Raw genomic sequence first — 60,948 nt, forward strand, 5'->3', positions numbered from 1 at the left:
CTCCCCGAGTGTAGAAACGGCCAAAAGCGAAGAGCTGACCCTGGCTATGCCAGGGTCAAACCGATGCAGGGGAGTGGCTGCATACCCACGTTGTCCTGCATTGTACTGGTGTAGTTCAGAAGTGACGATACCAGTGTAAACATCCCGAGGGTGCTGCCATACTGGAACGGTCTAACTAGATCAGTATAGAAATCACCCCCTTCCTGACCCTGTTACTCTGACACACAATCTCCATGGACACCAGGCCATTGAGCAACCAGACAGGGTGGCAGTGATTTCACCCAGTGAGGTTCAAATCACATCATCTGGTCAATCCACGTGACTGGGTGTATAGACCAGGCCTCACCCAGTGGGCTCTCAACTCGCCGGCAGCTGGCCAACGGGAGAGCAGGGTGCACCGTGGTAGTTTAAATTTCTAGACCTGGAGGAGAGGGACAAGGAGCAGTCCCCTTTTCTCCTCTTCATAACCCTCTTAGGGCGAACTTGCCCCCTCCCCCAAGCTGGTTAAATGGCAGAGGCTGGAATATTCACTTCCATTTCCCCGTTTCCCCCTTTCCCTCCGTGCTGATCCCCAGCCAAGAGTCCGGAGCTGAAAGTAGCGTATGATTGATGGCAGTGTTTTTGTGGTAAGCGCACCCTGTAGTCCAATCCTTGTACCTTTCCCAATTCCTCCCTTGTCCCTATTCAGAGATCATGTTGTCTCATGTTGGTCCCAGAGGCACCATTAATTAAAAATACATCCAATTAAATGGCAGGTGAAAACGTGCAATTCCTGGCCCATTCCACCCCGGTCCTCCTTCCGCCTTGGCACAGCTGCGCTTTGATTTGAGCGAGAGGAATAGGGGAGGGTTCTCTGAACCTCAGCCAGCAGCACCCGTGCCAGTCTGTTCGGGCGGGTGTGTGTGTGTGTGTACACTGATCTCCATGGCTGGTGGATCATCAGCTGTGCCCTGCTGCTCTTCAAGTCGCACGGCTCCTCTTGGCCACTTGGAGTCTCAGGGCCGAAGCTGGGAAGGCTGGGGTGGGCCCCAGGGAGCAGAGTGGGCAGGAGCTACAAGCCAGTGCAAAGGCCTCTGCGGGGTAGAACACCCCTGCCCAAATACTCACTGTGTCCTCCCCCCGAACGGATGGGACAGACAGACAGCGGATAACAGGCCTGGGGAAGAGAGCGTTGTAATGATGTGACAGCTGGGATACGAATGGCTGAATCTGGCAAGACGCTCATTATTGATTGTGCCCGCGGATGTGGGGTGGACTCCGTGCCAACTACCCCCTGCCCTTACCGCTGGGAGAAATGAATCCTAATGGGCCAGTGGAGCCAGGGTGCCCAGCGGGCATTCCCTCTCAGGGCAGGGGAGACAGGAAACGCCAGAAGGCCAGGCAGGGTGGAGGGGAAACCAAACACCGGAGGGAGAGAGGAGGGACACATGGGCTGATGGCAGAGGCCTGACTGGAAGCTGGAAGACAGAACAGAGGGGGCACAGACACCTACCCAGAGAGGCAGCATGGCCAGTGGAGAGAGGACTAGGTGGAGACGCAGGAGACCTGCGCTCTAGTCCAAGCTCTGGCACTGATTTGCTGTGGGACTCCAGTCATTCCCTGCTTCCGTGCCTCAGTTTCCCTTCCTCTTTGTCTGCCTTACTATTTAGACCGTCGGCTTGTTGGGGGCAGGGACACTCTCTTACTCTGTCTGTACAGCGCCTAGCGCCCACGGGCCTAGCCCCAGCTGCAGTTGCCGGGCACTCAGTTACAGAGAACAGCAGCTGACAAAAGTAGCCAGGTGGCTAAATGACCAGGTGTTTCCTGGCTCGCAGGCTGCTCATCACTGTGACATCCAAGTGCCCTGCAACCCCTCTGCAGACACACGTTAGCCAAGGAAATGACAGGCAAGTAAACAGCCAGGGCCAGAAGCCACAGACTGGGAGACAGTTGCCAGTGGCTGGGACCCACTGGTAGCTTGAGCCCTGAGTTAGCCACCAAGCAGGTAGGGGCAGAGGCAAAGAAGGGACCTGGCCGGTGAACAAATCTCACCAGCAGCCAGGACCTGTGTACAGCACCTGGCACCACCATGCTCAAGGTGCAGTAACTGTGGAAGGAGGCAGGAGGGGGCTGGTAGATTGGGGCAGGGGGGGGAGGAGGGAAGAGGGCCCCTGCTCCATTTTAGCTCTAGGACAGGAGCAGGCAGAGTAAATATAAGAGACAGGCCTGGGTGGGAAGGGACGGGGCACAAAGGAGTGATCTGAAAGGGGGCTGAGGTCCTGGGGCAGGAGGCGGCTGAAGGGGGCCGGAGCATTTGGGGCTCAGGAACCTGCCGAGCTTCGCTGGCGTCACTTTAACGCTAATTGGAGATTTGACTCTTCATTGATTCAGTGCTGTGCTGCATTCGAGCCGCCTTCACCGCGGAGGGCTTGGGGAGTCGGAGCAGGGTCGCTGAGGCCAGGCAGCCTGCTGGCCCCAGCAAGGGAAGCCAGTGCGCCTGGTGCCCCTACCGCACTTGGGGGGGCAAACACCCAAGCCCTGAGCTCAGAGATGCCAGGCCAGGGCCAAGCCTGGGAGTTCAAAGGGCGGCTGGGCTGGGGAGGTCTCATTCCAGGTCCCTGGAGCCTGCACCACACTTCACCCCATTGTAGCAAACTGCACAAGGACTGAAAGGACCATGGAGCCAGGCTGCCCCCTAACTCCTAGAGGCTGGGTTCCTACAGCTCCGGGCTGGGCTCCAGCACCAGGGAGATGGGGGAATCTGACATTGTAAGTTCAATAAGTGAAGCTCCCTTGGCAGATTCCTAGAATCTTATCTCCTGCATAGCACAGGCCAGCGACACACCCCCTCCCCTCCGCCGGCTCCCCGCCTCCAGCCCAGATCCTACAGCTGAGCCAGAGCAGAGCTTCTAGAAAGACATCCAGCCCTGAGTGGAAGACTTCAAGTGATGGACAATCCACCACAACCCTAGTGGTTAATTTCCCTCCCTCGAAATTCTGCACCTTATTTCTAGCCTGAACCTCTCTCTGCTCCCACTGCCAGCCATTGGCTCTTGCTCTGCCAGATTGGAGCCTCCTGCTAGCGGGAGTCTTCTCCCTGTCTAGCTAGTTACAGATCAAATCGCCTCCTAATCTCCCACTAAGCTAAACCGATCAAGCTTTGTAAGTGCAAATCATGCAAAAGGCAGTGAGGGACTAGAACAATCCGGTGGAGGTGGCAACTTGGCCCAGCTCATACGTGGGTTTTCTACAGCACCTGCTGGCAGAATCTTGCAAAATGGCGAGATTTAGGCTGAAACTGACGCTGAGGGGATTTGACGCCCAGTTGTCCCCTCAGTCTCCTTCGCTCTAACCCAAGTCCCTCCCATTCTGGCTCAGGGATGTGACACTTTTCAGCTTGTGGAAGGGTGATGGTCAAATGCAGGGATCGGTACTGAGCAGAGGTTTGCAGGCAGCTGTACCCAAGGCCACCTTTATCTTTCAGGAAGGATGGGCCCATGGCTAGGTGCTAACCTGGGACTTAGGAAACCCAGGTTCAATTCTCTGCTCTGCCACAAACATACTGTATGATCTTAGGCAAATCACTTAGTTGCTCTGTGCCTCAGTTTCCCCACCTGTACAGTAAGGATAATACCAATGTCCTGCCTCCCAGCGGTGCTGCAAGGACAGATACCTTAAGAGAGTGTGTGATGCCCAGCCACTACGGTGATGTGGCCACATAAGTAGCACAGACAGAAGAGAAGTTTCTTTTTCTCTGAGTGGAAACGGAGGATCAAGCGCCACATCTGAGCAGTTCAAATCATTCTTTGCGATTAACCCTGGATTGGCTCTGCCGGACGGGAGCTCAATTGCCAAGCTCAGCTTGGTCCTGCTGAAGCTCCTCACGAAGGTTCCTCCAGCTCCAACTCCCCTCTGGTGGCATCCACAAATTTAGCTCCCTCGCCGTCTTTGATGACCAAACCAGGAACTCTGGAGAGCTCTGCAGGGCCTTTCACACCACAGCCCAGGGCAGCAGGCTCCCAACCCTGCGAGGTGTTGAATCAAGCCCCAGCCATGGGAACCTGCATCGGGTTTCTGGTTTAATGTCCAGGTTGAACAGACAGAACCAGAGCTGGTCAGAAAATAAGGGCAGAAAATTGAATGATTTTTTTTTCCTCAAAAACTTGGCTCTTAGAAATTCCAAATTTTGAGGCATTTCTAGGAGCCCCTGAGCAACCACTGAAACAGAAGCATGTTTCATTGACATTTTCCACACATAGGGGAGGGAAATTTGGGCTCTGTGACCTCTAACCCAGTAGTTCTCAACCTTTCCAGACTACTGTACCCCTTCAAGAAGGTGGATTTGTCTTGTACACCTCAACTTTCACCTCACTTGCTCACGGGATCAGACATAAAAATACAAAAGTGTCTCAGCCCACTAGTACTGAAAATTGCTGACTTTCTCCTTTACATCATGTAATTACAAAATAAATTGCAACTCCCCAGATTGAGAAACACGGATATAGTATATAGAGCAGTATAAACAAGTCACTGTGTGTATGAAGTTTTAGTTGGCACTGGCTTCGCTAGTGCTTTTCATGTAGTCTGTGGTAAAACTAGGCAAATACCTAGATGAGTCAATATACCCCCGGAGAACCTCTGCATACCCCTGGTTGAGAACCACTGCTCTTTCCCGAATACCCTTAACTGGTCATTAAATGAGCGAGCCTGCTGGCTTTTTATGTCATTCTTAAGCACTTTTAGGACCCCTCCCCCTCTGCAGTACCCTAGTATCTGAGCATTTCCACAGTCTTGTATTTATCCTCACAACACCCCTGGGAGGCAGGGTAGCGCTGTCATCCCCACTGCACAGATGGAGAAACTGAGGCACAGGGAGGCTAAGTGACTTTCCCACGGTCACAGGAGGACTGTGGCAGAGCCAGGAATTAAACCCAGATCTTGAGCTCCAGGCAAGTGTCCTAACCACGTGCCAGCTGTCTCTGAGGATGGCTGTTTTCTCAGCAAGCTATTTGAGTAAAGTAGGATGAGGTTGCTCTGGACCCACATGTGTGTTCTATGGATCAGTGACTGGCCAGGAGCAACACGGGAAGAAGGTTTCAACAGTTAACTACGGGTCGAGTTCAGCGGGAATCCTGCAGGATTTGCACACACAAGGTCTCAGAGTGCGTGTTGGTGGTAGGTACAATTCAAGGTGCCCGAAGCGTTCAGCGCTGATGTGTTTCCGTTTGTTGCTTGAAATCACCTCACCAAGGCTTCATGCAAACAAGTTCCCACCATTGCTGTCTCCACCTTGTTTCTGGCACGACGGGTTGCCCACTCTGTACCCCGAGTGGAGGGGTAACAAAGGAGGGGGAGGAGTTGTGATCAATGCAGCACTGCAGAGAGCCACTGTGGGGGAGCAGGCCTGTTCACAGGCCCTGGGAGAAGCAGGGATCCTAGGTCCCTCTTGTGAACAAAGCTCAGGGGGAGGCAGACGAGTTCAGCCCTATCGAGGAAGATGTCCGTGCGACACATTGTCCTGTGCATGCTCCACATCTCCCTCTAGTGGCTGGTCCTCTCACACAACTGCTACAGCTCCCACCTAGGAGATTTCGGTAACGAACATGCTGAAGGTTGCGAGTTCAAATCGTGCCACTCAGCTGCACGAGCACAAAGCCAGTTAACTCCTGAAGAGAGGAGTGTGGCACAGCTCTGAGCACGGATAACATGTATTTTCTCCGTGCGGAATGGTCCCATGAGCAGAGAGAGCCCAGAAGACCACCAGACTACTTCCTGTCATTGCATATCTTCAGGTCTCTTCTGGGCCCCAGCACTGTAGTATCCCAGAGGGGCTAAGTGACATGCTCATGGTACATAGGGAGTCTGTGGCAGAGCGTGAAATTAAACTCAGCTCTCCGGAGTCCTGATCCAGGGCTTTAAGCACAAGTTCCTACTGTCTCATCCCTATGCTAAGGCCAAGCACCTTCCTGATCACCACTGGCAGCCCAGCTCATGCAGGTTGCAAGGGCTTTTCCCTGGAACTGCCATGTGCTAGATCCTGCACAGAAGCCTCTTTGGGCACCCACCTCCCCTCCCCTTCCCATTCACCAACCACATTCCCCAGGTGGCCACCACCCTAGCCGTCTCCCTAGTCCCACGTGGCTCACGAGAGACATGGGGCCAAAATTAATCGTGTGCAAGCCAAGCCCATCTCGCCCGGAGGCCAAGCGTGAAATGCCAGGACAAGCGGGCAGTGGGGAATGGAAACCCAGGTCCCACACGGATGGAAGCTTTGATTGCAGGTTGCTCTCCCCAAGGCACATGGGAGAGGGCTGGGAAAGGGGGTCTCTTGTTAGGATGCACAGCTGCCTAAGAGATTCCAACCCAACCGGCATGTGTGTGGGAAGGGGGATGAGGGGGTTTACTGGTTTGCAGTGCCCTCGTGTGGCCAGAAAAGAGGCTGGATCTCCACAGAGAAACACAGTGGGACAGACACATGCACCAGAGTCCTGAGCATTGTTGCAGGAACATTATCTTCCATTGTAGAGTTGTGGTCCAAGTAGAATATAACTTACAAACTGCTGGAAGCTAGCAGGGCTGGAAGGGGTGACGGGTGACCCATAGAGAGCTAGAGGGGTTGCAAACGTCTCAGACTAGCGTCTGGGCAAAGGTATTTGAAATCACAAGCCCTGTGTTTTTAAAGCAGCATTCAAAAAGCATGAGTCAGGCCCCAAACTATCAACAGACCGACAAACATTGGGAGGTTTTTTTTGTTTGTTTTTTTTAAACAAATCACACATTTGGGATTCTTTCTTGGCCTTCTGGTGTCTGAGCCAAGAATTCACGTTTTTGAGATTTCTTTGACCCATGAAGACTAGAAACTTGCTTTGTATTTGAAAGCCGAGATTCGCACCTAAAACAGGGACTCTGGGGCTTTGAGAAAAACTGCAAATATTACAAGAAAAGCATGAGCACTGGCAACAGTGTTTAAGACCAATTTTCTTCCCCCTCAACCCATTTGATTCTCACACACACACGTCTAGCTGATGGGCTCTGTATCAGGGATAGGTCATCTAGCGTACACAGAACACACCCCACAGGATACGGAAGGCGCGTATTGTACATTAAATAGGTTGATATAGATCCTGTGCTCTTGGATTATTCCCTTTCCTGCTCCATTTTTTAACCTGCCCTCCTGAGCCAAACAACTCAACCTAATCACATCAGCATCTGAGCTGCACTTTGAAACCAGCAGCATTCCGGTGGCTTTGAAATCCTTTGGGTGTTCACACAGCCCCTGCTGCTGCAGGATCCCACCAGCTGGCACACATGAAAGCATTTATTTTTGCAAATCCCCCTCCTCTCCCACTCCCATTGTGAGGCAGGGAACTGTCATTCTCCTTATTTTGCAGGTGAAGGAAACTGAGGCACAAAGGGACGGCGTGACTTGCCCAGTGTCCCACAAGGGGTTTGAATTTTGAGGTCTAGAACCCCAGTCCAGTGACTTATTCACAAGATCAACTCTAGTCCAGTGTCACCCAAAATATTCTTAAAAAAAACAAACAGGGAAAAATAAAGACTCTGCCTGCCACATGATATCAGTTTTAATAAACAAGTCGCAGCCTAGAACATGCCGCCAAGCGTTGCAGCTCACTGGATAGAGCACTGGACTGGGAGTCAGGACACCTGGGTTTTATTTGTAGCTCTGCCACTGACTTCCTGTGCAACCTTGGGCAAGTCACTACCCTACCCATGCCTCAGTTTCCCTCTCTGTAAAATGGAGGGATAACAACACTGATCTTCTGTGGCAAAAAACTTGAAGAGCTGGGGATGAAACACACAACTTCTATCTAGTGTTTTATTATTAATGGAGAACTCCATGGCTTTTTGCATCAAATGCAGCAGCAAGCATCCATTTGAGAGGACAATTCTTTTTCAAAACACTTAAGCAAAGGCAGTAGCAGATTTGGAAGGAAACAGGTCATTACAGCGGAAACCTGTAACGCAGATATAAATAGTATCTGGATGGAGAAACATAGCTGCAAAAATTTAAAGTGACAGACTAACTTTCGTTAACTTTAAACACGCTCGTTAGGAAATCCTGAACACAGTGGTACACAGTCACTGTGCTGAGAGCGACATCTGGTGACTATTTCATGCTTCCACATATGGCAAGCATTACTGGGTAATTCGCAGCCCTTCCAACACTTCCATTCCCAGAGTGCGTCTACACTGCATTGTACACCCAGGTCTGTGGGGCCCAGGCTTGGGGACATGGTGTTTCTATGCCCGTGGCTTGAGCATCTACCCTGCATTGTAAAACTTGGATTTATAATTGCAGGACCCAGGTCTCACAGCTGGGTCCTGAGTGCTTGCAGTCTTGTGTGTGGACAGAAGAGGGTTCGGGCTCGGGCTCAAACCCGAGTCAAAGCCCGGGCTTAGCGTGAGTGTATCCTCAGTGTCTGGAAATGGATCAATAAATTAGGTTGGATCCACAAAGGACAGGTGCGGCCGTCATGGCTGACCACCTGCAGCCATTAACTTGGATCCTGGATGTTTTGTCCATGTTTGGTTTGCAGCCAATATCCCAGCCCACTGTTCAGAATAAAGCAACTCCTGCTGCGGGGAGCGGATTAGGGAGTAGCTGCAAACAGCTTCCAATGGCCACAGCCTGCCCATTGGCTTCCCATTACAGTGAGCCCAGAGCCACGGTGCCCTGATCTGGAGCCAGACTCTGCAGCCAGTCCACATCCAGTACAAGAGTCTGACCTGCGAGTAGCAGCCCTGCAGCCTACCGTGTGCAAGAGGGACATGACATGGAGTCAGAAGTAAAGGCACCCAGAGGAGAGTGGAAACAAGGAAAGCAGCAACAAAGGTTGCAGGATCACTCATGAACATGCCACTTCCGGCACCCCAGAGAACTTCAGCTTTACCACATCTCCAGATAGGGACTGGCTACAGAGCTTCTATCCCAGAGAGAGACACTAGAAATGTATCTTCAGTTCACCACTAGCTCTTGCGATTAGCAGCTCAGGTATGTTACACATGGAACCTTCTCCTGGCTGAACAGGGTAATACAGCGTAGCGTTCCATTCCATCTCCCGCTCTATGTTTTACATTCCTACCGTTTACAAAACATGCTCTATTGGGCTATCTTCAGAGCTCAGTACATATCGGTCTCCGAATCACGCTGGTTTTCTAATTACACGACTAGCAGCCCTACAACCTACAATGGGAACCACAACCAGGGCTCCCCTGTGCTGCCACAAAACAAACAACAACATTAGCTGGTAGCAGCAGGAGGCTGTTATCCACTGGGAAGCAGCTACCAGTGGGAGGACACTTTATAAGCATGCTAGACTTTATCCAGTGCAGGTTGGCTTAGTGACATCTCATTTCCTTTCTGCCTTTGTAGATTGTTCTAAACCATTCCTCACCTGCCTTGAGCTTTCCCTCTTCCTAGCACAACCCCCGCCCCCAGTTAGCAGATACACAAAACCCCATTATAACAGGACCATTTGCAGCCAGCCCTTGCAGCTGGGATTGGTGCAGCTCCTCGACCACTGGTTACTTACGAAGGAAGAAGGCTTAAAGATGCCAAGGTGCCATGGGACCATCACCCTCCACAATGAATAGGGACTCTCAGATGGGTGTTGGCTAAACGCAAACTCCAGTCAGGCATCAGCTGCTAAGAGACGTGCCAGCACTCGACCTAAAACAAAGAAGAAGACTATACATGAGGGTGTATTGAAGGAAGGGGCTGCAGAGTGAGCATGGCCATCCCCGAAGGGAGGAGATTCAAGCCTCTGTTAAAAGACAGAGGGTGTTGAATCTGTTCCTAGCACAAGAGTCCTGGTCCAGCAGTGAGGCTCCTTGGAGCTGCTACAGTGAAACATAGTAAATAACAGCAATTTAGCACAGACTACCTTTCTCCAGCGCGTTCACTGGTTATGATATTTGCTCGCATGTACTGAACGTCAAACAAAGAGGGGAGTTCTTTAGACAGCCTGTGGAAAACCCCCTTCCCTTCTGCTCTGAGAGGCACCGCACAAGTTAGTGCAACACAGCAGGGTGCAGAGAAAGTCCCGAGGAACAGCCCAGGGCTGGCTACCATTGCTTTTACTGTAGGCCAAGTCAAGAAAAAGCCTAGCAGAGATTTAAACAGCCCAGCTGCCTTGTTGACATTTTATAACAAGAAGTGTGGTGTCTCCATGTTAAGGCAGCAGACAAGAGGGAGAGGCGTAATGAACATTGGCCCTTCTCTAGCAGCTTTCACAGAGGATCTCAAAGAACTTTACAAAAGGCGGGTCAGTCTCGTGAAACATTTCACAGGTAGGGAAACTGAGGCACAAGTCACTGAGTGAGTCACTAGCAGAGCCGGGAACAGAACCTAGAAATCCTGCTGCCTATTCTCCTGCTCTTACTCCTTCCTCTTTCCCATCAGTACTTAAAGCAGCAGCAGTCAGAGTCATGGCACTCAGTGAAAGAGCAACAGGTGTTTAAAAATAACCTTGCTGGAAACTGCAAGACCAATGAGACAGCTCGCACTGATTTCCAACCACCACTTGGCCCTGTTGGGCTGCGCGCTGTACACAACACAATCAAGAGACGTAGGCCCTGTCCACTTTGATTTCAATATTATGCTCTATTTCCTTTTCCCCACTTGCTTTTTCTTCTCAAGCGTCGATTCACATGCATGGGTGACGGGATTTATTTTTGTATAGACAGTGTCTGACATTTAATAACAACCACCCCTCACTATTATATAGCATTTGTCATCAGTAGATCTCAAAGCACTGTACAAAGGGGAGCAGTTTCATTATCCCCATTTTACAGATGAAGAAACTGAGGCAAGGATTGGGGAAGTGACTTGCCCAAGAGGTCACCCAGCAGGCCAACAGCTGAGCCAGGAACATAATCCAGGTCTCCAGAGTCCCAGCCCAGCACTCGATCCACTTTACCACACTGCTACATCCACTGAGGCTTTAAAAAGCTGACTATTTAGAAACACACATTAGGACATTTCTAGCTGCTCATTCAGGAAATATTCAACCTCGCCATTGCTACAGCAGCCCAAAGGCACCCACTTGCTTAACTATAATGTCCATGGAGCTGCCCAAGGGGCCGAGTCGAGCACGTGCGTATGCAGTTTGCAGAATCAGGGCCTGCGTGCCAGAATTACTGCAAAGGGTTAATCTGCAGCCAAACAGCAGCCGCAAAGGATATGCCATTGACTCCTTCAAAGCCTCACAACTAGAAATCTGAGATGAGACCCCATTAGCCAGCTCTTCCTCCCCTGCTAAACAGACCTCATGACTATCAGCAAGCTAGGGACCTGGTTTCATCATTGTTAACATGAGAACAGCCATACTGGGTCAGACCAATGGTCCATCCAGCCCAATGTCCCTGTCTTCCAACAGTGGCGAATGCCAGGTGCCCCAGAGGGAATGAACAGAACAGGTAAATATCAAGTGATCCATCCTCTGTCACCCATTCCCAGCATCCAGCAGTTAGAGGTTTAGGGACACTCAAAGAGCATGGGATCATGTCCCTGAGCATTTTGGCCAATGGGCACTGATGGATCTATCCTTCATGAACTTAACCAATTCATTTTTGTACTCAGTTATACTTTTGACCTTTGCAACATCCCCTGGCAAGGAGTTCCACAGGTTGACTGTGCTGTGTGAAGTGGTACTTCCCTTTGCTGGTTGTAACCTTGCTGCCTATTAATTTCATTGGGTGATCCTGACTCTTGTGTTATGTGAAAAGATAAATAATACTTCCCTATACACTTTCTCCACCCCATTCCTGATTTTATAAACGCTCATTACATCCCTCCCCCCACCCCTTGGTCGGCTCTCTTCTAAGCTGAACAGTCCCATCTGTTTAGTGTCTCCTTGTATGGAAACTGTTCCATACCCCTCCCCATTCTTGTTCCACATGTGCAACATGGATGGGAACTGGTTGTGTCTACTTAGGCTCCGACCACCTCCATCCACCATGCAAAAATAGGCAAGATTTTCAAAAGTGGCTAGTGATTTCAGGGGCTCCACTCGAGACTTCTTTAAAGGGGTCTGATTCTCAGAAGGTGCTCAGCACCCACCATCTGAAAAATTAGAGTTTCCAAGAGGTCTCAAGTCAGCCCCCACCCCACACCTTTGAAACACATGGCCACCACAGCTGTTTTTACTTGCCCATGTGGATATAATCATGTTAGAAATGCATTTTCTAACCCAGGGATCTTACAATATGGGGTTAGCATGTGGCCCACACATTTTCCCCCACCCAGACACGGTAAAAGAAACATGCCACAACCACATGGTGGTTTTTGGAGTAGAATTCATCCTCTGTCCTAGGCTTCTCAGCCTGGTGTCAAGACAGTGGTGACGTGCTATCCACACTACAGCTTTTAACTCTATTGTACCTGGGCTAGAATCACAGTGTAGACAATGGGTCAAATTTAGGAGCCTAAATCCAATTGGCACTTAAGTCTCATTGAAAGCTTCAGTCACTTCGCAAATTATAATTAAGTGCTTTTGAAAATGTTATGAGTTACTGTAGACGTGACCTGAAGAGGAAGTGGGATGAAAAGTAAGCCAGTGCCCTCTTATTTTGCCTCTTTAGGCCAGGAAGAGAAGCATTGAAGGGTTCTTTATCTCTCTTCTTATTGTTAAGGGTTTTCTCCCTGCTTTTTTTCCCCACAGTAGAAATTCAAGGCTTGTCTGAACTGGGTCTTTCTCTCCAGACTGAAGACTTAGCGCCATGACATCACCATGAGAACCAAGCCAGTGAAAGCTGAGCCATTGGCCGGGGAAGACATTTGCAGTCAGACTATTGGGTGGGCGGGTTGGTTTGTATTGGTCAATAGCTATTGATTCAAATGGCCTGTTAACATTTTGGAGAAAAGAAACCTTTACTAAAGAACGCCCATTATTCCATTAAAGTCAACAAAACCTCCTCACGGACCCTCTAATGAGTTCGCCAACGAAGTCAGAGGTGACATTTCTAATAGTTTTAAGGATAAAAAAAGATTTTTATTTCTTTTTAAACAGTTTCATGCTGTCAAGTTTACACCATTAAGCAGAAAAATAAAGGGCACAACCCCAGTTAAAAACAAATCCTTTGCAGGTCTCTAATTTGGCTACTAAAATGCCCAGCTAACTGACTGCAGTGGCACCTCGAAGTACATTGGGAGCTATAATACTTGAGGTGCAAACCCATCAAACACAACCCGCTGTAGTGGATCCTACCTCCCTTTGCCAGCACACATTCAGGTAGCAAGATAAGCTGAATCGTGCCTCAGCTATCCCACCTGACTCGCTGCAACTTGGGGACGTCCTGTCCCCCGGCCGGAAAGGATGGGATGCCAGCATTAACAAGTACCCACTTTCTGCACAAACATCTGTTTTTCATCAAAAACCATTTCCCCCCAAACTGAAGTATTTCAATTTGGATATGCTGCTGATGGCCTCACGGGAGTTATAGGGCAGTTGCCTAAAGGTCTCCATTCTCCTATCTGGGGTAGGGTTCCCAAGTGGATGTCTCTCATAATGATCATGGCCAGGGATTTCCATGATACACTGTTTTTACCTCTCCAATGGGCGAGCTCCAACCAGGCAGCCTGGCCTCTAGAGGAGAGTGGGAGCATACGGCATTTGAACTACAACTTCCGTGAGGCACCCTAGAACCAGATCCAAATCAAAATATTTAGAGTGTCAACTGAAGTGTTTGTGTTTCCAAATTTTTGCTGAACAAAAAAAAGTTACCATTTTCCAGGAGGGGAAAACAGAAAACTCAACCAGCTCTATTAAAGACTAGGCCACGGACTGCAAGACTGGGATCACAGAGCATGCAAAAGAAAGCAGTGATCGGATAGCTGTAATTACTGAGAATGGCAGGGACCAGTGAGGACAGAGCCAGGAATGGCTATAAATGTAATGAACCTTAAGTTGTCTCCTAATCAGAGAGCTATTCTGGGCCTGTGATCACCATAGCTTGGCCCAGGGGCTTAGTTCCACGATCGATGGCCCACCCTGCAACATGGGCTGATCAAGATGGGCCAGACCTTTCTGCTATAAAGAACTGGATCATCATCCAGTCTCTGAGAAGCAGGGCACCTGCAGTAGATGCACCCTGAAAGGTGCCATTGGTTACTAATGTATGGCCTGCATGATGCTGTGATCACAACAGTGCCTTCTTGATTTCATGTCCAGGAATCTAAAGTTTCACTGTAACGCACTGAACCTGATCCGAAGCAAAGTCTTAAAAATACATAAAAGGTGGGGTTTCTGAATTTGATTCATGAAAATATTACGACTGCAAATTGTGCATGTACACACACCCACACCATTGGTCTGCAAACAACCACCTGTGGCTGAACCATTTGAATTCTGGACCTACAACTTACATATCAGATCTGATTCAGAGTAGAAGGGACTATTCGCTCCTTCTATGTACACACAGTGCCAAGAACACAGAGTGCAATCATCAGATAGAATAGAAATGATCTAGCCAGAAGCGTAGGCAAGAGGTTTTTCTTGGAGCAGAGCTAAAGCATTTAATGCCATTACCCTCTGCTTTGGATCTTAAACCAGCAGGACTGCACAGTACTGTTTTAACCAAACAGAAACATGATCTTAACTAGACAAGGAGGAAAAATAGGCCTGCCGACATGTACAATAACCAGATTCCAGCTGTGTTCACACCATTCTGGTCAGACCAAGAGAGCGGGATCTGTATGCTCACTCTGCCCCATCAAGGGAGCAGCGAGGGCATAGCTAGTCTGTGGAACTCATTGCCCCATGATGTCATTGTAGTCAAGAGTTTAGCAGAATTCCAGAAGGGACCAGCCATCTTTCTGGAGAACAAGAATAGCCAGAGCAAAGATTTTAAAAGTAACCAAGAGTTTTGGACTGTCCCTGTATTAGGGCAGAGCCAATCTCTAAGTGCCTGAGGGCAGGGGACTGGACTCGATGACTTCTCGAGGTCCCTTCCAGTCCTACAATCTATGAATCTATGAAATTAGGAAGAAATCTCTCCAACCAGCAGATTACTCCATAACCTCCTACTGCAAGATTTCTTGCACCTTCTGGTATGGCGCACAAGACACTGGGCGGGAGGGGCCATTGAGTTGATCTGGTATGGGAATTCTAAGATGTGCATGAGAAACAGTCAACCCAGCTTTGGTACCTCTGCTGCCAATGGACAGTGGGCTTGGGAAGAATGGGCAGGAGGATATGGGGATCTCAGCTGGGAGTGGAAAGGTACCAACAGGCCCACTGGTGAAAAGGGAGCAGTGGACATAGGTGGCGGGGAAAGGGGAGTTTAGGTCAGCGTTAGGGTTTTCACTCTGGCATTAACAGCACAGTCCCACAGATACTATGCAAGCAGCTGGCTTTAAAAGCCACTTTGACACCGCACTGGGAAGATACACAAAGCAGCGCTGTGCACTAGCAATACTGACCGCGTGATGAGACAGATGGGAATGAAGCCCGGGGTTGCCAAGGCCTACATCATTGCAGGGGACAGAGAGAAGAGCCTTTTGGCTTGCAGCAAATCACAGCTGTAATGGGCCACTGAGGGCTCCCGCAGGCCTTGCTCAGATCTGCTTAAGGCAAGGAGGGAGAAGTTTTAAAGGGGAAGAACTGAGCATGATGACAATACCATTGTTCATAGGAATCTGCTAATGGGATCCTTCAGGAAGGCAATCCAATGCATTGAAAATTTAACTTCCTTCTCCCTCCTTAAACCCAATCTAATTAATAAGAAGTTGGAGATAATTTATTGCTTGGGGAAACAGGATGAGACTAAATCGAACTAGGGCATCTACGACACAGCAGAAGGGTTTGCCATTGGATTGGCCCTGAGGAAAAATCAGAAAGGGTAGGAAACACGGGACCTTTAAATTTTGGGGGCCAATAAAATAAGTAGGACGCTAATCAGTTTGCCTGTAAGCTCTGTGGGGCAGGGCATGTCTCTCTGCTGTCTGTACAGCACCCAGTGCAACTAGGATCTCTAGGTGCTACCAGAATATAAATAAATGAGATGTTCAAGGCATCCAGAACTTGTGCATTAGAACATATTGCACCAGCAAGAGGCAGAAAACACCCTTGACTGCAAACTAGAGCGGTAATGGGATATTTAAAATAAGCCTTCCAGGATGGGTCTTACTTTTCAGGGGGGTTTACTTCTTTTTGTTACAAAGACACCAGGTTTTACCTTCCATGCTCTTTTAGCACCATTATGTCAAATTTGGGCCCAGCAGTTCATTGGTCCCATACAAAAACTGCAAAAGCAGCCCCAGTTATGAACCTACAGTCTCAAGATAAAGGGACAGTCAAACCATATGTCTGTCTGGATTTTTTTTTTTTTAAACAACCTTTTATTACTTGTAACCCTCCTCCTCCCTTCCATTCCTGTAACAAAGAGCCAGGAAAAATGACATTTACTTTTCCAGTTTGTTTACTCTGAACACTTGACAGTGCTTTGAGTTGAGTCAGTTTCCTGGGCTCCCATGTAGTCAATTTCCCAAGGTGTTTGCATGGGTCTTTCACAGAAGTGATGAAAAAAACAGCTAGGAAAATGTGATTGTAAATTGGCAGGGAGACTTGGGGCAAATACAGCAGCTGCTGCTTCCCCTGACCCCTTTTAGAAGGACCACCTCCTTAGTTAATTGTATCTCTTGAAGTCCTGGTGAAGCCTGTTTGAATGAGAGCAGGAGCATTTGACGGGACAAACTCTGTGACCTACACTGAGGGTTCCTCGCTACGCTAAGTGCTGGGGAAGGCATCTGTATAGGGGTGAATGAACTGAGTATTATCTACACTAGGGAGACAATCAGACACCAGTTCTCCCCAGTGCAATCAACAGCGGGAAGAGTCAGCAGAGAAAGCAGTCGGGGGATTTAGCAGGCTTAGATGAGATGGTAGGAAATCCATCTGAGCCTTGGCTACATTACAAGTTTTAGCATTGCTATTTCCAGGAGAGAGTTACAGATCGGATTTTTCCGCAACATGAGACAATCTGCGGAAGCAGGACCGCTGTTGCGTGGGATGGGATAGGAGGACAGGGAAGGGCAACAAATAAAGTACCTTAAAAAGCATTTCAAATGTATTCCGTTAGGCCAGGACTGGCAGAGCAGTGGGCTGATCTTTGGCTGGCTAATGGCTCAGTTTTGGTGACCACTGGCTTAGTCCAAACCCATGGGAGGAAATCTCTTTGGTAAGGACTCCTCGCCCCAGCCGGTAAGGGTTAAGATGTCTCTTGAAACATGAGTCCTCCAGCAAAAGGGATGATAATGTGATTTGACAGTCCTAAGGTAGTGGACAAGATACGAGGTTGGGACTAATGGGACCAAGGTTGTATTTCAGAAGCAATACAAGTGCTAGGTAGTAGGTTGACTTCTGAAGGGTTAAGAAGCAAGCCAAGGCCTGCAGTCTTCCTCACACATCATAAAGCAGCAAACAAGTGTACAGACCCTTTCAACATAATCATGCCTGGGTCACCTTTAATTGTTCAAATCTGAGAGTTCTTAAGCAGGAGAGCAGTCTTGAGGTGAACACAGCTTAGGCCCCAAATACAAAGTACTTTCTCCTGGGGTATTGGTGAATGGTTCCAGAGCCTTCTCCCCAGGGTACTAGTGCAGAACTGGCCCAGAAAAATGAGAATTAAGTCCCAATTTGCTGCGGTTTAGGGTCCACCCCTTTGTGAAACCGAGTTCTCCAACTGTATGCATTTGCAGCAGTGTCCACAACACGCCAGGCACTTCACAACAAAGAGGCTATTCCTGCTCCATCAAGCTCATGATTTAAAGAAGAAGGTCCACACACCCCAATCGGGATGAACCAGCAGCTCTGGGCCTTTTCATTGGCAAAGTAGGCTAGGATGACAGAGCCCAGGAACACCTCCCCTAACCTTAGAGGAGAGCCAGGTCACTAGCAGGTACAATGGAGGGATAGCTTGCACTGCGGCTGCCTATTCTGGGACCAGGAGCTCTCAATCCAGCAGTTTACACTAGTACAAAACACACAATGAAGACAGCTTCTTTTGGTGGTAAACGCAAAACATTGCGGGGGGTGGGGGCAGACAACTAAACAGGACAAAGTAGCTCAGTGCTCAAATTTCATCTGCCTTCGAGTTTCCCTTTTGATGGAACCATCAACCCGTCCTTTCCCACAAACACTCCCTAGAAATTATGATCTAGGATGTGTCTCAATCTTACCCTCCCAAGAAGTGCCACAATCTTTGATGTCCCACCATGCGGAACAGATTAATTATCTAAAAGACCCAGACCAAACAAACCGCACAGAACTCTTTCTGGCCAGAGTAGACCTTGTCTGGATTGGAACCTGCAATCAGGGTGTTAACAGGCATTTCAAACCTTCCAGCTCCCTGCCCCATTCCACTGACTATGCCATCTTCCTCTGTAGTACAAACATCAGATCCTCAAACCAATGTGGTACTGGGAAAAATCAGCCTCGGATCTCTCTGCTTCACCCATCAGGACCATCATCAGCTACGAAGAACCCAATTCTCAGCCATGGATCCTGCCATCTTTCCTCACACAAGTTTTCCACTGAAAATCGGTGGGAATTCTGCTTGAGTAAGGAGTACAGCCTCAGGCCTTGTGTTGGCAATTTTACTCTTGATGTGCAAGGCAGAATAGCTGGGCCACAAGTAGGATTAGGATTGCGGTTACATACAAAAACCTTTTCAACTTCCAACAGCAAACAAAGCAAGGCTGAACCGAAGATGCCCAACTGCATCTTCCTGATCCCAACCTTTAGAACATGGTATCAAAATGCCTTTTAACTCTTTGCAATTAAGCACCTCTCTGACAGACTCATTCAGCAGAGACATAAGTCAAGTCTGAGGCAGACACATCGGGGGTGATGGATGCCCATGCAGATACTTTCTGTGATGTCCCACGGCCAGGTAACAAGAAATTTGTGCTAAGCAAATGCATGCTGCTGGGAACCTGCCAAGGCTGTCCAACAATAAACGTCTTGCAGATAGAACTTCCCTCGCACAGGCTTATAATTCAGCTGGTTTTTACAGCTACCAAGAGTTTTGCAGAAACAGGGAAGCAAAGGAGTCCTCAATCAGGCAACGAGACACACCAGTCTCTAAGGGTCTACGCTGACCGATCTGCTGGCTAACCTTTACACTGCATCCCAGTAAACTAGATTTTTAAGGCTCCCTGGTGGAAGCACTTAAATCCCGATTATCCTGAAGGAGGGTTCCTGCTTCATTACTCCCCCCATTTATATCTGAACAGGTGTAGGGGAACAGGTAACAGCTAGAGAGTTAACTCTTAGCCCACTGCTCTCTGCGCCTAGGCTGGCAAGGGCATCCAGCCAAAGATAACATGGCAATTGCCATAGGATTCTGGGCAAAACCATTCAATGTATTCATGTCTGCAGACTGTCGCTTCGATTTGAAGATAAAAATGTGCTAAATCCAGTTTGATCTAGTTCATCACCTTTTCCCTTCCTCTGGGTCCATTCACGGTCACGGCAGCTGCTGTAACGACTAGATTCACAACACATGCAGAGTAATCCTCCTACGGGCTCTACCAACTCCCCCTTTCTCTCGAAGAAGGAAGCTAGCATCACAATGGGTAGATGAGACCCACTGAGATCATCTCATCTGACCCCCTGCAAATGCAGGCCCCAGGCCCAAGGGAGGGGAGCTGAGGTATCAAACTGGTATCACATCATCACAGCTTACAGGCCAGGCAAGAAAGAATCAAAGCTAAGTTTGTCCTGGAGTCCTGAACTCCCCCTGCTGGACCCAGCTCTGCCTACACACTTTCCAACAGTGGAGACACACCAAGCCATGCTGTGATACCCAGACTTCTCTTGGGGGTAGGGGTGTTAAATACGACTTTTTTGTTTCTAACTCTCCCTGCTCAAATCTTTGTATTTAATCTGGTTTCTGAGGAGAACCTGCTCCGCCTGCCCTGAAGATGCAGTGATTGAACTCAGGCAAAACTAACCCTTCCATTCCCTACGCTCTTCTGCAATCCAAGCTGGCAGTGCTTGTGCTCAAATCCAAGGACGCAGCCTAAACCCAAGGGAGGGATCTTCTAAGGGGCACAGTGGTGAAAGACCAGACCACTTGGTGAAGATGGGCCCCTTCTGAATCTGGAAAGTCTCCCAACTGCCATGATTTGGCAACACCTTGCAGACTAGGCCCCCGCACGGCCCTGGGGATGGCTCAGCAGGGCAGAGGAGTCAACTCAGCAGGCCAGCTGCCCTGCTAATAAGTTACCACAACAGGGGCAGATCCCTAAGCTTTGCCACTGCTTCCAAGTGGACAGCAAAGCATGAATCCTACTGCTGCCTCTTTCCCCTGCATCCACCCACTACAGACTGATCTTTTTTAAAAGCATCAGAGGCAGGGGGACACCAACCCAGGCCTCTGCCAGGAGAAAACAGGCTGGATCTAAGATTAGGGACTTAGTCCAGTGAGAGCTAGATTATCTGCATGCTCCTGACGGAAATGCCCTGATGATCCATCACCCTGCCAGCAGGACAGAGAATGCCTGAGAGATGCCAGTCTAGCAAGTTGGGTGAGCAGACCTCTAGCTCAGGAAGGCGCTCAAACATCAGTGGGATAAGGACCATCTAAGCTCCTGTATAGACAGGAACTGGACACAGGCAGATCTGAGCACACAGCAACCCAGCTTCCCCTCTCGGATTCTACCCAGGGCAGGATTTAGCCCTACAGTACATTCTAATAGGGAAATCACCTGGCCCTGTTGAGAGTGTCAGGCTAGACACACCCATCAAGAACAAAGGTCGCTCAGGAAGGATGAGTTTAATTCACCCTGGAGGAATGAGCCAAGCGTTAAAAATTCCGACAGTTCTGGTGGCTTTCCTCAGCTTTTGACTATGGGGTTGACTACCCAGCCAGCTTTGCACACAAATCCCAGAGGGCTAAGGGAATCCTCTGGTTTTAGCAGTTGCTTGGAGCAGGGCGGGAGATGGACATGCTATGGCTTGATTTGCATGAGTCAACACCCAGCATGCTTTGGCTCACAGTTCTGGTGTTGGGTGCAGAGCAAAAGCTGCCTTCTGAAGCATGCCATGTGGAAAGGACAATTTTGAAGATAAGAAGGGATGGGACAGGTGGACAGCAGTAAGGATGGCACTCCCACACACACACTAGCAACAAACAGTACAAGTCTCTCTACTAGACAAGGGCCATGCTCACCCCTAAGAGCTTGACACTGTGCTGATGCCAGGAAAATCAGCCCTTTAGTCAAGGGCTGAGATAGCAGCTGAGATCTTTGGGAAATCTGACTAAGGCTGCATCTTCAGTGCAAAAAGTGTGTTCTTAACTCAGGTTACAATAGCACCGAGAACACAGCTTGGCTCGTCACTCAGGTTAGCAGCTCAACCCACATTAAAAGCTGAGTTGCCACGTCCTCCCTGTTATTTTAACCCGAGTTAGCTAACCCGTGTTAAGAACACATGCCGTGTAGACACACACTGAGAGTCTGGCACTCCCAGGGAAGTGGGAGGGTTGCTCAGGCCACGCTCCCAGAAGGGGAGGGATAGGAGACAGGTTTGCCTCCTCTCCCTCCATTCCCTTTCTCCCCTTGTTGCAGTAACTTCCACCCCTTTCACTTGTTGCTGATTCTCAGCAACTCTTTGCCACGCTCTAGCTTCAGACCCCTGCGTTTCCTCTGCTCCCTGTTCTTCCCCTCTCAGCCCTACCACCAGCCAGCTAGCCTGCCCACCTTCATCTCCTCTTCCGCGTTCTCACTTTTTCGGCCCTTTTCAATTCATGTTGCTGCTTTCTCATCTAGGTCTCCAGACTATGATCTCTGCACTGAAATATTAGCCCATGCTCTTGTTTTCTCCTCCTCTCTCCAGCTTGCTGATGCCACCGTCCTTTCTTCATGGCCCAACCATGTCTCCCCACCTGAAATTCTTGCACTGGCTTCAGCTCCTCTTTAAGTATCACTTCCTGCCTAGTCACACCTAACCTGGCTTCTGACAGCTTCCTGGGTTGTCTTCTTCACTGTGTCTTCATGCCCCTCGCCCCTGCTTTTTTTTTTTTAAACCTTGGAAAAGGTTTTTCCCAGCAACATGCCACAAATCCCATCCCCTCAGATGCTTCAGGAGGCAGACCTGTTCTGGAGCACATGCCAGTAACTCAGACCACACACCTGTCAGCTCTCCTGCAGCTCTTTCGGAAGGGACTTTTCCCTTTATTTCTAAACCCTTTGGCCCAGGAAGTCCACACTGGTTTGGCATGTTCGCTAGTTGGGTGTGCACAATACACACCCAATGGTATTAAAATAATTCTCTCAATACACCCAGTGGTCTTTCCTCCTCCATCTCAGACCTAGCTTGGCCTCTATTTCACCACTGCTTCCCCTCCTTCCATTTTCCTGATTTGTCCTCCTCTTATTTTTCCCTTCACCTGCACAAACCTAAGATTTAAGTGTTCCCCAAATAAGTGAAAAGCCCCCGTGTCCAGAGCCCGTCCTCCACAGACCTAGCCAGAGTGAGCATTAGAAGAGCACAGGTAACAAACAAAGCCACAGTTCTGAGCGAGACAAGGAGATTCAGGGAAGGATGGAGACTGACAGACTCCTGGGGCTCTGGTCTTGACTCAGTTGAAAAGGATTCTCTACACAACCTGGGACTTCTGAATGGACTATGGTATTTCAACAATGGGTCTAAGAGGCTGGGACTATGTGTTGGTGCATTATGGCAAATCCCATTCACCCACACCAACCAGCATTAAGATAAGACCCACTTACCGGCATATCTGGCCACTCAGCATCAAGCTACAGTTGGGAATGGGGGAAGTAGGAAAAGGGAATCCTTTAAAGGCAAAAGTTACCATATGTGCTTTAAAGACTACAATGAGGAGTGTAATAACTCAATGCACTGGAGCAAGAGATAATACAGTAACAGGAAATATTTAATTTTCCAATCTCCACTTTCCATTTTTATAAACTGAAAAGAAAAAAATTAATATATTACAAAATATCTGTACAGAGACAAAAGTACAACCAAAAAAAGGCGCGCTCAGTCTCAAAATGAAACTCAGGAGAGGTACAATAAGGTGTTGGTATGAGACTTCTCTGCTGGGGAACACATTGGCTACAGCTTTTAGACATTGGTGTTAAACCCAAAGATGATCTAACATTAAGAAAAAAAAAAAGGAGGGGTGAATAATCTATTTAGTTGCCTGTAACCTGTACCACCACCTTATAATCACATACAATTTGTTTTTTCTTTGTAAATCTTTTAGTCTTCTACGTACAGAGCCCCTCAGGATAAATTCAGCTACGGCTAATGAAAGGGAGAAAATAAACAGCTGCCACCACCCTCCTTCCCCAGGATCATAAATACAAAGTAGAGGCTTGTGCCCCTTCCATCTACATGCTCCCTTCATCAGAAATGGAGCCACTTTCTCTCATCTGTTCTAGAGTCACCTGTGCAATGGAATTAATGTCTTCGTGGTGCAATTAAGTAACACATTTTGGATGGAGCTCAGTGACTTTCCCCCACTCTCATTCTAACTATGAGAGATTTAATTCTGCACAACTTTGCTCAGCGTGTTTAAAAGGATAACAGATGAACAGCAAATACCATTTCCCCTCCCACCATAATCCCCTGGTATTCAAAGGTATGACCCAAAGCTCACTGAAATAGAAGGGTGCTGGATAAGGTTGAATATCAGGTGCATATGGGGCACGGGAGGGTGTTTAAACTTAAAAACAAACAAAAATTCTGATTTTGTTTAGTTTTTAGATTCAGACTTGAAAGGGGAATGAAAATCCACTTTCACATTACCACGGCCTTTGGGATCCCCAGCATGTTTTTAAGGCATCCTGCATAATTTATTATTGACTGATGCAATCAAAGAAACAAAATCGCTGTAATAGCATTTGATGGCATGTAACACAAATACGTGCATAGAAACAGCGTGAATGGCTGTTTTCTTTATTCACACTTATGGGGAAGCTGGCAGGCCAAATTGGGGTTCACAGCATTGCTTCTTTTCAGGGCCTTTGGAGCCAAGTTTCACTACAAAAGCCAAGACAGATAATGCCCTCGTATCTTGGGAGTTACCCCACAGACAGACTGAGGAGCGCAAATAAAGTCAATACAGGTCTGGTCACACGGAGCAGCTCACAAGACTGAGGTTCTGGACTAGAACTCCTGGAATTCAGTTCTGTTAGAAAGCGAATAGCACATAGATGGGGCCACGTCAGAGGAATTCAAGTCGATTTCCCTCCTTCCCCAAAGAACACAACTTTCTGGTGAGGCAGACAAATCCATGGATGAAAACTAGTAACAAAAGTGGAAAGAAAATAAAAAATAAAAGAGAAGGATGCATCTGCTTCCTGCACAGACTCAGGACTGTAACACAATTCTTCCAAAATTCAAACAGGCTTGGGAGGAAGAGCCAGGACAACTAAAAATGTGTCAGAATGTCTGACAGCTGCATGTTGAAAAGAAAAATATTTATAAATATATATTTAAATAAAATGTCTGGAGCAGTTATTCTGTTTTATTTAGTGCACTCTGCATTTTTACAGTACTATTTTTGCACAATAGGCATGAACTGGCAATTGGAAAAAAATCCACAAATTTACATTTGGAATTTTGCAAACTATGTTACTAGTCTTTGCTGAATCGACAAATAAGGATTTGCTTTTTTAGTCACACAAATGGACTTGTAAATATTACAGGAGAACATAAATTCTCTCTCCTTCTTCCACCTGCTTCTTGAAAGCTTTTCCCTACAGTCACTTGTCTGTGTTTATAAGGCAGATTTTCTCCCTGCAGGTCACGATGCACCACCTGCTGGGGGGAGGGTGTGGTTTTTATTTTTTAAAACAAGGAAAGAAATCCTTTTGCACCGATCAGAAGGTCTCACGGCCATACAGATTCTGATCGATTTTACACATCAACACTGTCATTTTAAAAATTAAAAGACTAGATGTATGTTTTCCTTTGGAAAAACCCACTTGGAAGAAAAAGCCCGAAAATGTGTATTCTTGTTTTATTAATTTTTGTTTTGTTTTGTTTTGAAGCCTTAGAAATGGACAACATTGCAATGTTCTGCAGGAGAAGAAAATCCATTGTAAATACTTTCTTGACCACACCAAAAATATATATGTATATAGAAATGATACATTAACCCTCGAAGTACTCAAACGCTGCCAGCCTGGTTTAAAACAGCAGACACGCACACCGCCAGCCCCGACAGCATGACTGACATTTACAAAAAAGATACTCCCAGCTGGCAAAGTTTCCCCACCAGAAAATTTCTGCTTTAAATTTTAAAATATTTTAGAATTGAAGTATTACAAAGGTTTTTTCTTGCTGTTGTTTTAAAGTTAGGAGTTCTCTTAGGCTCCTGAGCTTCTAAAAAGACCATTTCCACTGCAAATGTATGGAGGAATAATAATAATTAAAAAAAAACAACCAAAGAGCCCTTTCAAAAGCCAGTGCACTAAGGCTGCCATCAAAACACACAACCTAGGATCTGGGAGGGAGCGAGACTGAGCTTGTGATCTCCCAAGTGTGAAACTTTGAGAGACGATCTGACCTGAAAAGAAAGAGGGGAGTGAGGGGGTGCCCTGTAGCTTAGTGGAAAGTAGGGATGCTAAATAAAAATTTGTAATACAACTAGTGCCATATCCTGGTTCTCCAAATCCAGTCTAGGTGATCTAGGCACCATTCTATGAATACTTTAAATAAAAGGATTGAAAAAAAAAATTGCCTTGGGAAACGGACCCTCTCTGAGTCCTGCCTGAACACCAAGGTAGTTCTCTTTCTGAGAAGCCCGAGTGCCAGGCAAGTAAAACATTTTTATTTTCTTTTTCCATTTTTTCCTCCTTTTTTAAACAATTCTCCACCATCTGCAGCCTAAGGCAGAAAACTCACCATTATTGTCACTAACCAAGTGAGAAGTTTGGCTAGCAAAATGCCCAGTCAGGACTCTTACAGTATTTTGGAGGGCACTAGCTAGCGGCCTAGCGACAAGGAATACAACATAGAGCATTGCAGTAGCCGAAATGTAGACAATACCTCGCTCTGGCAAAAAAAAAATAAAAAAAAATAAAAATAAAAATAAAACAAAATTCATTTCACTAAAGGTTGAGAGGCAAGGGAGGGAAGGAGATCATCACAAAACTCAAATCTCTTAATAAGGAACCCCTCTCCCCCTTCCCCCTCTTGGAGGCACTCTACTAGGCCCACGATAGGCCTTTCCATAAACGCCCCAGTTTTGACCCGTTCCTGTCCCGCTGGAGCTAGTAGTCCCTGGCCCCAGCTCGCTGTAGTTTTGAATTTTGGCCTCTGGGTGTACCAGTGTGTTGTTGCTCCCCTCAGCTTTTACAAAGGACTGCCCAATAACCGAATGTAATGCTAAGGGGACTCTGGTGAAACGGAGGTCCTGGTCCCCTGGAAACTGGACAGATCCTGTGCCCTGGTAATTGCTCGCCTCCCCATGGTGGCTCACAGAGCCCAAAAAGGTCCTGCTTTTCCCCAGAGTCTGGGCAGGGGGTTCTGTTAAAGTTTGACCAGCACTCCGCTCGTCAGCACTGAATCCCCCCTCCGACCCCTCTGTGCCGTAAGTCCTGGATGGCTGCGATCTGACGTAATCTGCAGATCTCAAGGCTTGATGATCGGGCGTCGAGTGGCTTAGCGGCTCCGCCTCTTGCTGAGAAAAAAGCTGCAGCAGAGCAGCCGTCACGGCTGGGTTCAAGTCCTGTGCTGCACTGGAGAGATCTCCTTCAGACAGAGGAGGTGGTGGTGGTGGTGGTGGTCCAGGGGGCTCAGGGGGTCTCTTCTCTGGTGGGAGAATGCGAGGAGGACATGCTGTGGAAGGGTTACTTCTTTTAAACAACATCTTAAATCACATGTTAACAGACATCAACACATTTACAGAAAACAAACAGCCCACCACGGGAGACAGCCTGCTCTCTGGGATGGACAGAGAAAGAGGCGGAGTTTTTATAGCTGGTAATCCTTGGAAGGTAAGTGTACAGGTTCATTAACATTTTTCCCTGCTCTTACTCCCCCACCTGCCCACATTCTTGGCTCATCAAGAACAGCTGCCCTAACACATGGGTACCTGTGAACACAATTCCTACTTCTAGATCAAAGGCTAACGCAGAGAGGGAGAGAAAGACAGATGCGAAATCACGTGACAGAGCATGTGCCTTGAAAGCAGTACCTCCTGCTGCTGTAAAAGGACATAAGACCTCAATGCTCTATTAATACACTTATTGGCAGCTGTATCTCAGGACTAACTGTATACAATTTTGCTGATGAAGCGTGGACCCACTGTGTAAAAACCAAGAACAAGTTTTGACCAAGATCCGAGCCTTAGAGTAAAACGGAATTTCCCTTCTTCACTACTTAGGAAGCTTGTGACAAGAATTATATTTTTTTACTTGGTTTGTTTTATAGCAGCTTAAATAAATTTGCACAAGGACAGTCTTAAGAATATATATATATATATATATAAAACACTCAGAAGTATAAAGATGTTTTCACATGATTTACAGATTGCCAGTTACAAAAGGACAATCAGTTTATTTCGTGCTCTGTTTTGCCTAGAGTTGAACTAATAAGGATGTTTGTTTCAAAAGGATTTCCCCTTATGAGAACAAAATATTTTTTGCACATTGTCATGGTCACAACTCTGTTACTGGTGCCTATTTACTGCTGCTACTGAGTCAGTGGTAAGAACAAAGTGTTCTGCTTTCTTACATCACAACAGTGAAGGGTTCCATCCCATTCCCAGTTAAAAAGCAATCACAGTCAGAAAAGTGACTATGCATTTAAAAAAAACAACACACAACAGAGAGACGGCCATTTCCTATTGGACAGATCTGCATCCCTGGGTGTCTGGGTGTCAGTGTGATGGCTTTACTGAAAAAACCAGTTCTGACTCTTGTTAGGCTTGCAGAGCTAATGCAGCTGTAAGAGTATGATTCAACGTGAGCTCATTGTCAACAACACTATCAGTCGAATGGTGATTCTTGTTATTACTGGTGATGCTATAAGAGGCATCAAGGACATAGCCTGAGAGTCAAAGCCTTGGTGGAGTTTGCAACAATGGTAATTAAGAAAATCATCTTTTGACTTAACGCAGATCAGGTTTGGTCAGAACACAAAGCACACACTTTCCAGTAACATTTTTAAGTTAATTTTTTCTGACTATTAATTGCACTTTAAAACTAGGTTGTGTTAAAATCCAGAGGATAAGACAGACTCTTTTGGGCCCGTGCCCATTTATCAAATAGTTAATAATAATAATGCAAGACGTTGCACTGTACTTGACCCTGGTTTACAATAACTTCATGATATTTCAGTACTGGGGCAAAAGTATGATCATGACTAAATTCTGATAGGTGTGTATATTTGGATGGAGTGATTGCTATTACTGAAAAGCAAGATCTTCAACTGTATTGCAGAGAGGAGCTGGGAATAAGGTTGAAAGAGGTTCTCCGGAGAAATAAGTTGTAATTCATTTGCAGCAGGAGCTTCTATAATCTGCGGCTCCTATCATCCTGTGGTGCTCTGTTGGCAGTAACGGAAAATATGGATGCACATTTAAACTCACCTCTGGGAAGGAAATCCAAGATTCCACTGGCACAAGCCAAATCTTTTATGAACAAATCTCCCTCTCTCTCTCACTATCTTAGAAATGGGCACTCAGCTCAATTTTGTTCAAGTTTGTTGAATTTTAGGACTCATGACAAGGAGAGAGACCATTAGAACGGTCTAAAACCAGGCGCAGCAAAGCCAGGCATGCCAGCTTTTTCCTTCCAGAACTGCTGCTGCATTCCCTCCCAATCCTGTGCAACACACTCGTCTTTTCTATATATATTTTTCCATGTGTGAGAAAGACCACTAGGACGCTAAGAGGAATTAGTCACTGCACGGCTCTGATGTCCTGTGCAAAACCTGCCTGCATGTGTGTAAAAATGCAACATGAATTTATTAGCACAGTATCACTGGCCAATGTTAATCAGTCACTGGGTATTGGATCATACCAAAGAAGAACTCATTGGGTTTGTCTTTTACAAGAGGAATCTTTTCAAACTTCACTGTCCATTCACCACCCTATTGAAGGATTTTAAGTGCTCTGGAGAAGTGAGGTCGCCTGACCGATTTTTTGTGCTTTGCTACTCAGGAAGTTTTAACCATCTGCCCTAGCTGCTCAAGCCTATTTATGAGATTCTGCTGCACCCAATCTCTCAGCTAAAGCGACTTGAGTGAGTTGCCAGTCACCTCCCCAGAGAGTCCTGAAGTCTGACACCCCCAAAGCTGGCGCAAACTTGGCACCATGCTTCTTTCCAGCCCTTTGGAAAGCACCCTCTTTACAATGTGCAAGAGGCCTGGCTCCCTACGGTCACAGTTATAAACTAAATGCACTTTTATGGAATGTTTAAGATTCCTCAGAAGGGTGAATGGCACCCAAGGTCCACAAGCAACAGTCACGATTATTTACCTGTGCTTTCCTCCTGATGCGTGGTAGGGGTTTTCCTTGGCCCACGTTGCTCACTGCTCTTTTCCCCGTTGCTTTCCTCCAGGTTTACAGCAGGTTCCTGGGTCTTCATCAGCTGACTCAGCAGAACAGCCAGCATGTTCTGCATATCTCCCTGAGTGCTAGCCGCTTCCGGGGTTGTCTGCTCCTCTGGCGGCTGGACCTCTGTGGGTGGCTCTTCTTCGATGGCCTCCTCCAGGGCCACTTTCTGAGAGTCCTGTTGCTGAGTTGTGACTTCTGTCAGAGCACTGATGGACTGGTTGAGAGCTTCCAGCTGCTGCTGCATCTCTGGGTTAGAGTGTACATTCAACAGCTGGGCCATCTGTGGGACACTGAGATCTGTCTGGCTCTGCAGCAAGTTCAGTAAAACAGCCAGTTCGCTTTGATTCAGCTGCTGCGTGATGTCTCCAAGGCCTGCACAGAAATACAAGAAGCGTCACAGAAAGCGGCTCGGGACAGGCATACCACGTAAGTTCATAACCATTACTTCAGAAAAGCAGAGCAGAAACCCCGCCCCCACCTCAACCTTTCAAAAGCAAGGAGGGAGTTTTAGGAAAGGAATTCCATGCCAAAGTTTGCTCAAGTACCTCCTGATGATCTAAGTTTGGGCACTCAGCGTTTGGCTGTTTTGGCTCATTTTCATTCCCCGGTGTGGTGTTAATATTTTACATTCCCCTAGCACTTCCTAACCAGAAGAATTCTCCAGAGTGCTTTGCAGACCAGAAGTGCTTCCTCCAGCACAGAAAACCAGATCCTTCTGGGTTGGAATGCAGCAGTTGTTTAACAGCACACATTACAATTCTGGGCAGAAAGCGCAGCAGAGTAGGGATCCAATCAAAACGGGAGGGGAAATTGTGTTGGGCAAAATGTAATTTCTCATGCTGGAATCTGGTCAGAGAGCATGTGGGACTGGGTCCTGATAAGCATGGGTCGAAGTCTCATCTGAAATATGACACCCGCTAGTGGCACAACCTCCCTTTGCACCACACTGGAGCACAGCACCAGTTGCTGACTCAGAAAAGAGTGCCATTTGTTGCTGAATCATCAAGTGGTCAGTATATCAGTATCAAACTATGGGTAAGAAATGAGCGTGGGTATTTTATTTTATACTCTGTTCTTTTTTGCAAAACTGTCAGAAGCTTGAAAACAAGCTTTTGTTACTTGTTAGACAAACGGCAAGCTGTGACTTCTAATTTTCCACTTCACTCTGAATGTTTTATTCTTCCTTCATTCACCCAACCCCATTCCCCTTCTTTTAGCCACACGTTGCATCCCAACTCACAATCTCACTGGGGCACGATGGAGTCCTGATCCCTGACTGGGGTTCCTCGATGCTTCCATAATACACAGACAACAGATTTGTTTAGAAAATGTTGGATGTGTCTGTTTCGAGGGGTCAATATGGCTCCCTGGCATTTTCTTAATATTTAGGCACCAGCATGAATATACAGTGCAAGATCCTGATCCTGCACACATTTACTACCAGGCCTAATCTTTACTACAATCATTAATGGGTAAAAATCCATTGATCCCAGCAGAGAATTTGGACTTTGCCTACAAGATAGTCTCACCTCCTCCTATTCTGAAGGTTAGTCATTATAATGCAAAACACAATTAGGTCAAAAACAATTACAGAACAGAATTCTTAGCTCATCCAGTCCATCCGCCTGCCAGTGCAAGACTGTTTCCTTAAGTATATTCTCAGATACTTTGCTGGTCTTAAATCTCTCACAAGATTCTATTTAGCATTTGTTGTCATTCAGGAATTCATGCAAAGGAGCAGAGGGTGTATACTGGTACGTACTAGGAGCTCATTTCCTCTCTATGTAACGTATACTCCAGCTGACTACAAATTTGACCAGGAGCCTTCAGAGACCAGCTGTAAACACTTGCAATTGACAAAGTTCACACTGGAATGGACATAGGAAACCGTTGTGACAACATCAAACTGACCTATTGCATCTCCAGCACCAGGCTCTATCTTGAGCGGGGCAGGCTGCGGGTGTGCCGGGCTGCTGCTGTTCTTCACAGCATCTGTGCTCGTTACAGAGGTAGGTTCTTTCCGAGAAACTTTAGACGACGGAGGTTCCTCCACTGTGATCCCACTTTGCCGTTGTCGTCGGCGTTTCTTGCTCCACAGCTCGTGGCAATCCTGCCAGTGAGGGAGGCTGGAAGAGGACAAGACTTGGTAAGAGAAGAAACATAGGGAAAGTGACGAGAACTCCTCTGGGAAGTCCTGAGTTGCACTCGCATGGCTGGGGAAGTTCTCAGTAACCCAAAAGGATCAGTGAAATGTTGCTCTGATGGCAGCAACATTACTAAACAAGGAGGGGTTTGTGCCCTACAGTGAGGAAGACATTTGTGCGCTCACATCGTTTAAACTGTACAGGGATCTTAATAAAGTCAGTATTAGATTAGCTTTGATGCATGTACCTCCTAGTCAGGGCTCAATAAAAGGGTAACTGGGTGAAATTCTATGGCCTGGCACAGACAGAAGACACAGATCAGATGATCTAGTGCAGGGGTTCTCAAACTTTATTGCACCATGACCCCTTTTTGACAACAAAAATTACTACATGATCCCGGGAAGGGGGACTGAAGCCTGAGCCCACCCAAGCCCCACTGCCCCAAGGGTGAGGGTGAGAGAGAGAGAGAGAGAATGAGTGAGTGTGGGGGGAGGGGAGGGGAGAGGGCAAAGCCAAAAACCTCGGCAGTGGGACTTCAGCTTCAGCCCTGGGCAGTAGGGGTCGGACTTTGGCCCCAGACAGCGGGGTTTGGGCTTTGACCCTAGGCCCCAGCAAGTCTAATGCCAGCCCTGGGAACCCCATTAAAAAGGGGTTCGCGACCCAGAGTTTGAGAACCGCTGATCTAATGGTCCTGTAAGGACAAAACCTCTTCCTGTAGCCATATTGTAAGGCCTAAGGTCTTTGTCTGCAGCCATATTAGAAGCAGCAGCCATTAGCTAAGAAGTAGGAAGTCAGATCCTCACATTCCATCTAAATTACATTAAAACAATGTAGTATCAGGCTGTTAGGAAGAAGACCCTGTCCTAACAGCACCCACTATCACCAGATAAAGAAACAGATCTTAAGATGGTTAAAGAAAAAACTTAGTTCGATATTATCCTGTCGGTCAAGAAACCACTTATCGATAGTTGTGGTTGTGAAATCCTCAATTCTTTGTTTTGTCATTATGGTCCCCACTTCCCTATTGTCTGTCTGGTTCTTTGATTGTTTCTGTCTGTTACATAATTAATTTTACTAGGTGTAAATTAATTAAGGTGCAGGGTACATTTGGTTAGAGAATTTTGTTACAATATATTAGACTTGGTTAGTAAAATTTTAGTAAAATGACTGGCTAAGGCACCGCTAAGCAGGACTCAAGTTTCACTATATAAATTGGGGTCAAAAAGGAAGTTCTTTGGGAACCAGCTCCAGAACACAGGCCCAAAGATCAGAGCTGCCAGACCTCAAGACTCTGCCAACCACACCGTGCAGAAACTGGAGTCCCCCAGATGACATGATCCTGACTGGCCATCAAGAAAAGTTCATCCGTCTTATTGGGAGTGTGGGCATTGTATGTGTAGCATGTGCAGTCTGTTTTGGTGATTGTTAATAAACAGAAGTTAAAGGAGGATATTACTGTGTAAGGCTCTTTCACTGGTAACAGACCCTGTAAACTCGCAAAAGATTAAGCCCTGAGCACATAGGGAATGGGTGTTTGCTCTGAGCTTGGAGGAGTGGAGCCCAGAGCCCACGGAGGGGTAAAGTTAGGTACCTTTTGTCTGGAGCCCTAGAACTGGGAAAGGGTGGGGGTGCCTAAGTTAACCGGGTTATGCCTTGAGCCCTAGGAATGAGGTAGGAGGTGGGTTCCCTAGAGCGTGCAAGTGACAGATAATTTTGTGCGGGTAACAGTCCCTTTTGGCCTTAAAAAAAAAAAAAAGAATCTAGTTCATAGGCCCAGGGAAAACCCAGACACCCGTTTCACTGCCTTGCATATGTCTAGATTCCTCATTTGGAGCGCTAGGAGAGCTCAGTGGCAATGCTCAGTGCCTCGCTGAGACCTCTCAAACAATCCAAGCATGTTTACAGGTTTGGGTTTTGCTTGGGAACAGCCAGCTGCTCCAGCAGTTTTTGAAACCCAAACCCATCAGGGCCTGCAACGTGCTAAACTGCGAGACACAGTGATTGTCTCACGACAGGGGTTGCCCTTGGCAGCTCTAAAGAGGTCACAGGTATTTCAAAACCAATCATCCCTGTGTGCGTGCAGAGACACAAAGGAAGCAGAGCAGGGTTTCACAATCAGTGTGCTCTGTTGGGTGGAGCTGTGACACGCTGCTCACCAGCAATCCTTCTAGCCAATTAATAAGCAGTATTAACCAACTCAAAAGCCCTAAAGAGGATGCGGGTTTTTAATTATACTTTACCCTTCTATATCATCTTCCATCAGAGGATCTCAGAGCACTTTACAAGCATCAATAAACTGAGCTTCAGCCGCTGTGAGAGATAAGTGGTATCCCCATTTTACAGAGGGGAGAGGCAAGAGACACAAAGGTAAAGTGACTTGCCCACAGCCACACACTGTGGCAGAGCAGAGCAAAGAGCCTAGGAATCCTAGCTCAGACCACTGCTTTTGGCAAACTGCAGTGGGTGATGCTGATTGACACTTACTCTGGAGGAGCCATCTTGCCGAGGTCCACATCCTTAAGGAAATCACTCTGCAAGGCCTGTTCTGCTGTGCAACGTTTGCCAGGGTCCAGGGTCAGCATGTGGTCCAGCAGATCAAGAGCAGCTGAAGGAATGCTGGGTAAAAATGATGGGGACAAGACTAGAATTAAGAGGCTGTTATAAAAAGAGAGGGAGAGTGGAAACTGTGCCACATGCTCAGAAAATGGCTTGACCATTCCCCTTGAGACATGGGGAAGACCCACCCAGTCCACATTAATATTGGAGTCGTACCAGCTCAAGCAAGGGACACACTCCAAAGTATCTGTGGCATGAAAAATAGACCTGGATTCACAATCTTTTCAGTGTCACTTTAGCCATTAGTGACTTTGAACTCCTCTTTGAAGCCACAAGGCAAATCACATGATTAAGGTCTTCCAGAGACGTGCACACCACTGCTCTTGGAGGCAGACAACTGCAGCTTTCCCTTGGGCCTGGTTCTCAGGAAAGGAGTCTTGACAGGCTGATGCTGTGCTGGAAGTTTCCTAGCCAGTGAACTTAAAGTGAGTGCTGCAAAGAGCTGTGAGTGGGGTTACAAGGCAGCTCATTCTTGAGCAACAATCACAGGGTAGAAATTTGAAGAGGTGTTGATGGGCCGCCAGCTTTCTGGGATGGGAAAGAGTCCCCCAGGAGGGCACAGGGAAATGGGAGAACTGTCCCTTCATCCCACCACCACCTGCCCTGCCACCTAAAGGAAGGTGAAGGTAGCCAGCGGACGTTATAGTGACATGGCTAGCAAGCAGTTACAGAGGTCATAAAGCCACAAACACAGTCACTCATCTCCTCTCCTATCAAACTCACAAAGAGAACTCCTCCCGCAGACGCCTTCGGTATTGCTTCTTCGGTTTCATAGTGTTAAAGTAGGGCAGCTTGATGACGTCTGGCCACACAGCTGGGCAGGGGCTCCCGCAGAGCCGGCTACAAGAGAACCGGAGAGCAAGAATACAATCAGCACGCACAGCACAGCCAGCAGGAGAAGCAGAAGAGCTGCCCAAGTGAAACAATTTCCTCTCTGACTCAGCTTAGCATATAGACAGCCCAGGTCTGAGGACACACTGAGGAGTATTAGACCAAAGCTCAGGTAAAAGCAGTATCAGAAAGAGGCTTACCTTGGTTTTAAAACCATCTGACAGAGAGTTTTCAGTGCTGATCTCTATTTTTGCAGGAGTGATTTTTACACTCAAATACCTACACCCTCACTTCACTATTGGTGTAAATATTAATAGTCAGGCATCAACCTGGTTCGCAAGTACAAACACCTAGAGGCCTAACTACTTGTATTTGTAGTTACTGTCATTGCTGGTCTCACTTTGCAAACTGATTAGGTTTTAATAACTGCTGTGATACTAAGACTAAGTGCCTGAGCCAGTTTCCCCCATACTACTTCTCGGACATGCGTGCACAATGGTTTACCTGATTAATTCAAGCTGAGCCAGTTCCAGATTGGCTTGAAAAATAGGCTTCTTTGTAAACAGTTCCCCAAGGATACAACTGGAAGAGGAAAACCGACAGGTCATGACAGCAGACACTGGGGATGATCATTTGACTAGTGTTGCATTTCTGTCTATAAGCAGCTTTGCCTGAGGGTTCATTTGCATCAGAGCTCAAAACTCGGAACTGCCCAACTAATCTGTGTGCGAAGAGTCGGCTATCTCATGCATTTAGGGACCAACACTTGCCAGTGGCCCTGTTAAGATGTCAAGCCTGCAATATATTAACTCTTCTCAGACAAAGGGAAATGTAAACAGGATCATGAAGGCTTAGCTGGGCCAGTCTATAAGAAATGGCCAGTGGTATATCACTTGCCTTGAAAAAAGATACATTGAGTCTATTATGCCTCCAGTTGGGAGAAAAAATAGGGGAGGAAAAAGTTCAGTCTCCATTATCCATTCAATCCCTGGCCTCTCTGGTGAGTCTTCCGCCAGGAGTACAAATTAGTGCCAAATACAGCAATGGTCTAAGGTGGACACTAGGCTAAAATCAACTTTTTCTATACTGGACACTGAGTAAGACCTTTACTTCACAGTCACAGTTTTCAGAAGGGATCAGCACTCTCATATTGGGGCCAAATTGTCAAGAGAGCTGAGTTTCCATTAAAAAGCCAACATAAGTAAGTGGATTTATAAAATAGAGCTCGGCTTGCCGTGTGCTGAGCTCAGCTGAAAGTTCGCCCGAAAGCGTCACAATGAAAGCTGCTGGGTGCTTATTTTGGACCAAAGTTTTAAAATATTTTAAACTCTACCTCAACTTTTTTCATCAAAATATTTACAAAGCTAATACAAAAATAATATCCATGCTTTCACCAGCCAACTTCAACGGTTATAGCTAGACAGAAAACTCTGCTAAAGAGGCTTTTTCTCTACGTCTGTGTCCACTATAACTAAGTCAGGGGATTCACAGACACAACATGGTCACAGTTTGTAGCACAGATGGGACTTGACTCTGTGTTCTGTAACCACGCTAAAGCCTTAGACAGGATCTAATCATCACCAAACCTGTCATCTAGGTTTTGACTGCAGCATCGTTATTACCAGGTGTAGTAGAAGAATGAAATCCCACCTACATCTCTTTGGTCCCACGGAGATGTTGCCAGTTTAGAGAAAAAAAAATCTTCTGACTTGTAAACTGAGCTAGTTTGATGTATATTCTCTCTCTTTGACTTTTACAAGTTCTATGAAGTCCTTTTTTGCAGAATATTAACTGCATTGGATTTGGAATCTATCCCAAGTTTGCTAAGTAAGTATGGCAGAAACCATACCAGGAACGAAGGAAGTGAAAAGAAAGCGGTATTACTTTAGTAGGTGGGCTACGTATAGTAATGGTGGTGGTCTTATAGATGTTAAAAATAGAACATTATAATAATCAGGAATTAAGCCCTTTACAGGGAAGGATACAGCTACTAATTTTTAGCAGACCATCCCCAAGTTTCCATTTAGATAAACCCTTGTGTTAAAGTTTAGTTAACAATAGTTCTGATAAAGACACAAGGGTTACATCCCCAATACCGTTTTGGAACTTCTCAAATGTTGCAGAGATGAGATCAAGTGGAACCTACTTGTACAGTTGCTATTGTACTACCAACAGATACAACACACTATACAAGGCTATTCTGTCAGACCCTTTAGAACCATCTTTGGACTCTCTATGATTAATCACAGCTCAAACAAAGTGCTACCGGATAAAACGAGGCGCTTACCCACAGCTCCACACGTCTATGGCTGGTGTGTAACGCTCCTCACCTAGCAGCAATTCTGGAGGTCGATACCATAATGTAATGACTTTATTTGTGTATGGACGGCTGGAAGATAAGATGAGAGACTTACATTGGTAGAGTTCTTTTCATGTCAGTGGATCTCAAAATGCTTTAAGAACCATGGCCTTCGCTTTTAAACACAGGGGCCTAGAATCAGGCATGTAAACAAAAGCAGCCTGGTTTTCAGAAGTGCAGGGGGCACACAGTTCCTCTGTAAGTCAATGAGAGCTGTAGGTAGGCCACATGTCTGAAAATCAGGCCACTTCTTTTTGTGTGGATAGGTTCAGAAATCCTGGCCGATACACCCACATACACAAATCACCTAACCCAGCACTGAAGTGCAGCTAACTCTAAACTGGAAGGCAGCTGAGGTTTAACAGCAACCCTACCGAACAGATAAGGTAGGAAGTAAAATATAATGCTACAATAATTTGAAGAGCAGACTCATGGTAGTCAAGGAAGAGAAACTTTTGCACAGTCAGCTGGGTTTGTCTAAAGAAAGGCTATTTACACATTTATTCTATAAGGGTCTGCCGGCTAGCTTCCCAGGCTGATGGAGTATTGGGGCATCAGGAGACTCAGTGGGTCAATTCACATATGTTAGCAAATTCCCCCTTTGAGTGTCTTACCTCTCTTCTGAGCTGTACAGTCGGGCAAGTCCAAAATCTGCAAGTTTGATCTGCCCACTGAAAAACAAAAGCACAACTACTGGCATGAGTTACAGATGGGATCACTTGCTGAAACAGTAAGAAAGGACCAAGAACAACTGATCATGCTGGATATGCCTGCCTGATTTTTAAAAGACCCTATGGTCCAGAAAGACATACAAGCATTCAGTTTCATGACCATCACAAATGGGCATGCGGGTATAGTGACATCCAGTGTTACTATCAGATTCAATCAGTTTTAATTTCCCCTCACTGGCGTTCAGATGGCGACCTGAAGAATCCTAGCAAATGGTCTCCAATTTGTAGCCTGTCCCACAACGAACTAAACTGCATCCAGCAACTCTAGCAGAAGACTACATGGGAAGAAATCATTCTGAGACTTCTATACCACTCCTAAAACTGGTTTCCAGGTGGTCAATAGTGAGGGACATCAGAGCCCACACCCAATACATGCCACCACCACAATCTCAGCCTTTAAACAGCTAAGAAATTAAACTGACAGTGCAGAGCATGGATGGTGTCTGCATGTGAAGGCAAGTGGGGGAGGGAACAGTCAGAAAAACCTAGAGACATTGAGAAAGATGACGATTCTTTTCCCACATTCATTTATGCCAACAAAGGACTTGGTGGAGACGGTGCTGGAATAAACCCATTACATTCTCCCCCAGGGGCTTGGAGACTTGAACCTAGCAGCAATAGTTGCAGGAATACTCCTTTGGGCTCTATCACTGAACAAACACCTTATTTATTGTAACTCAGCCTCCTTACGATGTCCTTTATGATGTTTTGTTGCAGATGGTTTTCAGAGGCAAGGTTTAACCTTGTGATGTCCCTGAATGATCCATTCCAAGATGCCATTTCCTATTCAAAAGGCGTATGTGTTTTCTTTAACATAACCAAACCAGTCCCATAAATACTACAGCATTACAACAAAAAGGTTGCTTAGAGTCAGAAACTGCACCCAGACATGGTCTGCCATCCTTGAGAGACTGAGATAAGGAGCAGTACATTTTGCCAGCAGAAGGTCTCTGCTGGAGAGGTTGCCACCAACAGGAAGTTAAGCAGAAGGTTATTAGGCTCATTCCCCTTTGGTTGAAGACTACTCCTATTAAAGATACAGCACCCAGGGGACCTATTGCTTAATTAGAATATCTGACACTTTGGATGGAAACATGCAGAAGACAGGGTCACTACCGCAGATAAGATCCTTGTATTCCCAGAATCTAAATGAATCAGCGCCTAACATCTCACAGCTCAAATTAGCCAGTTTGATGAAATCATCTTTTACCCCATTCAGTGCCAAGTTACCTGTTGTTTAGTAGGATGTTGGAACATTTAATGTCTCGATGAAGGAAGTTCTTTTTGTGACAATAATCCAGCCCCTCCATCAACTGTTTCATGAAAGACTTGATATGGTCCTCTGAGAAATGCACCAACCCGGATTCTAGCAGCCCCATGAGGTCATGGTCCATGTATTCAAACACAAGGTAAAAGGCACCTGCCACCGAAACAAAGTTTAATACAGGGGGTGAAAAGTGAAGTAAAAAAAGTTTCAACATTTTTGGTTATGTAGTGGAATTGCTTCAAGATAAAGGCCAAGATTTAGAAAAAAGCGACTTGTGATTTTGTGCGCTCAACTGGATACTTCTAAGGCGGGGGGTCTGATCTCCAGAAGGCGGGTGCTCAGCACTTTTCTTTTCACAGCACTTTTCATAGCAAGCGACAAAAGGACAGAGTGGAAGTATTAGCATAAGCTACCTATGGCATTACGGACTTGAATCTGCTTGAAGAAGGGACTCTCCAAGTGCAATCTAAAAGGGCTGTGTTTTTAAAAGCACCATCAAACTTAGAGGTGAGAGAGGATGGAAAACCTTCTATACCATTAACTGGTTCTTGAGACAGTCAACATTATCCAGCATAATAAAGGGACTGCCCAGTGCTGAGGGGAAAACGCCACAATTAAACCAGCAAAGACTAACTCAATTTTAAAGCCTGATCACTCGCAAACCTCCAGGGGTAGAAACAAGTATACTTTACCCTTGGGATGCACTGAGTATGCATCTGCTCTGTAAAGTGACAAGACTTTAAGATTGGTACCGTGGCATTCCACATTCATTGCCTCTCAATCACATTCGTATCAAGCATACTTAGTTTATAAGAACAAATATACTTCATCTAACAACCAGTTCTGCAAAATCAACCTGGACCCTTGTGCATCACCACCATTATTAAAGGATGTGCAGCCCATTTTTATACCTGTGAAAACCCAGTCTTCAGTAGGAACAGGGTTGCTCAAGTGTAACTGATTAAGATTTAAGGGACATGTCGATGCATAAGGGACAGACTTCAGCTCACCCTCTCTTGGCGGTGTTTACTCAGCAGGGCTAATAGCAGTAAGAAGCAGGAACAAACTTCCACCTCCAACATTTTAGACAGTCTGACACCCTGCAGCGCCAATGCAGCCAAGAGAGAAGCAGCTGGGGTCTTCTCTTTAGTGCATCAGAGTAGTTGATTAAGTTGATACCATTTTCCACATGGTGCTAACTATTGATCTCGGCATCTAGCAGCTCATGAGATGCTGCTACTGTAAGACCACTGCAAAGCTGGGTACTTGGACTAGTATGAATGCTTGGCATCTTGTGAACACTTCCAAGCAATGATTCTATACCAGTGATCAGAAAGACTGTCTGTTGCAGGCATCCCACAAAAAGGATAATATCTTGTGCTTATTAACACTGAAAGCAAAATCAGCAGCAGGCTGTGCAGATTTTGTTGCTGTGATCTGCCGTCATAAAACACACGTAGATTATTTTTTCATCCAGATGCAGACATGTAGCAACAGACAATTCTAGAGTTTTCTCTAGCAAAAAAACCTATAATAAATAGAACTGTATCAGATTGCTAGACCCATCCTTACACCAGGATAGTAAACGAGGTGCTGGAGACATTTCTGTTAGTTAAACCACACTATGCTGCTAGCAATACCTTTGTCCTTCTTGAAGTCCAGTGCATCTTGTTTGTCTGTAACAATTTCCTTCATGTTAACAACGCTGCGATGGATCAACTGCCGAAGGATTTTAATCTCGCGGATGGCCGTTATGGGGAAGCCTTCCTTCTCATTGTCCAATCGCACTTTCTTTAAAGCCACCAGTTCACCTGCCAAAACAAGTCAGTGTCAAAGTGTTTGCAGACAGATACTCCAAATAATCCAAATGATACACTCTGGATGCTGTCCTGCCTCTGCCCTGCCCAGGCCTTTGAGTTTGGTCTTTTTATTAGTTTTCATTAAGAAATCTGTTCATTTAGTCTTTAATTATGTTCTTAGCAAAGACTTTTCTAGGCTCCAGTTACATTGGTAACAGAAGAACATTTCAATTTAAAGAGACAAGGATGGGCAACTTTAAGCTAGTAGACGGCCACAAAAGCTACTAAAACCCTTTGGGCTGGGGCATGTGTATGTCGGGTCATGCCCCCAGAGGGTGTGACATGGCATGTTTGCGTCGGGTTCTGGCCTCCAGGGTGGGAGTTGGAGAGTGAGCCCACCTGATAGTGATGGCTATTGGCCCACAAGGCTAGGTCCAGCTGCCTGATCCTTCCCACTGGTTCTCACCACGTGATGTGTATATGTTCTTGCCTGCCCTCTGCAATGCCTTGCCCTACCTTGCTCCTGGCCCACATGCTGCTAGATGCCTGCCCTGAACTGGGCTGTGGTGGGCCAAATAAGATGATCTGATGGACCGGATGCAGCCCTGGGCTGCTGCTCCCCATACCTGCACTAAGACATTTTCCAAAAAGTTTACATTGCTCAATCTGAACTCCATCTTATAGGTTTTTTTGCTTGGGAATACTATTTCACTAGTTCAAAGTAAATGAGCTACTCAGTGAATTAGCGGTTAGAACCAGACAGAGGGTATCAAGACTCCTGGTTTCGAATCCCAGCTCTGCAAATGACTAGCTATGTTACTTTCCCAAAGTCAGTTCAAACCACGTGGCTTGGTTTCTCAATCTGAAAAATGAGAACACCACCTTCTTCACACAGGAATAGGGCTTGTGAGATTCAGTGTTTGTAAAGCATTTTGAGAACTTTAGATGAAAGAGGTCCTAGAAATGCAAGATACGTGACAACAGAGCCTCACTAATTTGCACTAACTGGGAGATACAACACGAATTAGCAAGTGGACAGCACACTAAAGAGCAAGGATCCCACTATTGCAGAATATGGTTTGTTCATTTAATCTGAAGTTGATTTTTAATTATTTCTTATACTTCGTAATTCACTGGAAAATGCACTGTAGGACACTGGGTGAAACACTTCGTATTACGCAACCTCGTTATCTACTACGCTCTCTCATCTACTAAAACTTTGCTAAGTGGGGAGAGAACACCATCTATGTGCAAATTATCAAGTGCAGGATTAGAAAACTCTCCCATAATATCACCCACAAAACGAGAGACCTGGAGAGCAACAGATGCTGCAATACTAGGCAGAGAAAGGGGAGTTAAGAACAGGATCACAGTTTTGTTGAACTTCTTTGCTTTGGTCACTTTATGTTAGAGTCTCTGTTGTGCAAATGATCTCATCTGTGGCTTGACACAGAAGCAATGAAACAAATGTGTGGGTTTACAGGGTGAAGTAACGCTGTGGGTGCACACGGGGAGATTTTCACAGGAACAACAGAACGGTTAGGTGCCAACTTCCAATGAAGGTCAATGGGGTTTGGGAAGCTTCACTCCCCGAGAGTTCTCTGAAAGTCCATGTCCCAAAGTCCATTACTGGTCATGGCGGTATTCCCCAGTGAGCAGTAACAGCACTAAAACTGGAATGAGCTTTTAAGCAGGCTCACTGTGATAGCATCAAAAATAATTAAGACGACACCCAAGAATCACTTAGGGAAATTCTTTCAATATTGCCTTGTTCAGACTAAGGCTTTATCTAAACTTTACCTGTATCCTTGTCCTTGGCTTTGTACACTTGCCCATATGTTCCCTCTCCAATAATCCCAATGATATCAAATTTATCCACGCAGCGCTTCCCCCAGTCGCTTTCTGTCTGTCTCCTCTCGCCGTAACGAGGACAACAGATTCTGAAAAAGGGAAGATTAGTTTAAAAATCCCAAACAATAGGACTCGATCATAACTGCTTTAAATGGAAATTAATTTTTTTAATTTAAATCCTAAAAATTAATAGACCGGAGAGCAATTTTGTCATCTTACCTATCTAACTTGTAATGCGGGATTGTTCTTCAGACTACAGTATACCTTAAATCTAGATAGTAATTATCAAAAAGCAAAGGGATACCATCACTTCCTTGGGGAGACTGTTCCTTAATCTCACTGATTGCAGAGTTAGGAGTTTTATACGGCGCACCAAATCAGTGTTTCTCAACCTTTTTGATACCAGGGACTGGATTACTGTGTCAGGGAGATTTCAGGGACTGGTGCCAGTCCACGGACTGGTCGTTGAGCAACACTGCGGTAGATGGAGATTAATTTTCTTTACTTAATACAGCAGGCATCACTAGACAAACATTTATACTGTCCCACACAACAATATTTACACATTATACTAAGAATAGGAAAACACACAATAAATGTAACTATCCAAGCAACAAATACCTTCTTAAATTTAAAATGGCAATCACTGTACTCCTTGTTTCAACCTGCCCTAAAATGAGGCCAGTAACAGACTAGTTTCTGTGGTCGCTTTCATGACTAACTCTCATTAAGTGCTATTTTGTAAATTTTTACACCAATAGCCTTTAGTGAATTACACTACATAGTCCTATACCTCTTACAGGCAGAGTAGCCCAATGAGACTTTTTTCTACGCCCATCATACTGCAGTGTTATCCTATATTAGGTCCCTACACTTAAAACCACAGCCCTAACAATTGTACAAGGCCAAAGAGCATAATCTGAACTCCATTCAACGTTATCCCTTATTTCCCCACATATAATGATCTAAAATAGGGATCAAGGGTTATGAAGTATCAAATCACACTACTAAAAAGTTCTCAGTATGTCTCACCGTTCTCCAGTTAGCCTGTACCTCAAACAAATGGATCTGTCCTGTCTTATGAATGGAGAATGAGACACAAGAGTCTCCTGAAGATCTTGTTACACTGCTCTTAAGGTGAGCGGGGTTTGGACAGAAGCCAATCAATATTACTGTAACATAATTCTTTGATAATTTTAGATTTGGTAACTATTTGGAAAACTTTTGAAAGAACATAGGACATTTGATCATTATTTAAGACACAATGTAGCAAATATGCCTTGGGAAAGGAAAGAAAACATAGGAGACATTCCTAACTATATACAAGCATTTATTCTCTCGATGAATGCACAGTTCTCATTAGCGTTAAAGTATGCCCACCGAGTGGAGAATAGATCACCAATACTTCACCAATGTCATGGGCGAAGGTATGTGGCCCCTTTCCTGAACAACTGCTTCCTAGAAACACTAAAGATTCTACATCAGGTTGTTTGCCAGTCAGGTTCTTTTGGCTTCAGAATGAGAGGTCCGTTCCCAATTCAGCCACAATCCTGTTTTCAAGGCAATTGTTAAATGAAAGTTGATAGGAATTTTCAAGGTGTACATGAAACACTCTGGTAATTCACACCAGAGGAAGGATCATGTAATAGATTATAGAACAATGGGACCTGTCAGAACCTTGACAAAATAAAGCCTGAATTACAGGCTCCATTTGGTGGGTGATGCAAACATGCTACATTTCACCTGCTCTTTCCCCCACCATCTGTAGCCCTTCTAGTTTGTTAATGTTCAAATGGATGGAGAAAGGAACCCATTCTCCTGCATGGACCCATGTTTAACTGACAGAGCCTTAAACCTGTCAAATGTGAACTGGAAACCCAAAGGAGTGGGTGCAACGAATAAGGAAGCCAGCACAACAGGAGGTTCATTTCTTTCAAACAATGTTGTTGTTGTTTTTTTAAAAAGCACAGTATTATGATTCAAGCTTGTCTGAAACCAAATGATTTCCAGAAAAAGCGATGGGTTGTCCAGGACAGAGATGAGTTGGGCTGTGAAACAGAACATGCCCCTTGAAAAAACATAAAACTGAGATCTTGAATATGTGTAGTCATTAAAAATCCACTAGTACTTTTAGCAGGGCTGGTAGCATTAACAGCAGTGTCTTGACTAGACTCCAGTTGGGCAACTGCATTGTGCTTACTTACATTTCTCTCTTCTGAGTCATCAAATACATTTGGAATTTTCTTTTCACCCTGAAGTGACTTGCTAGGTTGCTGAGAACTGCTAAAACAATTGCAGATTTAACCTCAGAGATAGATGCATTTTCGTGACAGGGAAAGCAGTTTCCATGTCCAATTTATAGCTACTTTCTAAAACACTTTGGGATCCTTTTGGATGAAAGGTACTATATAAAACACAAGATCACTACCATAAGAAGACACAGTTTAGAGATGCTAGCATGCAGTCTGTGTAAACACTTACTTTGGTCGCTTTTTGAATGGTTGCTGAGGTGGTGTGGCTGCCTTTGGTTCTGGAGACTCCGGGGGAGATGGATCCCCTCCAGGAAGCTCTGGAGGAAGCGGGAGGTCCATGAGCAGGTGTCGTGGTCTCTGCTCTCTCTCTTTCTTCACAACTTTTGGAGGAAGAATCTCCTTTGGACTAAATCCCAGAAAGTTACAGCAAGTTAATACAGTGTGGTCAGACTTAAGATGCCATTTCAAATAAAGACGATCACAGGCCAAAAGTTTCAGACTTGAGTGCCTGAAATTAGGAGGCCAAGTATAGATTTAGGAGCCTAGCTCTAGACACTCAGAGTTAAAATTAAGCATCTTTCTTGTTTCAAAGCCAAAGTCAATGTAGAAAAATAGTAAATTAAAAACATAGCCCAGCCTCAAAAGATCACGTAACTCTTTGCAACTAAAAGTCTCTCATGACAGTGGAATAAAAATTCTTAACATTATATAAACACAGTAACAAATTTGGGATATAACCTGTTATCCATTTACTGATCCCTATACCTCCTATCTCCTGTCCACTCATTAAAACAAATTTAAAGGCATGTTCTGACCCTTACACCGATTAATGGCCATTGCAAATCTACAACCTGCAAGCAAAATTAACCAGGTCTCCACTACATTGCCTTTAACTCATTAGCAAGGACAGAAATGGGGCAACAGTAACTTCTGCATATTGCAAGTAGATCACCAGCTCATTTCTTCTTTTATTATGGTACCAATGGTTGGTTGTCTTTAATGCAGGGTTGTCTTTAACTAGCTGGAGACCGATCTGCAGAAACTAGTTTATTGGAGGTGGGGGAACACGGAAGGAGTATCAGGGAGAATTCCTGGATTTGAATAAACTGGGGATTAAAATTCAAGTTGAATAGCAGTAGGCACGTCTGATTATTCATAATACTTACTCTGTACAAGACTCCACCCTCCCCAGGAAAGGGAAAAGCTGTTTATTGAGAAATAGACAAGCAGCCTTTCTTGGATCATTCTTAGGGCAACCTGCTAGGGAGACCGATGCTTGTCAGCATCAGCAGGACCTAAAATTCTGCTCGTAAGCACAAAGAAGCCAATGCAACTGAACTTATGGGAATAGAAAATTAGGAAAGTTACCTTACTTGCTAGCCACTTCCCAACCTAGCTGAAACTGTGGTGAAACACAGTGTATTGCACAAATGAATACAGAACAAGACATGGAAGGAGATTTTGATTGAAGTACAGTACCTTCCCCTTTGGAATTACTGAGTTCTGATACTCTTTAAAGGAACGGACCAAAAAACTTTGTCTTTTTACGTCTACTGAGGTCATTGCATAGGTTTAGTGAACTAATCAGAAAAGCCCTGCTACTCAGAGTACTGGAGGAAAACTGTCACTGATATGTATCACTGTGGCCGTTATAAGCCATGAAAGTAATAACAGACACGAGCGAAAGATCCATGGGTCTGCTCTTGCTCCCATTTAAAAATCACCCAAAGTACAGCAGTTGACTTAGAAGAGCAGAATTGCCCCTATATTGGTCACGCTAACAAAAGCAAAGAACATCAGCATTAAGGCTGACAAGAGGAGCCCCAAAATGGGATTCAGACATGGGCTCGAGCTGGCAGACTAAAAATGGCAGTCTAAACAGAGGTGGCCCAGGTGGCAGCTCAGTAAACGCTCCTGGGGTGTGAGCAGGTTTGTACTTGGGCAGCCAGCACAAGTTGCTGCCTGTGCTACCACTGGCTACCCTGCTATTTGTGGTGCACTAGCTCAAGCACGTTCCCTGCCGCAGTGGAGACATACCCTAAATGTAGGATGAAGGTACCTAACTCAAGTGCCATGTCTGAAAAATCAGTTCTTACATTAGAGCCTGATAGACTTGGTCAAATTATTTCATCAGCTTCATATGTTTTAAATAAGCTATTAGAGGAATATTTAAAAGTTATTCATTTGGATTCAGTGCTTAGTTATTTCAGCCTGTATATGCTATTCACCACCAGGAAAAGCAGTTCCTGTTCCACCAATTGCAATGGAGCTTTACTTTTGATAGCAGTGACTTTGTTTTAGATCCGTAACATTATGCAGTTTTAAAATGCTCCACACACCTTCATCCAAAAAAGCCTGAATTTGAGACTCTTCTCAGCAAGGTATTTGCTTGACAGTGTTTTGGGGGAAGGATGAAGATGGGTTGCTAGGTAGCATTTGGAGAGGAGAGGCTTTTCTGAAGTGTTTTCATTGTTATCTGCTGATTGATGTAAATTGTTACCTTCATTTGATTATTTAAGGCTACTGAGTAGCTGGAGTTAGTTTATTTGTACCTCAGAATTAATGCTGCTAGATGGCTATTTTAAATTTAGTTACAGTCAGAGCACATAGACTATTTGCATAGGCATTCTTTTTAACATTAAATCTAAACAAACATCACCTCTACATTACCTAAACCTGAGAGTGCTGTATACAGATGGAGTGGAAAACCGTAAAGATGAGCTGCAAAGCTTAGAAAAAAACAAAAGTCCATCAATACAAAAAACAAGGGAAATAAAATCCCATAACAATAAAACAGTTGTAGCTGCTTTAAAAAACTGTAATTAGCACATCTCAGCTATTTTGGGGATAGCCGTCACCTCCCAGAGATCCCGAGGAATTCAAGTTATGAAACTTAGAGTGATGTCAGCCATCACATACCTAAAATGATGGAACTATTCCATTCTAAACCTTCATTTTCACTCCCTCCTCCTGCCCTCCCTGTAAGATGAAACATCTCATGCTGCATCTGAGCCCAAAGGGGAATCCTTTGGAATGATGCATCACAAGTTTTTTTTAGCATTACACAAGTATGAAGAGAAAGGTACAAGAATCTTTATTTACTCAACTGAGCTGCATTTTGTACTTCAGTAACTCAAATGGGATTCTAAACTTCCTGCTTGCCATAGCCTTAGAAATCAAGAAGGACATGTGTTTTTTCCACATGTTGGAAACAGAATAAAGAAATCTACTTAGAGAAATCTGGTTCTCAAGCACCAAATAAGTGATTGACCATGCACAGTACATTACTTTCAATGTGTCATTTACAACTAACACCTGTTAACCCTAATGAAGTGGATTTGTTTATTTGCCTCCTCTTTTTTCAATGAACTGGCTGGCTGAGAACTTGTTTGCCAACCTTTGGGTGGAAATATATCCTGCAACTATGGTATAAATCTCTCAAAATACACAATGCTAGTGGAGGTAAAAATTAAGAAACTGACAAAGCTGCAAGTCAACCTTGAAAGAGTCTACTCAGCCACTCACCTGGGGACATGTACAGTATTAGTATTTTCATCACTGCCACACTAAGAAGTGTGAGAGTTTGTGGTAAAGTTAAGACTGCCTTGTAAAGCATCATAAACTACACCAGAGCTGATTCAATAGGTTATTACACCATGTTAGCAACCACAGCATTATGTTTAGTGTGTACTTTTCCGATACAAGTACCGGTCCAGGCACCACATTAAGGCTACTCTTTCCACTCTCACTGCTATTTAAAAAGCTGAACAGACACACTGAACAACACTAAATCAAGTGCTGTTTGTGAAAGACAACATAAGGATGTACTGGTCCAAACTTTTATAATGCATTGTAATCATCACAATGACAGAAGCATCTCGCTAACACTAATGCCTGAAAGATCCACTGAGAACAGTAAGTGAACAAAGAACATACAATGAACTTCATGTAAGAAGTGGTAATAACACTTCAGAGTGTACAAGTAGATTGTTTTGTTTCACATTATGCAAGAGTAATTAAGTCTTATACTAAGATATCCCAATAGAAGTGGAGAGTGAGGAAGGGTTTTGATGAGCAATTTAGTAAAGTAAAAAATAGTGAGGACCTAATGTGGAATCATTCACAAATTATAAAACTTCAATAAAGTATCGTGCCACGACAAAAGAGTTTTTAACCATTTTTCAACTGATTCTATTTCCTTTGCCCTGGTTTATATAGATAATTTCCATCATAAAAAGTGTGTGTCCAGAGCCATCTAGGGGATTAGTTAAGTAATCTATCAGATCTAGAAATTATTCATGTAGCAGTCAACACAACTCACTTGGGAAAGGACTCAGTCTTGATGTTCTGTTTAGGGCTCCTCTCTAAGTGCACTCTCGGGAGAATTAATTAGAATTAATTTAAGGTGTGAAATTAAAGTGGATTGGTTTAACTGCATTAAACCCCTGTGTGACACAATCAAAAAATTATGGTCACTTCTATTCTAAATAAGAGTATTCACATCTGGGTTTAATTTGGTTTAAGTAATCTGCCTTACAAGTTAACTTGGATTAACTTTCTGAGCATCCCTATGTAAACAAAAGCCCTTAGAGATAGACAGGTAAAGGGTTACCCTCTTCCACATTAAAATTATAAAACAGTGTAATTAGATATGCAGCATAGGGCACAGATAAATAACATGTTGCATGTAAAACCACAAGGCGAATTACACATAGATGGAACCATTAAAACTACTGAACTATGCATGGTTTCCTTACTCACAACAACCCTCCTCCGAGACCTGCTACTTAACTTCTGAGATTCTTTTCTTTTCTGTCTATGGCCTTGTTACAGGACAAAGTTGCACCAGGTGCAATTTTAAAGCAGTTTAGTTAGTCTGATGCAAACCCCTGTGTCAACCCTCTTACTTCCATTTAAATGGGGCTTATTTCAGTTTATTATAAATATATAAATTACTACCTAGCTCTTCTGCAGTACTTTTAGTTTTGCTTAAGTCAATTAGCAATTGATTTAAAAACCCAATGTAAGTTAAAGCAATGCAATTTGTTTCAGGTAGACAAGGCCTGCACGTCTCAACAACATGCTGTAAGTGTAACACTGCTTTGTATTGTCCTCTCCTATAGGTCACAATCTTTCCTGTTACCTTAACACAGCTTTTTGGATCATTCAATTTTTTTATACTAAGTCAGGACCTTCTCTTGCAAGCTGCTGCACACAACCTTCTCCCATCTGAAGCCCCATTAAAATTAACAGTGGTACTTCCAGTCAGAGCAGCTTTCAGAATAGGGACCTAATGGATTTGTATTAAAGACTGACTTGATTAATGTTTTTTTTAAAACTGGTTTTAAAAAAGCCTCTAAACTTCTCTTCCTCACTGAGATCTTGTGCTAGTTTCAGCAATGAATCATAAGCCCCTCAAAATAGGTATTCTGGATGGAGAGACTGACAAAATGATAACATTGTGAATAACGACCTGACAGGGCATTTGGTTATGAGTGGTGTTTTCAGTAGACTGGCACAAGTTTCAACAGAATCAAGTACAAAACTAGGTATCTTCTAGGAAACATATGCAGGGTAAAGAAGGAGTTGGCAAGGTAAAAACAAAATCTCTTCTCTTTTACTGTGTTAGTATAGTGTATTCCAGCCCAAGCAGAACCAAGCTCTCCGCATGATCTTACCTATCCAAGTCATCTTCCCCGAGCAGAATAGGTGGGAGCGGGAGTGGAGGCAGCGTTGAAGTCTTCAGGTGTGGGATAGCAGCCGTCACAGACACTTGTGGTTTTGTAGAGACCTGGACAGAGGGCTGAGAGTTTGCCTGAGTAGACAAAGCAGATGTTCTTGAGTGGGAAGAAGATGGCAAAGAGGCTGGGACTGAAGTAGGGACCTGAACAGAAGTCAGCTGGGAAAGCGGTAGAGGTGGAACAGCTGGTGATGGAGGCAAAGGAGGCAATGGGGGAGTCTGAGGTGGCGGCGTAGTTGTTGGTAGAGGTGGAGGGGGTGATTTTATTGAGGGCAGCGGGGGCGGGTTCTCCTTCTCTGTTGTCTCTGTCTCTTTTGGAGTTACAATCTCCTCTTTCACTACTACAGACTTTGACTCTTTTGTTCCCATCGTTTTTGTGTCTTTAACTGGAGTTGCATGCTTCTTCTCAGAGTTCTCGTCTATCTTGGTTTTTACTGGCTCCAGAGATGTTTTAGTCTCTGCATTCATGTGTATTAAATTAACCAATTCCGTGTCGGAGGCTGATTTGTCAGATTTAACGGTTTTGGGTACTTTTTTAGACTCCGTACCTGTCTCCTTACCCTCAGATGAGCTGTTCTCTTTTATAGACAGAAAAATAGGCGAGTTCTTTGCCTCCTTTCCATCCACCTTTGCTGCTGCTGCTGCTGCTGCAGCTCGCTCCTTCTTTTTCCTGCTAAGCTCTGCTCCCAGGCTAGAGTTCAGTGGTAGCCTAGCAGGCGATATACTGGAATGGCGACTATGTGAACCAGACCTCTGCTTTTTATTGTGAGATGATGAATGTCTTGAATATACAGGACTTCGACTTCGGGACTTCACAGACTTCCTATGGAAAGAGCAGGAAGCAGAAAACTGAGATGCAGTCTGACACATACTATGTTAGTTACTGAAATTAACAAATAGGGAAAGCTCTCTTTAAAGACAAGGGCATTCATAAATTGTCAACTACACTTCTGACCATACCCAAGGCTTGTCTGAGGAGACTTAAATTAATGGCACCAGTGTGATGACACTTGGAAATAATCCAACATCTAGGGAGGTCAAAGATGCTGCTGCTTACAAATCAACAATTAAAATAACAGAACCGCAAGATGAGGGTTAGACAAACCCCAAGTTAAAGAAGAGATAACAGACGCACAGTGCTTGACTGGAGGATTTTAGCTGAGATGATGAGCTGACAAGTTAGGAATCTTTCAGGGCAGTAGAGCTGGAGGGAAAACACAATAAGACATGAGTATTGCTTGTGGGAATGTTTTGCACAACCCTGTGGCGTTGATCAGTGGTGTTACAGCAAGGCAGTGATACTCAGACCTCAGTGGCTAAGGAGTCAAGTTAGTGATCAGCATTACCCAAAATAGACACAATAGTGTGAATTCATTGTTTCATTTACTATAGTACTATATATTCACTCACAGTTTTAATATCATGTCCTGCATAGAGCCGCGGGAGAGACATTCAAGAGCTACTTCCGGCTCGAGAGCCTTTGTCTGAGTATCATTGCAATAAGGTATTCTCCTAGTGAATGCCACTTTTTCCCACAGAACATCTTCATTCCAAGTACAGGTTTTACTATTATCATAAATGCATTTGCACACTGCAAGTCAGAAAGACAATTTGAGGCTTTCATCCTAATTTAGACATGTTCAGAGATACTCTAAGTCTGAATTTACAATAAGGGGGCTACAATTTATTACATAAGCAGAGATATGAAATGCATTTGGAAATCTGCACTCTAGTGTGAGCCACAAATAAGGAGAAAAATGCCTTCCTTTAAAAGGACACAAGATGATCGGAGGATGGACTTGGATTAGGCACAAATCTGCAATAAGTGTCAATCTAGTGGAGGTTAGGGATGAAGATTCATTGGAAAAACTGAAGGGGAAAAAAAAAACAAAACAAAAAACTCACAGAAAACTGGTATTTTCAATTCACAGGTCAGTGAATATTTTCTCCTCTTCAAGGGAGACTGGGATTTTGCCAGGCATGGGACAGTGCATTTTATGAGTAATGTGTTAATGATGAACTTCAATGATTTGGAAGCCACAAGTTACCAAAGAATCTTGAAGTAAGACTCTACCCATACTTAGTTGAAATCATGCTCACAACTGATTTTTATTCTATGACCTATTCAAACCTAGAGTTCTCTGACCACAGTAGAAAATTTAGCATGATTTTAGATCATGGTTAAAAGAAATTCCTTTTCCCACACAGCTCAGAAAACATGTAATAACAACTGTGTTTAAACATGGAAGCTGTTAGCAGATGTTTCAGTTGAAATGCAGTGTAAGAGATTAATATAATTTGCATAGATAAGAGAATCACAATTTTAAACAAATATTCTGACAACATAAATGCTTTAAAAATAAGTTGAAGGATAGACATGGCTTATTATAAAGCATTTCACTAGACATTTGTGACTGCAGTGGCCAAATATCAATGTGGCTAAGTGGCTCTTACCTTTAGTCTTAAAGAACAAAAATAGCAATAAGAATATATAAAAAAATGTCAAGACTTATTTCAGATTCTGTCTTCAACGTTCATGGAAGTTGTGTGAAACAGAATCTGGCAATATGCCTCGAGCTGGTACGTCGTCTTCAGGGGACTCTGGATAATCAGTTTAACTGTCTCTCACACAGGCAGAATTTGCCATTTGGCTAGTAGTTCACTTTCCACATCCCGCTGCAAAACTGTCAGGAGCTGAAATAGCTAGCAGCATCTTTCACTGCACTCAGAGGTCACACTTGCAGACTTTGCTGAGGACAACATTCCTAACTGAACTTGTAAGACATGGGTAGCTGCAAACAGAGCTAACGATTCTGAAACCTAAACAGCACTGAATCCTGCACTAAATCCCAGCTACAAGTGATTCATAACATGGATCTGGAAACCGCCCCCTCAACAGGCAATATTAGTTTTTGTCACGGCTGATTGCACTGAAATATGTTTTAAGAGAAGCAAATATCTACAGGAAGTTTTGTAAGGTGTTTCCTCTGTCTAGAGTAATCACTGAGTAACTTTATCTCTGACCAAGAGGTTAGTGATTTGCCCTCAAACATCACCTTTGAAACCAACACTGCACTGCAGATTACCTAGTTTATAGCACTTAAAAAGGGAGGAAAACCTCCCAGCTATAGAGATGTTCAAGCTTTTCTTTCCAGCTACTGTGGAGTGGTTAAAAAATTCCTGTATTTCTAATGCAGGAAACTGGACACGTAAAATGCTAGCCACCAGGCTCATGAATTAAGATAAAGATATCAATGGGAGAGAATGGGAATGGCTCACTACAGAAAACCAAAGCACACTGGCAACAGATTCATTTCTCTGCTACAATCAGAGCTGTACCAAAGAAAGATATCTTGGAGGAAGAACAGATAGAAATCTCTAGCCCTATCTATACTATGAAACTGGACATTGCTAAGAGCTGTTCGCAACAGTTTGCCCTCAATCAGTATGAATGCGGAAGACATGACAGAGAGAGCACAAATCGGCCACTTCCAGAAAGTATGTCACCTTAGGCTCTAAGAGCGATCTAAAACATTAAGCATACCTCACAGGTGAGATTATTTGGCATTATTCTACCATTATACAGTGGAGAAATCACAAGCATAGTGGTGAAGTGAAAGTTAGAGGCAAAGGTGGGACTAGGACCTAGGCATCTTGACTCCTGGTTTCTTCTTTTAACTACTAGAGCAGGGATGGGCAAACTTCTTGGCCCAAGGGCCATATATGGGTATGGAAATTGTATGGCGGGCCATGAATGCTCGCGAAATTGGGTTTGGGGTATGAGAGGGGGTGAAGGCTCTGGCTGGGCGTGTAGAATCTGGGTTGGGGTTGGGGATGAGGGGCTTGGGGTGCAGGAGGGTGTTCTGGGCTGGGATCAAGAGGTTTGGAGGCTGGGAGGGGGCTCAGGGCTGGGACAGGGGCACAGGGGGCTCAGGGTGCAGGCTCCAGGTGGCACTTACCTCAAGCTGCTCCCAGAAGCAGCAGCATGTCTCCCATCCGGCTCCTACAGAGAGGCATGGCCAGGCGGCTCTGCTGCACACTGCCCTGTCCACAGGTACCACCATTGCAGCTCCCATTGGCTACAATTCCTGGACAATTGGAGCTGCGGAGGCGATGCTTGGGGTGGGGGCAGTGTACAGAACAGAGCCCCCTGGCCGCCCTATACGTAGGAGACGGAGAGGGGACATGCTGCTGCTTCTGAGAGCTGCGCGGAGCAGCCCCCGATCCTGCTCCCTGGCTGAAGCACCAGAGCGTGGCAAGCCCCAGACCCCGCTCCCCAGTGGGAGCTTGAGGGCCATATTAAAACAATTGGTGGGCCGTAATTTGCCCACCCTTGCACTAGAGAAACTACCGCAAATTAAACCCTTTAAATCCAGTTCACTGACATTTGACAACATGTTATTTTGTGCTGCACACCAGTGACTATGGCAGACATACAAACACAGAAACAAAAACTCATAATAGTGTGCAAGCCCACATCCATCAAGTGGGGTGTTACCTGAATTCTCTCTCTTGGCTATAGCTGCAATGGTATGGTTACGACAACTGCTATAGAAAACAACACTAATGATATCTGTTACCTTCCCTCCCGACCAAAGAATCTACATTTCCTCCTTAACCAAAAGCAGTTTGTTTGGAGGGGCCATCTGGAATGTGACCTGCAGTGTGCTTTCGGCACCAAGGACATACGTGTATTTAGTTCGCCATCTTCCTTCTCAGACTACATTTTGGGAATGGGAAGGTAAAAGAATCACTAGGAAGGATTTCCCCGTCAGCCAATGAAAAAACATCAGTGCCATAGGAAAGACTCTTTTACCCCTCTCTGAGGAATTTACACTGAACTTTCCTCACTGCATGGAAATGCATGTTCAGTGAAGCAACAACCAACATACACAGAGGAGTTCTGATTTTCAGTTGGCTTAACAGTTAGAAAGAAAATAAGGTTTGAAAATTTCACTTTGTTCATTTAAGAGTAATATTGTTCTTTGGGGGTAACCATTTTCCGAAGGCTTCTTGCACACTCAGTTGACTCCTCATTTCTTGCTTTGTGTTGCTCAGTGAAACAGCTTTGATTTAAAAAAGCGTGCTATACAAAAATTGCAGATCAGCTTTAGGAGAAAGGGGCGGGACTGTGGTGGGTTATCAATTTAACCCTAGATTCAAAAAATTCAAAACAAACAGAGTGTAAACAAGCAGTAACCTTTGGAATTTTTTTTGGTTTGGTTAATGAGCTAAGTGCTGTACCAGAAAGATGTCCTCAAAAACTTTCCCATATGGCTATGCAAGTTCACAGAAGCACATTCAAAGCTGCTTCCATAAAACCAGGCTCGGAAAAAGTGATCTTCACTTCACAGGAGTAACTAGAGTTATACAGACCAAATCAGCTATTGCAATTTTGGGGTGTGTTGGGGGAAGAGGGGAAATGGAGGGAAAACACAGCGCTTTAGGATCCCACTGATTCCTCTACTACCCTCCAATCCAATGGCAACCCTCTGTCTGGTTAAGGAAGAGTAGACACACACCCTTAACAGAGCCTACAAGCACAGCTAGAAAGGATACACGAGGCATCTGCCACCCAGTCGACTTTTCCAGGGGTGTAAAAGTGTCTGTGAAAGCAAAGTCTTCCCCCCCACCCCCAAAATCTGTATCTATATATATTTTAATATGGAGATAGCAATCTCGATATAAAATCCTAGTGGAGATAAGGGACACGTAGCTTTTGCTTCCATGAAGCTAGTCAAATAAATGCCAGATGGGGGGAGAATAGGGTTGACCTCAATGAGCTAAATCAAGGCAAAAATTACCAATGCCTTATCACCACTAGGATTTTACACTGAGATAGCTATTTGCTGTGAAGACAAAGCAATGTTGTTAGCCCATATCAGCCCTGATTTTCATCGGAAAGCCTACTCCCTAAATGTTGAGAGATGTGGACGTGGTTTTAGGGCTCAATTCCACAAGCAACGAGTTCAATGAGACTACCCACATGAGCAGTACCAGTGACACAGATAAAGATGCACAGGATCAATCTCCTTGCTCACAGCCCCCAATGGAATCCAGGGAAGCAACACAACTAACATTGTACATGTTGTTTTGACCATAAGGACTTACTTCATACAAGTTCAGCTCGGAATTATGATGAAGCTATAACAACAGTTCCATAACACACATGCTGTGAACTGGAAGTTCACTGAGACACAGGCTTCAGATTGAAAATAATCTTTGTTAGGCTACCTACCAACCTGTACTCAAAATACTCTTGATTACTATATATCCGAAATAAAATGCACCACTATTACTAATTTCAAACAAAAATGGTTTTTGTGTGTGTGTCAAAGTTACTGGTGCAAAAAGAGAAAAAAATACATTTGTTCCAAAATAAAGAAGTTACCTAATTGCCCTTCTAGAATGCTAAGGAGCTATTTAAAATAAATGGAAGCAAATGATCCATAACTGAGCAGAACACAGACTGAGAAAAGCAAGTTTAAAGTAGAAAGAAGCAACTTAAATATGGTCAACTAATTATGATAGAAGGAAAGAAAACAATTAATCAGTTCAGAGTGAGATATGCCCAGAATTAAACAATTTTTCTGAAAATTGTGATAAATCTTTTTCTTAGAATTTTGATCAAAAAGTTTCCAGAACGTGAGAGCTTACTGAAGTGCATTTAGTGCTAGTGAAAGGTGCTGGATTTTCAGCACTAGAAATGTAAATACTTTCCACAGAACACTCAGGAGTGCAAATTTCCCCACAATGCTTCACTCATGTTCTGCAGGAGCCACCTCTAGAGGCAAGTGTAAATCAATCCTAATGGCTCATTCAGTCTTGGCCTCTTTGCTGAGGCTGCCAAAGTTGAGGCTGATTAGTGCCAACAATGGTGGTGCTTTTTAATATGTGGACATCTATCCAAATGGGAACTGTAACTCACACAGACCAATGAGGAGCCCTTGGCAGTAAAAAGTGAACACTAATTACCTGGGCCCGATCTGAAGAGGTGATCTAAAGGGTCAATCACTCACATCCCCAGAGCCATCCAATCTCCCCCCAACACATAAAAGACAACATAGAGATCACACACCTGGGTACTGGACTTCGGCTCACTGATCGCTTGGCAACAAAAGGACTGCTCGAGCGCCTTCGGCTGTATGGGCTGGGTGACCTCCCACTGTACGACCCACTTCCCCTCTCATAACTGGATGAGCGCCTCCTGTTGTACGGGCTGACGGACCTCTGTCTCCTACTGTAAGGACTAGGAGACCGAGTGTTGGACTGGTACGCTACAGGTTCCTTGTAGGGTGGGCTGACCGACTGCCTGCGTGATGAGCCACCGGGGCTCTTCTTGTAGGAGTCATAGTTGCTGGATGTATGCGACCGTGGAGGGCTGATATCGTATTCTTGGGTGTAAGATGCTCCTGAGGGGCTGTCATCCTGTTTGGGGCTCTCAGCCCATTTCCTATGGGGACTCCTGGATTTCCGTTTTGGACTGTCAGCTGCTTTGTAGCTTTTCAGGGTGTCCCTTTTCCGATGGCTTTTACTGCGATCTTTGTGCCCAGACTTCAGCTCCCGCTCTTTTCTGGACTTCTCCTTATGTGCTTTGGATGACCTGGACTCTTTGTTGCTGCTTCTTGATGGCTGTGACTTAAAGTGTTCCTCATTCTCCTCATTGAGTCTCTTGGAAGTCCCTGACACCCGGTCCCTGGTGAACCCTGACTTGCTGGACACCTCCTGATTCTTTTCCAGCTTCTTCTCTTTTTCCACCTGCTTACTTCTGATCAGCTCCCGAACACGTTTGTGCTGGTGGTGCCGGTGTTTGTGCAACCTGTCGCTCCTGTCCGAACTCCCTTTCCTCTCGTCATTCTCCCTTCTTTCCAGCTTGAGAGCCACATCATCTGAGAAGGTGTCCGAGTCGGAGCTGATGTCATCATACTCCACCAGTGGCTTGATCATTGCTCCCAGTGGTGCTGCCGTCTCTTGAACCACCAGTGGTGAATCTTTGGAGTGCTTGGACCTGTGCCTCTTGTGTCTGGAGACCAACCGGTGCCTCTCCTTGCTGTTCGAACTGCCACTGCTGGATGTCTGCTGCTGCAAGGACCCCCCTCCTCCTCCATCCTTCTTGCCCCCATGTCTCTCTGGATTTGGCATTCCTTCTCCACTGTGCTTGGAAGAGGGGAGGGGGGAATCCTCCAAAACCCCCAAACTTTAAACCCCAGTCACCCCCCCTCTATAGGCCTCTCTCCTCTTTCCGTGGCTCTCCTTTCTCCTCCCACCATTCACAGCCACGTTCCCCCTTTGCCTTTCCTCCCTCGTTCTAGCTCTCTCCCGCCTTCATGGGGCGCAGCTCTTTGGATCAGGCCCCGGGATGGGAGGGTGGGTGGGTGAGGGGGCCTGACCTCACAGGACCCCTGGGCAGGAAGCTACAGGGCCTGGAAAGCCCCAAGGAGGGGGGCCTTGGGAGGAGGGTGGTGGGCCCTGGAGGGGGTCCCCCGGCCTGGGCAGAGGGTCCTCTGGGCTGGGGCCCCTGGGCCTCTGAGCAGGTCCCTAGGCCCGGCTCCCTGAGTGGCTCCCTACGCGGAGGATCCCCGGCTCCCGCCCCCTCGGCCGCGGTGCGGCGGGTGTCCAGCTCCCGACCCCCTTTGTCCGCCCCGCTCTCGGGGCCGCCTCCCCTCTCACTTCCCAAAGCGAAACGGCACCGCTTCCAAGGGGGCAGCCGCCAACTCTCGCGAGACGCCTGCTCTCGCGTGACAATCGAAGCCTCCCCGGCCCCCAGCTCGGCCAAACACCGCGAGAAACTCCGGCCGGGACCGCTCAAGCCTCGCGAGAGCTCGGCACTGGGCTCCTCAACAAAACTTTATCGAGTCACTTGGTAACGCGGTCAGAGAAACAACCGAGCACAAGGCGGCCTCTCTTTTCAACAAAACTTTATTGACGCGCCTTGTGTGGACAGCCCCCTACCCCATTTTTCCCCCAACAAAACTGTATTGAGATGCAGAGTGTCGACAAATCGCTAAGGCCCTGCCCCAAACACACTTGTGTTCAGAAGCATCATGGAATGCCCCCTCCTCTTCAGAAGGAGCCTGAGTGCCTTGCAATGGGTGGCATGAAATGCATACCAAGCATGATCCCCAGCAGTGCCCCAAGGCAGGGTGGGGTGTCAGGGCCTCTCTAGGCCCAGCTTTATGGAAAGAGAACCCAGCCATCCTGACTCTCAGTCCCTTGCTCTGTTAGACCCCACTCCTGTTCCAGCACCAAAAACAGAACTGAAGAGTCCTGACTCGCAGTGACTCTAAACCCAAGATCACACTCCCCTTGAAGCTGGAAACAACTCAGTAGTCCTGACTCCTAGTCCTATAGTTCTAGCCCTCTAGACAACCATTTTTTTTACGTAGACAGTAAATTCCTGCAGTTCTTACAACGCAGGCTGCAGGTCCGTGGCACCCTTTGAGAAACAGGCCCTGCGTGTCTCTACCAAGAAACTGAAGCACTCAAAATCAATGGGGAGATATCTGAAAATTTGTCTTGCTATCGCTCAAATTGACAAATTGTCACTCCAGAGTATGTGGTGTAGTTGTAGCCGTGTCAGTGTCAGAATATTAGAGAGACAAGGTGTGTGAGATAATATATTTTATAGGATCAACTTCTGTTCGTGAGAGAGATGAGCTTTCAAGTCAAGAAGAGCTCTGTTTGGCTGGAAGCTTGTCTCTCTTAACAACAGAATTTGGTCCTAAAAGATATTATCTCCCCCCCTTTGACTCACTTCAGTGGACCTTTTAACTGAGTAAGGACTGAGCAAAAGCTGGGTGAAGGCCTCCAGATTTGGTTG

The 60,948-nt window shown here is 45.5% G+C and overlaps 1 protein-coding gene across 3 annotated transcripts; it reads right to left on the minus strand.

Annotated features, from left to right (window-relative positions):
* Positions 1–9,543: 9,543 nt before the first annotated feature.
* On the minus strand, positions 9,544–59,847 carry CDK12 (cyclin dependent kinase 12). Of its 3 annotated transcripts, none has more exons than XM_032791314.2 (14): positions 58,207–59,354; positions 51,067–51,951; positions 45,618–45,794; positions 43,086–43,225; positions 41,127–41,297; positions 39,450–39,639; positions 38,103–38,159; positions 37,417–37,518; positions 35,634–35,711; positions 35,022–35,138; positions 34,167–34,298; positions 31,450–31,664; positions 29,461–29,910; positions 9,544–9,670 (listed from the first exon to the last, which is right to left on the minus strand). In XM_032791314.2, exons 1-14 carry the CDS (start codon positions 59,268–59,270, stop codon positions 9,633–9,635), a joined length of 3,816 nt encoding a protein of 1,271 aa, XP_032647205.1. In that variant the 5' UTR covers positions 59,271–59,354; the 3' UTR covers positions 9,544–9,632. The 3 variants fall into 3 exon arrangements, with proteins under 3 accessions (XP_032647205.1, XP_032647202.1, XP_032647203.1); XM_032791311.2 differs by lacking the exon at positions 9,544–9,670 and adding an exon at positions 24,988–26,816; XM_032791312.2 differs by lacking the exon at positions 9,544–9,670 and adding an exon at positions 25,001–26,789 and having other exon boundaries at positions 58,207–59,847.
* Between the last annotated feature and the right edge of the window lie 1,101 nt (positions 59,848–60,948).

Source organism: Chelonoidis abingdonii, chromosome 21 (genome assembly GCF_003597395.2).
Source record: "Chelonoidis abingdonii isolate Lonesome George chromosome 21, CheloAbing_2.0, whole genome shotgun sequence".
Lineage (NCBI taxonomy): Eukaryota > Metazoa > Chordata > Testudines > Testudinidae > Chelonoidis > Chelonoidis abingdonii.

Coding starts and splice junctions, on each gene's coding strand:
- CDK12 (XM_032791311.2), bottom strand. CDS start 59,270: ATGCCAAATCCAGAGAGACATGGGGGCAAGAAGGATGGAGGAGGAGGG. Junction 35,712..37,416: donor ATAGACGTGTGGAGCTGTGG/GTAAGCGCCTCG, acceptor TTCCTCTTCCAG/TTGTATCCTTGGGGAACTGT. Junction 29,911..31,449: donor TGGTGCTGGAGATGCAATAG/GTCAGTTTGATG, acceptor ATTTCTGTGCAG/GCCTTGGAGACATCACGCAG.